Genomic DNA, 72,089 nt, shown 5'->3' with positions numbered 1-72,089 from the left:
CTCTGTTACCCAGCCACATGTAAATCAATTTAGGGAAGCAAGAGATCGATACTCCATCTGGACTTTTCCTTTTCTTCCATCTCATATATAGGAAAGTTTACAGGAGAAGCCTAGAAGCCTAAGGACGTAGCTGAGGAGGGAACAGCAGAGATGGGGAGTGGAGCCAGTACTGAGGACAAAGAACTGGCCAAGAGGTCCAAGGAGCTAGAAAAGAAGCTGCAGGAGGATGCTGACAAGGAAGCAAAGACTGTCAAGCTGCTATTGCTGGGTGAGTGAGAGGCAAAGAAGAGCCAGAGAAGGGGAAGGTAATGCTTCTTCCTGTTTTCCTGGAGGGTAGGTGTTTCAGCCCACCCCAAGGGAGGAGGGAGGGCAGGCCAGTTTCCCTCTTCCCTATCCAGTCTCAAGCTAGGAGTTAGGGAGCTCTAGGGCCATTTATGTGAAGTCTATATAGCCACTCCAAGGGAACCCAGGATGCCAAAGCTACTGGAATTTTTCTCGTCTTCCTTGAACTAGTAATAATCCAAGAGTGAGGTTAAACCCACCATCTCCAAATGTAGCACCTCATTTCGATTTTGCAAATCCAAAAACCCTAACCTTGCAGACACTTACCCAATCTGCAGTGAGAGAACTCTGGTCCAAAGAATCAGACAGGACCTTCCCTTACCAATGGATTCAGCAGTTCTGCCATATAATTCTCCTACATAGTCCCAGGCATAGATCCACTGGTTCTTGCCAAGTACATTGGTTCCTTCTGGCTTTCAGTAAAAATTTTGGAAGTAGGGAATCCTGATGTGGGAGGAATGGGATCTTTATCCAAATAAGTCCCCTCCTGTTTTCTATTAGGTAACTGCCTCTAAAACCCCTGACAGATGGGAGGTTCATCAACTTGATGAGCTCCTAAGCAGATCACTGGTCTGTACTGAGAAAATAAAAGCATCTCAGTGGGTCAGTCAGGGAAATTGTTCATGACCATAAATAGAACCAAGACAAGAAAATTTGACAACAGGCTTAAGGAAAAAAACAAACAAAACAAAAAAGCACCAGTAGTACCACAGGAGTAGGCTAGCTAGAGCAAGTGGGGCCTGGATACCTGGGCTGGGTTTCCAAGCTCATAAGGAGCCTGGGAATTGAAGCAGAAGCTAAAGCATGTCCTTTTCTCAGCCTACTGTGGCACAGCCTAAGGACACACTAGAGGAGCATCTCTATAAGCTCAACCCAGGTTCCGAGAAGCTCAGAAGTTACACAAGGGGAAATGGAGGTGGTGGGGCCACTGAAAGACCTTTTAAGCTTAAAGCAAATTCTAGGTTCAGAATAAGCAGCTTAGAGGGAACCAGCACAGGCTAAGTGGTAGGAGGTTGAGGGATCAGGGTAGCATGGAGTAAAGGAGGGTCAAAGGGAATGTGAATTTTTTGTGTGTGGTACTGGGGATTGAACCCAGGGCCTTATGCATGCAAGGCAAGAACTCTACCAACTAAGCTATATCCCCAGCCCGGAATGTGATTTTTTTTTTAATATTTATTTTTTATTTGTAGTTGAGCACAATACCTTTATTTCATTTATTTTTTTAATGTGGTGCTGAGGATCTAACCCTGGGCCCCACACGTGCTAGGTGAGCACTCTACCGCTGAGCCACAATCCCAGCCCAGAAGGTGAATTTTTGAAGTGGAAAGAGAAGAGAGCATTAGGATATTTTAGTCAATAAAGGGAACCATAGAGAAAAAAATATTCCAGTAAAGAGGCCCAGCTTTCTCCAATCCTACCCAAGATTACTCACCTGAGTCAAAAACAGTGAAAAAATGTGTCCAAGGAATTCCTCTGAATCAATTAGTGGTTTTCAATGGGAGGGTTTTGACCCTCAGGAGACATTTGGGGAGTATCTGGAGACACTTTTGGTTGTCACAACTAAAGAGTGGGATGCTGCTGATCTGTAGTGAGTAGAGGCTAGGAGTGCTGCTAAATATCCTGCAATGCACAGGGCAGTACCGACTAAAAGAAAATCTAGCCCAAAATGTAAATAAGTGCTGAAGTTGAGAAATTCTGCTCTCAACCCAGGGCAAATGGCCTGAGCTCAAGGAGACAGAAATTGAGGGCAGCAATCATTCCTCTAACAAGTTCTCCCCTTACAAGGCTCCCAAGCAAGCAATGGCTCTGACTCCTCACAGACCATCTACTGGAATGTTGGGGAGAACTGGTGGAAACTGGAAGCATAAGCATTTCTCCTTCCAGGTGCTGGGGAGTCAGGAAAGAGCACTATCGTCAAGCAGATGAAGTGAGTAGGAACAAAGCCCCAAAGGACTGTGGTTGGGGGAAGTACTCAGTGGAACCAATGGAGGTACTCAAGAGTGAAAGGCTCTTCAGCCTCATGGAAACTGAGTATAAAAACCTGATTCCCACTCTGCACTTTGGGATAGCAGAACTAGAGAGATGGGGTTCTTATGACCTTTTAAGTCCCCCTAGATTCCCAATCCCTTAGGTCTGGTTATTTAGATTCATCTAAAAGCTGGGTGTCTGCCCCTTGAAGGATCATTCACCAGGATGGGTATACACCAGAAGAATGCCTGGAGTTCAAGACTGTCATCTATGGGAATGTGTTACAGTCCATCCTGGCTATCATCCGGGCTATGTCCACACTGGGCATTGACTATGCTGAACCAAGCCGCGCGGTACGTGATTAATCTTATGTGGTTAAGGGTGGAAGCAAGAAAGGCTAATGAAAAAAAGAAAGAAAAAAAAAGCGCAAGCGCGCGCACACACACACACACACACACACACACACAAAAAAAAAAGACAAACAAACAATGAGGGAAATTGGGTAAGAAAAAAAACTTGTTTAACTAAAATCCCATATGCCAAGTTTTAAATCCTAGTCCAGAGAAGTAAGCAAACCTCACTTTTATATTTACAAAACTGTTCTCAGCTTCTCCCCACCCCTACCTTTTTTTTTTTCTTTTGGTACCAGGGATTGAACTCAGGGGTACTCAATCACTGAGCCACATCCCCCCCTTTCTTGTATTTTATTTAGAGACAGGGTTTCACTGAGTTGCTTAGTAACTCTGTTGCTGAGGCTGGCTTTGAACTCTCAATCCTCCTGGCTCAGCCTTCCGAGTTGCTGGGATTTACAAGTATGCACCACTGTGCCCGGCTTCTTCTCCCTTTTTGTCTTATTTTACCATTTAAATTGCTCTTCTTGCCCTAGTCATGAAACTTTTAGAAGCTAAACCCCTAGTTCTAGTATGAGCCTTTTCCTAAACCATTGAAAAAGCAAAGGCCTCTCTTCCATCTTATTTCATGGTCAATGTAGCCTTTAAACTTCCAATCTCCCTACAGTAAAGGACACACATTTTGTGGCAGTCCACTTTCAGACTAAGGATAGAAGCTGGGAATAACAGAGAAGAAGCACATGTGATCTCAGATCCTATAGGCATCCCAGGGCTGGATATATTGCCCACTCTACATCTGAGCACACTTAAAGTGTGCTTTAACTGGAGACTGCCACATTTAACCACTGGTAGCAATGCAAAATGCTTTCCATTCAGCAGTGTTCCTAGAAAGCCATTGCTCATGTCATTCTCAGCCAGGTTTCTGTGTTACAGGATGATGGGCGACAGCTCAATAACCTGGCCGACTCCATTGAGGAGGGGACCATGCCTCCTGAGCTGGTGGAGGTCATCAGAAAGTTGTGGAAGGATGGTGGAGTTCAAGCTTGCTTCGAAAGAGCTGCAGAATATCAGCTCAATGACTCAGCATCCTAGTAAGATTCTGACTGGGGAGGAGGCGGGATGATGCTTAGGCAATCTTCCAGGATTGCCTTAAATTTCTGGCATAGAAAGCTGGAGACCCACACAATAAATTTAATGCCACACAGGTATCTGCCAGTTCCCACCACTCTGCATTACCACACATGGCTACAAAGCAGAAGAGACAAAATTCAAAACAGAGGTGCTCTGCCTAGCAGCCCTCAGCTCCGTTCTTTTAAGTTGAACACTTAGCCTCTTCCTTCAGAATCAAAAGATAGCCCTGTGGTTCTGCCACACACTCTCTCAGGAGACATGTAATGCATTGAAGGCTCTTTCAGGGTTGAGTTTTCAAGTTGGTTTACTCAGGCTCTACTGGATAACCAAGCAGGAATCAAAGTTTCCTTCACCATAGCATCTATGTCAGAATATTAGGGCAGGGGACTCAGAAACCACCAGGGCAAACCAAAAGAAGGTGATCAGGAATCAGAGACTAGCAACTTTGCAAAGCTGCTTCCAAAAGACACAGACAGAGACTGAGTTATCAAGTGTGTCTGTAACAGGAGATGTCATAGATGGGCATGAATTTTGCAATTAAACAGACCTGCATTAAATTCCTGTTTGGATCATTTACTCTCTCTAGATTGCTCCCTTTCCAAGGCACAGTCCCTGCTAGATGTGCCATGTGTACTGTCTTGAGATCCTTTACACATCTACACGATAAGCCTTCAGGTAGATAATACTTTTTACTAGTCCTAGTTTATAATCGAAAAACCATTTCAGCGAGGTCATATACGTAACTATCAGAGGCTAGATTTGCATTCAGTTCAGCTTGACCACAAAGCTTTCTTACAGCATACCACAAAGTCTTTTGATCTCAGGCAAGTTATTTAACTCTTTAAATTTTCCCTTTAATCATAAAATGGGAATATGCATCTTGAAGGTGTATGAGGTTCAATGAGAATTTTAATGTTAAAATACCTGGCATACATTAGGCATTAGTGTTAATTTTCATTCCCTGTTTATCTCAGTCATTTCATTTCACATCTGCCTTCTTCCTATCTTTTCTTTTTTTTTTGGTACTGGGGATTGAACTCAGAGGCACTCAACCACTGAGCCACATCCCCAAACCTGTTTTGTATTTTATTTAGGGACGGGGTCTCCCTAAGTTGCTTAGGGCCTTGCTGAGTGGCTAGGGATGACTTTGAACTTTTGATCCTTCTGTCTCAGTCTCCTGAGCCACTGGGAATACAGGCATGCTCCACTGCACCAAGCTTCCTATCCTTTTTAAAAAACTCTTACTTTTCATGCCAATTTTCAAAGATATACAAAAGTGGACTAAAATAATGAATCACCTAGTTCCAATAGTTAATTCATGGCCAACTCAATTTACCCCTACACTCAGTTACTTATTTTTGCAGCACTGGGGATTGAATCCAGAAGTTCTCCAAGCTATATCCCCAGCCCTTTTTTGAGACAGAGTCTATTGAAATCGCCCAGGCTGACCTCAAATTTGTAATCCTTCTCCCTCATCCTCCTGAGTAGCTGGGGTAATAGGTGTGTGCCACTGCACCTGGCTTCACTAGATTATTTTAAGGCAAATCTCAGATATCATTTCGTCCTATAAACTATTTCTAAAATATAAGGATTTTTTAAAAAGAAAAGCAAAATATCATCATCACAATATTTAATAATACCTTAATATAATTAATATCCAAATCAGTGTTCAATTTTCCCCTATTAGCTCAAATGATTTTCCCCCAATGTGATTCAGGATGAAGTCTATGTATTGCCTTCATGTCTTGGGTCTCTAGTTTCTTTCAGTCTACTCTTGCCTCATGATGGAACTCTGGTCACCCCATTTAAACCAGTCAATCTCATTCAGTCTAGAAAAGCTTGCACTCACGCAAAAATCCAAGGATAACTTAATCTGATTTGACTTAAATTGGACGGAACTCCTGCCTCAAATGGGCAGTCCCTTAGCCCATTGCTTACTTTTTTTTTTTTGAAGGACACATAATGGTTTGAAAGAAAGAATCCTAGATTTAATTATATGGATTCCAGTTCTGTTTCTACCACCATATTACTTGTGTGACTGTGGGCAAGATGCTTTACGTTTCTTCATCTTGGTTGTGGAGAATGTAATGTCATCAATACAAACTACTTTTCTCTAGCTACCTGAACCAACTGGACAGGATTACAGACCCGGACTACATTCCTAATGAGCAAGATGTTTTGAGATCTAGAGTGAAAACTACAGGCATTATTGAAACCAAGTTTTCTGTCAAAGACTTGAATTTCAGGTGAGTACATGATTCCCTGGGGCATCTCAGACACACACATGTAATCCTAAAAAGGGACATGGGCATGCTTCTAGGCCTTTGCTGAAACCCAATCTAAATTACTGTCCTACTTCTTTCCCTTTTCCTTTCCACTTCTCATTTTGCTGCTAACTGACCCCAAAGTAGCCACTTTGGGGGATTAACACCAAAGGCATGTGGATCATATTCTGGGCATACCTATGAACATCTGATTTCTCCCACAGGATGTTTGATGTGGGAGGGCAGAGATCTGAGAGAAAGAAGTGGATCCACTGCTTTGAGGGCGTCACCTGCATCATCTTCTGTGCAGCACTCAGTGCCTACGACATGGTACTGGTGGAAGATGATGAAGTGGTAAGTGACCTTTCAACCAGCTTTAGTAGGACAAATTTTTTGCCGTAACCCTTTCTTTAAGCTTGTGTCATCCCAATGCCCCAAACTGAGTGACTTCAGGGAACTCTAACAATCTAGCTGACCTCTAGCAGACCAATGAATGTCTCATGTAAGCAATTCTAAAATACCTCTTCTGCAGGTTCTAGGTTAGTACTTTAGAGCTCTAGATTTACTAAGAATGAGGATTGTCTCAGATTAGACATCAAAGTATTACTTAACTATCACAAAGCTCACCAGAGGATTTCAGTATTTTTTTTAAAAAACAAGGTAAGGGGTATAAATCTCCCAGATAGAGATGTTGAGCTACTAACCTCACTTCAGAAGCCTAGAAATGTACTGTGTATCAACAGAAGTAAGGCGACACTAGCAGACCGGGCTTCTCACTTGCCAAATTAACTGACAGCTGGGGAACCACCTGAGGTGGTTCCCTTCAACCTGTGAAGTTCTGTAAGAGTACTGCAGGACAAGTATCAGATCCTGGGCAGTTACATTCTCTGAGTATAAGCTAGATAAAGGATGTCAAAGGTGTTGAAAACACTAATTTCACATAAACATTTACTTCACAAATGAAAGCCAGCAACCTACTCATTGAAAACATTCTATCCTCCTATTCCTCACTTCAGCTTCAGCTCTTTTCCATTCCCCTTAAAAGCTCAAGTTCACATTAGAACACTCTACCACTTCAGCCAAAATGTTTTACACTATTCAGTTTCCAACATCTCTTCTATCTTTAACCTTGATTTCTGAGGTTTTTAAAGAATTTTGTAGGAGTAGTAAAAGTGACATAATGCTACAAATTTTATCTTTCTTGCTTTATTAGATGACTGAGCTCAAGTCAGGTATCAACCTACTTCAGGTCCCTAAAGGCCTGTCTCCTACAGGCAGGCTAGTATGGGCAATCTGCAGACTCTGCACATATATAGCACCACTTCTCACTCTTTCAGATTAGCAATCACAGAAGGAAACAAAAAGAGCAGAAGTGCTTGTGGTGTGCATTGGGAAGTTCTCTAGCCTTCATCATATGGCACTAGATCCAAAGTATACCTGTCATGTTCCTGTCCAAACTTGAGATCTAGGACCCTATTATTGGCAGTATTTGTGGATGTTGAAGTCCTTGCTGGTATCCTGGCTGCCAAAGAGGTGCATAACATTTATTGTATACCTATATGCTAGCCACTATACAGATACCATTATATATGCCCTCATTTAACTTTCATGATAACAGTATAAGGGAACTGAGACTCAAGAGAAACTCAATAATTTCCCCAAGTTATACAGCTATTAAAATGACAGAAATGAGGTTAGAAGGAACCCAGATATGTTGGCTTTACTCCACATTAAAAAGAGAAAAATTATTCCCATATCTATCCTTTTACATTTCGAGTACTGGTTATCTAAGGGCAACAAAAATGAAAGCAAACAACCAACTTATAAACCCAATCTGATATTTTCAATGGTGTTTCCTCTTACTAGAATCGTATGCATGAGTCTTTGCATCTGTTCAACAGCATATGTAACCACAAGTTCTTTGCGGCTACTTCCATTGTGCTCTTTCTCAACAAGAAAGATCTTTTTGAGGAAAAAATCAAGAAAGTCCATCTCAGTATTTGTTTTCCAGAGTATGAAGGTAAGTGTCAAGGGCTCCAGACAACAGTGATACCTTTTTATAGTAACTAGCAACTAACTGCCTCATTCCCTATGCTAAGGAGATATAAAGGATCTTGTCTCAGGGGAAGCTTGGGCGTTTAGTTAGAGGTTTAAAATAAAGATGTGTCTGGAATACAGCAAATTTTAGATGCATGAGAGCTACTGACTGTTCAAAGGATACCTACCAGAAACCAAAGGTAGAGACACAGAGATACTTCCCTCCTCAATTTCCTTGGTCTACTCAAGTGAGAAACACTGGATGACAATAGGCTGAACCCCTGTTCCAAAAACAGGCCCCCAACTGTATTTGTCTAATACAACATTTTAAGGATCAAGTTGGCCACCTAAAAAGTGAACAAGCAACAGACAAGGATTTATTCAGCCCACTTCTTTACTATTTTTCTGGAAAACCAGGGAACAACTCCTTTGAGGATGCGGGGAATTATATCAAGAACCAGTTCCTTGACCTCAATATGCGAAAAGATGTCAAAGAAATCTACAGTCACATGACCTGTGCTACAGATACACAGAATGTCAAATTTGTGTTTGATGCAGTTACAGATATCATCATCAAAGAAAACCTCAAGGACTGTGGGCTCTTCTAATCTTCACCAGTCCTCAGGTAAACAGGCTTGGAATCTAGGTAATTTCAAGCAGAAAATTATGGGTCAAAATACTATAACATGAGAAATGAATCCATTCTCCAATGGATATGGAGAATGATGCGGAGTTACAACAGTATCTTGCATCATCTTTTTCAAGTGGGATAGCTGGTGCAGTTTAAAGAGTGCAAGGCTAGGACTCATAACATCCAGGTTTCAGTACTGACTCTACTTAATACAAGAATTGATTACTATGAACTCTTCGTTTCTCTAGGCTTCAAATCTCTCATCTGTAAAAAGAAGCTAACTTCGCAACCTATTTCACAGGGTTATTCTGAGCAGCACAAACATAACTGAAGGGAAGGCACATAAAACATGCTATGGTTAATCACAAAAAGCAAGCCCATATAAATCTGAAAAATTTGTGAAATTCACCATCTGGCTTTTAAAATAAACTATCTCAACAAACTCTACCCCAAGTAAAACAGCAAGCCTTCCCTACAGTCCACCAAAAAACTATTTAATACAAAACTTGAATAAATCTACCAGCCCCTTTTTACTAATAGATCTCTATGTGCCTTAGCTCAAAGATACAGATCGCTGGGTAAGAAATGTGAGGTTTTTAGTTTCTAAGGCACACATCCAAAAATGATTATCTTTAATAAGCACAGCTTATCTCTCTGCCCTCAGGCTGCCAAAAGACTGTTTCCTATATCTCTATTAATGACTGTTCAGCTATATAAGATACTTTATGACTAAACTTGGAGGACATCAACATACTCCCACTTAAGAGGATTTTATTGCTGCCATTTCTCTATCATAGAATTTAGAAGTGAGCAATTTTTAATTTCTCATTTCAACTGCTGCATGTTTCAGGAGAACAAAAAGGCAGCTGAACTTGCTTTAGGCACTGGAAATCTTTGCTGTTAGGTTCATGTGATACTGGCTGAGAACAATATTTCCCCAAACCCACCAAGGAGTAAATTACTCCTTTGAACTCCTTTGAAAGGAAACAAAGCTTGCATTTATCTTGACAGGAGGTGGTGAAGTCAAGTATAGATTTAGCATTTACAACTCCTAGTGAGAAAAGCTCTTGGCAACCAAGATTTAACATATAAAAGAAAGAGTCAATTAAATGAAAATCTGCTCTGTGCCAGAAACACCCATTCACACTTAGGCTGCTACTATCAATATTAATACTAGAGAGGCATATAAGGCTTGATATACAATGAAGAATAAATCTGCAGCTGTTAAAATTGAATCCAATTAAGTCTTTCTGATTTCCTTTAAAAACAACTCATGAGGAAAATTACGGGAAAAACTAATCTGGCTATATCTACTGACAATTAAAAAACTTAAGCAAGGATTTTGAGTCTGTTTTGTTATTATGGATCCCTCTGGCAGTTATGATGAAACCTATGGACCTCTTAACAGAATATATTTTGTTTGTTTGTTTGAAATGAGGTCTCTCTATGTTGCCCAGGCTGGCCTCCCACTCATTGGCTCAAATGATTATTCTGCCTCAGCCTCCTAAGTAGCTGAGACTACATATATGAGCCATAGCACCCAGCTCAGAGTATTTTTAAATACATAAAACACTGAGAATTACAAAAGAAACTAACATACTAAATACAGTCTATGTATAGAATCCCTGGATCTCTGAAGCCTCAGGTTAAAGAACCCTTAACTATGATCTTGTCTATTCAGGCCCACAACGTAATTTATACCACTTGTTCCATTTCTATAGAGTATGGCCGCAGATTTTCATTTTAATTGTGCCAGCCTGTTAGCTGCTTCTTCTCTTTTTTTTTAAATTTTCTTAGTTGTAGCTGGAAACAAATTTCATTTATTTATTTTTACGTGGTGCTGAGGATCAAACCCAGTGTCTTATGCACGCGAGGCAAGTGCTCTACCACTGTGCTCAACCCCAGCCCCAGCTGCTTCTTATTAGCTTTTCCTTCATCCTTGAATCTATGAAGAAATAGATTATGAGTCAAATTACAGAAGTCTCAACCAGGTTGCTTGGTTATTAATGTTCATATAGAACCTTCTCTCCAATACCAGTATGGAAGCTGAGCCAGAAGAACAAGTCTTCTGGAAGAACAATTAAAGCACCTCTTGCAGAACAAAACAGGATTGTTATTTTAGTTCTCTTTTCTGACAGATATTCAAACTTTTAACTGCTTTATAAACAAATTCACATAAGTTATTATCAAAAAGTGGAGGATGGGGGAGAAAGAGCAGTTCTTAAAGCAAGAGTCCCACAACTGTTGACAGGATCTGGTTACATTTATCTTAGAATGTTTTCTTTCTTTTTCATTTTTTTTCTAAAGAGAGAGAGAGGGAGGGAGGGAGGGAGAGAGAATTTTAATATTTATTTTTTGGTTTTTGGCGGACACAACATCTTTGTTTGTATGTGGTGCTGAGGATCGAACCTGGGCCGCACGCATGCCAGGCGAGCGCGCTACCACTTGAGACACATCCCCAGCCCTTCTTAGAGTGTTTTCAAGTTAAAATTACTTTAATGAGTATACACAAAATAAAATTTTGCTGCCCTGGGCACCCCCCTTCACCTATACTTTAAAACCAAGTAAAACAAAAAGTCTGAAACTCCTGGCCCAGAATGGGCTCTCCTCCAAGTAAAGGTAAGAGGGCTTCTTCAATATTTTCAATAAGCTTCCCCAAACAAAGCAAATTAATCTCTTATCCCAGCTTAATTCATCAAGCCCAGACATCGTTCCCAAATCTTGTACTGTGTAAAACTGGAGAAAGTGCATTTGTACTTCTACACAAATGGCTTATTTTTATCTCATGGACCCTTTGTGTGCATGAAAAGTTTTTTTTTTCTTTTGCATAAAATGGCTATTAAGAAAGCTCAAATTAAATCTATGCCATTTAGTCTATCATTATTCTTCTTTTGCCTCATTTTAAATTTACATTGTACAGTACTGAATTTTACATACCTTTCTTTACAAGCCATCTGAAATTATTTTCTGTAACAAACTCATAAACACAGATTCAACCCTATTTTCTTACACTGCAACCTTAATTCTTAGAATGCTAAAGTCAGAAGGAACTTAAAAAATATTCTGGGCCCATTATTAGCAATTTATAGGTATGAAGTTCAGGCCTGGAGAGACAATGTGTCCTTATCAAGATCCACACTGCTAGCAAGTAGAACTTGAACTCTAATTGCTCTTCTGAATCCAAAGCAAGTGGTCCTTCTACAGACATTGCCATCAATAGCCTATCATATACTATAAAATCAATTTCCCATTCTTCTAAACTACTCTCAACAAAGTCTTGGTTAACTTTTAGTTACGCCACCTCCAAATCATTGATATTTAACAAAACCATCTGAAAACTAAGAAGTAGAGGTCCCAAAATGGAATATGAAATTAGTAAAAAAAAAAAAAAAAATCACAAAAATATAAACAAATTAGTCTGTTGAAGGCATAATCTTCTGTTCATATCCTTAGAGGCAGACACCATAACATTCTTCCCTACCACAGACAATAATGACAATAAACCAAATATAAATTAGGCTACATTTCACATATATCTAATGATAGTTTCTCCATCTTAACAAAATTCAATACAATTGACAAAAAAGACAAATATTACATGATTCCACTTATGTGAATTACCTAAAATTCAAAGAGAGGGGTTGAGAGGTAGGAAACGTAGAGTTTTAAATCAAAATGAAAAAAATTCTGGAGATGGAAGGTATATTTTTCATATACTTAAAAATGATTTAAGTGGTAAATTGGATATTACATATACTTTACTTAACATGAAAAAGAAAATTTAAAATACTGAATTTTTAAATTTAAAAAATGGAAAAGACAGAAGTGTGCTTTTATGTTTTCTGTGAATAAAGGAACAGTGGATAAAAGAAACACAATAATTCAGTCTTAAAAGCAATATAAAAGACACATTTACTTGTAACAATTCCTACTCTGATGATAAAATTCACGTTGTTCCCCCCACCAAATAGTCCAAATCAGAGTATTATCCCCCATCCCCAAGGTAACAACAGCATTCAAAGCCCATTCTCTACTTGGAGATATGCCGTAGACCAAAGTGTGCTGGCCATGCTGGGTGGAGAAGGTGGTGAAGGGTGAGAGCTCTTACCTCCCACTGCCCTCTCTACCCGGCACAGCCCCCGCAGCACAGTTTCCAGCAGGACTTCCATGTCGGGCGAGGGACTGCAAGTGTGCCAAAGCCTCTGGGGGTCCTGCTCTGTAATATGTGAAGACGTTTCTGTGAGGTCAGACAGACACATTGGAGACTGTGGGAGGGAACTTTTCTGCCTTTTGGCTATGAAAAAGTAAGCACCAGTATGAACAGAAAAGAAAGAATTGATTGATATGTAAAACAAAGCAACCCAACTTTTCACCCTGCCTCAAGAATTTAGAGTAATTTATAGTTCACCTTCATTTCAGGTCTTCAGAATGACTATGAGGGAAATGCTACAAAAAGACCACCAGCTACAATGAATACATTTGTTGGTGCTGCCACAGGATGTTAACTTTTCTGCAGTGCAGTATAATCCTGAGTATCACAAAGAACATTATAAAACATCTTCAAATGTATTATTTCCATTTGATCAGAACCTCAGATTATAGCAGGAAGGAATAATTTAGTCTAGCCCATCTTTAGAGAACAGATGAGTGATATGACTAAAAGTAACCTATGCAAGGTTTCATGGCAAATAGCAGAAAAAGGACAAGAACCCATCACTCCGAACAACTTTCAATCTCATAAGACTTTCAGAGGTTTCTGCACCTTTATCCTAGATGAACAAGGATAAACAGAAAGAACAGGTAACTTCTTGTATTCTAACTACTGGGAATCTCTCTTGCATATAAAAGTCTTTGGGGTTATTCTGGATATTTTGAATATTAAGGTCAGAGGCAGAGGCTAGGAGCAGACAATTAACCAGGTTGTACAGAATTAATATTCCAGCTGTCAAAGATTTTAACAGTTTAGTTAGTGAATGAATAGCTAATATATTTAGATAGTGTATCCCACAGCATATTTTAATATTTGATTATTTCTGCCATCTTATGATTACCACTAGATTTCAGGAAAAGAAAATATTACTACTGGACAAAGACTTTTTACATTTGACCCATTAATAGTTTAGAGCTAGCCAGTGTTGCTTTATTTCACCAACTCTAAGTGACTATTCATATTATTACTAATAATCACCTCTGATACAGGATTTTCTTGTCTTTAATTTGATGTACATCTTTCAATCTTTACTGCATAATAAATGCCATGAAATAAATGAAATAAAAATGTTCAGATACTGGTTTCTTGTTTTAATTTTGTATAAAAACTAAATTCTCCATATCTACAATGTAGGAATGTCTTTCACAACCAGTCCTCAGACTAATTTTTCTGTTGGAAGGCACTTTAAGTACAAAAAGTACTTCTTATTGGCAAACAGAAAATAACTCAGTCACTTTACTAGTAATTTTAATTAAGGTTATCCATGTACTACTGTTTAACATTTGTGCTGATTTTAACCCAGACACTAAGAAGACTGAAGCAGGAGAATCAAAAGTTCAAGGCCATCCACAGTAACTTAATGAGACCTTCTCAAAAATAAAATTTAAAAAAGGGTTTGGGATATAGCTCAATGACAGGCATCCTTGGGTTCAATCTCTAAAACTGAAAAAAAAAAAAAAAAAAAATCTGTCCTGGTGCACACCTGTAATGCCAGCTACTCCAAAGATTGAGGCAGGAGGATAAAAAGTTCAAGGCCAGGCTAGGCAACTTAGTAAGACCCTACCTGAAAACAAAAAATAAAAAGGGCTGGAGGTGTAGCTCAACACATGTAGAGCACTTACCTACATGTACAAAGCCCTGGGTTCAAACCCCAGCACCACACAAAAAGAAAATAACCGCTCTGCCCTTACTAGTTCTAAAGTATGTTATCCTCAGCAGAAGTAACTCATAAAAGGCAATGACAAAATTGGGGGGAAACTTTTAAAAGCTATACAAAGATAAGGGAACAAAGACCTTGATCTAGAAGTTACTTCCTTACTGCCTCAAAAAACCTTTTTACTCCCAGATAGCTGGCAGAAAAACCAACATCAATTTCAGACTTCTAGACAACCAACTTTTTGCTCTTGTGATTATGAGAACAATATAACAAAATATGATGGTCATAAAGCTATGTGGAGAGCTGTGCCTGTTCAGGTCAGATCTGATTTGTATTATGAAGTCTGAAATAGAACCCAATGATTACCTGGTAGCACTGGTAAATTAAGATAACTGTTCTTAAAGCATTACATAGGAAAGGGAAAGGATTCCACAAGCAGTAACACTGAAGGAAATCAGTGCTGCTGAGAGGACTTTGTTGTTATTGTTTAACAACTGAAAAGGGAGAAAAAAATCAAGGGCAGGTTTTTAACTGAAAGGAAAGACTAACTTAAACTTACATGTAACTGCAATACAACAAGGACTTCTGCAACATGAAATTCCAGAACTATGTCATACAGGTTAAACAAATGGAGAAACATATGAAGTGACCAATCAGGCCATGAAAGCAAAATCCAAAATAAGTCTCAGTCAAAACAGGAGAATAGTGACCAGGATATAAGAATATAAGACTGCCAGAAGCAGTGGCGCATGCCTGTAATCCCAGAGGTTCAGGAGGTGGAGGCAGGAGGATCATGGGTTCAAAGCCAGCCTCAGCAAAAGTGAGACACTAAAATACCCAGTAAAACCCTCTCTCTAAATAAAATACAAAATAGGGCTGGGGATGTGGTTCAGTGATCAAGTGCCCAGGAGTTCAATCTCTGGTACCTCCCCATCCCAGCCCCTGTCCAAAAAAAGAATACAGGGTGAGTAATAATTTAGAATAAACAGATTTTTTAGTCTAAAAATGTACGTGTTACATATGAACACATGTGAACATAAAAAAAAGGTTTTTAAAATTTTGTTTCACCTATGATAATAGCACCTTGTGAAAAATAACAGTCTACCAGAAAAAAATAATAAAGTGCTATATTGAACTAGAAATTTAGAATCTGAACTGTCCCAAGATGATATCATCATTACCTACTGATGAATAATGGGCATTGGAATTTTCATTCCAGGAGGTGGAATCAATCTAAGCTTGAATTTGTAAGTTTAGGGAGGCCTGTCCATCAAGAAGAATGCATCTCTCTGTCCAATGTTTAATCAGGAGAAGAAGTGGCTATCCACAAAATTACTGTTGCAATCCTTCCTTCCAGGGTGTACTTTTTAAGAAAAAAAAAATATTTTTTAGTTGTTAATGGACACAATATCTTTATTTATTCATTATTTTTTTAATGTGATGTTGGGGATTGAACCCAGTGTTTCACACATACTAGGCAAGTGCTCTACCACTGAGCCACAACCCCAGCCCTCCAGGGTGTATTTATGGTTCAAACTTTAATTTTCTTAATTATGCCAACTTCTTAGATGGTCCAAAAGTCTGGTCACCCAAATTCAGAAACATTATCCATTACAAATCTCTAGCATTCTGGGTTGGGGAGGAGAGTAACTTTTAACTTCTCTGATTAAAAATTGCAATCTCTGTCCAGGCTAGTAGATGTGATGTTTCCCCCACATTTTTGGCTCTGTGATTTTTTATTTCAAAATATTATTTAGTAATTTGAATGCCTAGCTGATAAGAATCATCTTTTGAAAGTTACAGATTACTACTCTACCAGACAAAATTCAATCTTTTCAGATATGTCCAGGTGATTTTGACTCAAGTCATACTTGAAAACCGCTGGCTTAAACTGCCTCTCATCTATTCTCAAGGGATGTATATTTAGATAAGTTATTTGAGATGGTTGGTAGGAATGATCTTCAAGCAAATAGAGACTGTTGTCAAAACAGAAAAGTGGAGGACTGTTTTTGTTAATAGAAGGGCTTCAAAAAAACCCATCAGATAGACATTCAAATGAAAATACAAAATGCATTTCAAAGTAAAATTAACTTTGGATTATCTATTATTTTAGATTTTCAACAATACCATTCCATTAAACCCAGAGTATAGAAAAACTACAAAAACAGTATTTCACTGGTACTAATTACTAAATGATCCTATATTACAGAAGAATACAGTAAGGAAAGGAAATATTTAAAATGAGTTACACCTATCAACCCATATTTACATTAAGTCAAACACCAATTGAAGCTAATAATTTTCTTTCAGATCAAGTTTTTCTACACCTAATGAAAACTGTGTTTCATAAAACAGCTATACCATCTGCTTAGTTATGATTCTCCAAAAAGAATAATAAGTATTTTTAAAAAAATTCCCACTGAAGGCCCTGAACTGCTATGGCTTGCTTTTTGAAGCAGCTTTGATAACCACCAACCTTCAATGAATAAGGCCACAGCAAAAGATGAAACAGAATCCAATTAAAAATGATTGGACCCCAAAAGGCACTGCTCAAATTACTGATTTGAAATGCTCAAAATGCATTCTCTTCATTTGCCTTTCTCCAATGGTCTGCTCAGTATTTAATGACATTTGCTGTACATTAAACAAAAAAGACCTCTAGGCTAAAGTAAATACAGCTCTATGCCAGCAAAATGCAAATCTGGAGGACAGATTATGACTGCATATTACTTGTACACAGACAGGACATATAACCTTCATCCATAAAGTCAAGATTCAACAATACTATTACACCAAGGTAATAGTCTATGAAGGAACACTTCTACCTGAACCCACTCTCAGACAAAGGCGAAGCACACTCAGCAGTGGTAAAAATAAACAGAAGACAATGCTTCCAGAAAAAAGACTGGTTACAAACAGGAGCAAACCTGGACTCTTTACTCACCATTTTAATACTGCTGCCAACTATAACAGATTAAAATCTGTACATATGACAAAGTGGAAAAGTCCTAAAATGCAACAGTTTGGGTAAAAGAACTTACTAAGGATTACTACATTTAACATTACTTCAGTAAAACAATGGCAAACAGGGGTTTGGCACCACATTTACAAAGTAAAAGCATGCACTGTTAATATACTTTATAGATGTCTCCCAACAAAAAAGACCACAGATGGAAAACAAGGGGCACCTTATATAAAACTCCCTATGACTGAGACAAACAAGCAAGAATATCAAAGTGGTCAATTTAGAGATATGTAGCAGCAAAGTCACTGGTTCTGTTTGGAATTTAGCAATTTACATTTTTAATTAATAGCTGCCCTGGGTGTGTCCATATCCAAGAAGCTGACTTGATCATACTACATCAGCATGTACCTAGTAATTTGGTAATTAGCATAAAACAAGGTTAACCTTCAACCACATAAGCTTAAAGAAAAAAGAGAGCTAGAATCTTATTGCAGACCTCTCCAATGTAATTACCATTTAGAAACCACCATAGTTTACTTTGAACATAATAGTAACCCATATTGCATTCAAAAAAGCTATATTTATAGCCCCTATAACTGGACAGAATTTTAAGTAATTATTGATGTATATTCTGACCACACCAAGAATTAAAAACAAAGAGTTCCTATTAAGAGGAATATTTTCAAGATAATCTGGTGACATCATATGCATAGTTAAGACTGTGTTTTAATAAAGATTCTCTTGCAAATAAAGAAGTAACATTTAGTAATGAGTTATTCTCTTGATGAAAAAAACTTCAGAAATGAATTACTGGTGATTTGTTAAGAAGGGGGAAAAAAAAAAGTAAGCCACATATTGAAGTTCTGGAATGCAGCACCTCAACTTCAGATCTGCCCTAAAATTTAAGATTATAAAATCCAAGTGATGTCTTGATGATGAAACCATGCTTTACAGCTGTTCCAATTCCAATGTCTGACTTGAGTATCTCATGTCAATTAAAAGTTCCCTAATACAGAAAATTGTACTAAAGAGTGCTAAGATTCTGCATGCTTCTGCCATTCCCTGGTCCCGTCATGCTTGCAGCTGCCCCATGAGACAGCAAAAGATGTCTGGTCTCAACACTCCATACTGCTGTAGCTAGAAAAGAAGAATATTCTTAATTAGAAAAAGTTTACAAAGCCAAGAGATTATACTATAGCACTTTAGCAAAACTGTATGATGTTTTTACCTTTTACTAACATCCACCCTCTTCAATAAAGTCCACATTCCTTTAAGTTGTTTTTAATGATGACATCTGTAACAGCATCAAAAACAAACTGCACATTTTTGGTGTCTGTGGCACAGGTGAAGTGAGTGTAGATCTCCTTGGTATCTTTTCTTCTGTTCAGATCTTCAAACTGGCACTGGATGTAAGCAGCTGCCTCTTCATATGTATTAGAACCTAAAACAGATACTCAATATTATCAGTGCAAATTATAACAGCTGAACTCAATTAAGTCAGGCCATCCATTTCCTTATGAAAAAAGGAAACATGATGCAACAGAATTTTATATCTCTTCACTATATTCTTCATTAGTGCAATCTCCTATTGAAACTAAAATAAAATAATCACAAAGACTGAGGAAAATAACAAATTTTTCTATCCCCTTTCTTTAGATATTTCAGCTGAAAAAAATCTAGAAAGTATAAAAGGAAACAAGGGAAGTAGGAGGGTGCATTTCTAGAAAACACAATTGTTGAAAAGGTCAAAGAGAGCCTGTGCTACTTGGAAAGATCTTGAAATGAACAATTCAAAAGGATAAGGCATACTTCTTTTCAAAATCATCCCAGTTTTAAGAGGGCTTAGCCTCAGAGTTTTATATTTTAATATATATTATTTTGGTTGTCCAAGGACCTTTATTTTATAATTTATTTATATGTGGTGCTGAGAATTGAACTCAGTGCATCACCCTTGCTAGGCAAGTGCTCTACTACTGAGCCACAACTCCAACCCCTCCCCCCGTTTTTTAATATTTAATTTTTAGTTGTAGTTGGATGCAATAACTTTATTTTATTTATTTTTATGTAGTGCTGAGGATGGAACCCAAGGCCTCTGGGGTCAGGGATGTTGAGTAAATGAGTACTAGGCAAGTGCTCTACCACTCAGCCACAATCCCAGCCCCTAGCCTCAGAATGTTAAAAGTAATAATTTAAACAACCAAAGGGATAAACCAACAGGTGCAAAAGGTAAGGGGATCCCAATTATACACATTAAAAGGGTGAATTTTATAGTTTCTGAATTATATTTTAATAAAGCTGTTATTTTTAGGAGGGATCAGAAAACCACAAGTAAACCCTGTTTTCAGTAACATCTATAACTTTTTCTTTTTTTGATATAGGGGATTGAACCCAGGGCACTTAACCTCTAAGCTACATCCCTAGGCCCTTTTTATATTTTATTTAGAGACAGGGCCTTGCTAGTTGCTTAGTGCCTAAGATGCTTTAGGCTGGCTTTGAACTCAAGATACTCATGCCTCAGCCTCCCAAGCTGCTAGGATTACAGGCATGTGCCAAAATATTTGCCTTTGACACCATCTTGTGCCCTTTATGGAGATAGTAAAAGTAGTTTTTTAAATCAGCTGCAAGGTCAGGGAAACTCAACAAAGCCATTACACACTTTTATTCCACTAAACCAGAGGTTGTTTTCAATGACATCAAGCATGACCAAAAGTATCAACCACCAAGAATACAAAGAAAATTTGATAACAATGAAGAATTTATCAAAGAAAGAAAAATTAAAGAAAATATTTAAAGAACTGAAGGAAGACAACTTTGTAAATGTCTATAGTAGGTTTCTTGAATTCTGTAGGAAACCCACAGTAAATTAAAGGACACAAATGAGTGACAAGTAAATTATATTCGTTAAAATGGGTAACTGGTAAATCAGGACTAGGAAACCCACAGTAAATTAAAGGATGCAAATGAGTGAAACGTGAATCATATTCAGTCAAAATGGGTAACTGGTAAATCAGGACTATGAGAATCTTTTTTTTTTTTGGATACTAGGAATTGAACTCTGGGGCAGTTGACCACTGAACTGAATCCCCAGCCCTTTTCTGTATTTTATTTAGAGACAGGGTCTCACTGAGTTGCTTAGCACCTTGCTTTTTGCTGAGGCTGGCTTTGAACTCATGTTCCTTCTGCCTCAGCCTCCTGAGCCGCTGGGATTACAAGCACCGCCATGCTCAGCAGAACTGTGAGAATCTTTAATAAAATCAAAGGAAATTAGGATTGTTAAATTCACAACAACAAAATGGATATGATAATGAAGGCTCTTTGCCTTGGTGAAGTCTCCCAGAGGCCCTTCATAATTAATGCTAACCCTGTTACTTCAGTATGATTTCTCTTCCCATCCTAAAAACTTGGCTCCTTTCTATAAACTCATCTAATTCTCACCTCCCTCTGTTCCTTACTCTGAACAGATATCAATTTCTACTTTCTTGAGAAAATAGAGGCCATGAGATTTAAAGTATACCTCAACTTTTTAGCCTACCACCTAGTTTTAAAAGTTACCAATATCTGCTCTCTGGATTTAGAGATGTCTTTCCTTCTGTCCAAAAACCAATGACTCTGCCAGGTGAGGTAACACATGCATGTAATCCTAGCAGCTCAAGAGGCTGACTCAGGAGGATCACTAGTTTAAGGCCAACCTCAGCAACTTAGTGAGGCCATAAGCAACTCAATGGGACTCTGTCCCAACATAAAATACAAAAAGGTCTGGGAATGTGGCTCAGTGGTTAAGCACCTATGGGTTCAATCCCCAATACCAAAACAAAAAGACTACTTACACATTTTGTTTTTTTAATTATCAAGGAAAATTCACCCAACATAACAATTTTAAAGCATACAATTTCATATCATCTGATATATTCATAATGTTATACTATCATTCTTCTAATGTTTCGAAACTTGTTTTTACCTTCCAGAGAAATGCCCTGTTCCCATTAAATAATCACTCCTCATGCTATCCATATCTCCTCCCCCGGTAAACACCTACATGCTTTCTATCTCTATGAATTTAACTATTTTAGATATTCTACATAAGAGGAATTCACATAATATGTGATCTTTTATGTTTGGCTTCTTTTACTTGGTATATTTTTGACATATATCCAAGATGGAGCAACTATCAGTACTTTGTTCCCTTCTATGGCTAAATCACATTCATTGTATGTATATGCCACAATTGTTTATCCATCCATCCTTCTTAGACTCTTAATTCCTTCTTTTCCCACTTAATTTCACTAATTGCACAAAGGAAATTAAGATTGTCAAATTCACAACAACAAAATGGATACATACACACACACACATATGTGTGTGTGTGTGTGTGTGTGTGTATATATATATATATATATATAAAAACTAACCCAACTTCTTCCAAAGTTCCTAGGCCACCTAATACACATCTCCATCTGGATGTTCCACAGATATTTCAAAATAACTATCCTAAATATGAATTCAGATCATAGCACATATATCCAATTGAGACAGAAATATGGGTTCCTTTAACTCTTCCCATTTCTTCACCCTTGCCATATCCTTTCCCTTTCTTATAGAAAGCACTTATAGTGCTTCAGCTAACAAGAGTTCTCTCCTGGGAATACCTGACTCTGACCTCCAAGTTTCATAGTGGTGAAGCCCTGGTAGTCATGTTTGAACCACCCACCTCCAATGACTAGCCCATAGATTTTAGCCTGATTGAACTATGGCCAGAATTTCTATCTCAGGAATTCAAACTTAAGGCCAAGTAATCCCAACCCAACCTTTCTAATGGGAGAAGAAACAAAAACTCAGACAAGGCCATCTTTTATTGCAAAACTAAGTAAAACAAAAAGTTGATAAATAGAGAAAGAGAAGAATAAAGAAGAGATGCAGGAAGGAAACAGATAAGGATAAAGAGTACTTCCAGCATACCTAACAGCTTTATATTTCCTAGTTCCAATTCCATTCAAAGACCTATCTGTATTCTTGGCCTTGGCTTATATAAGCGATCCCTGGGTCCTCACCAAAAGTTTTTATCTATATTCTGGCAAAGTTCTTCCTAATTCAACTCCCCTATTAGCTATATTTATTATCATTTATTGCATAGTTTTTCTAAAGCAGTATTTATGCTACCTTATGCACCCCAGTTAAAATCTTCCAACTTTTCTTCACTGTCTCTCCATGAGCTCATTCCTGACCATCTAACTACTGCTTTCCTACCACTTTAAATTCCTATAATAACACAAGGTTCCAGAACAAGTCCTGTCATTTTTGTAACCTTCATATTGTCAAATATGCTATTTCCTTTTTAAAAAATGCTTTTATTCCTGTCTGCCCGATGACTTCTAATTCATCTTCTTAACAGCTCATGCAAGTGCCATTCTTCTAAGAAAAGACTATGCTGACTCCATAGGAGGGAACCACTTCTTTCTTTCTTTCTACTTCTATCAATGCACATTTTACACTACAATAAAATTATGTTTCTCTTTCTAAAACCAGATTGAGTTTCTTGAACACAATGCATCTTATCTTTGTGAACATATACCAAATTTTAATATTTATCCTTGTTTACTCTCCTCAAAAAATGAGGTCAGAAAGTTAAGGTGAACATAGAAAACCTGATTATGTCAATAGTACTCAACTTAAGGGATTTAAAAAAAAAATATTCTTTAGTTGTCAATGGACCTTTATTATATTTATTTTTATGCAGTGCTGAGAATAGAACCCGGTGCCTCATACACGCTAAGCAAGCCACAACCCCAGCTCCTAGGGGATCTTAATCATTGTGCTTAATGCTGATACCAATACTAGTGAATACTCTCCCTAAGGGCATATATGAAACATTTAAAACAAAAAACAGGCAGGTATGGTGGCACATGCATGTAATCCCAGCTACTTAGGAGGCTGACTCAGGAGGACTGAAAGTTCAAGGCCAGCTTGGGCAATTTAGCAAGACCCTAAACAACTCAGCAAGGCCCCATCTCAAAATAAAAAAACAAAGAGGGCTGGGGATGTAGCTCAGTAGTAAAGCCCCCTGGCTTCAATCCTCAGTACCACAAAAACAAATAAACAAACACCCACAACAAAAGCTGGTTGGATGAATGTTACTGAAGAATTGACCTAAGATACGTACATCCAATAAAATCTTTCATGAACCCGTACCTGTATATTCTGGATAACAGATAGTTAATGGACTCCTCTTTATTTTTTCTTCAAAAAGGTCTTTCTTGTTAAGGAAGAGAATGATTGAAGTGTCTGTAAACCATTTGTTGTTACAAATGCTGTCGAATAATTTCATGCTTTCATGCATTCGGTTCTGAAAAACAATCAAAGGTTGATAAATCAAACCAGGATGGTGATGCATGCCTGTAATCCCAGCTACTGGGGATTGGCTTAAGCAGGAGGACTAAAAAGATGGGGACTGGCTTAATCAGGAGGGCTGAAAGCCAAGGCCAGCCTCAATAACATAGCAAGACCCTATCCCAAAATGAGGACTGGCTCTAGCTCAGCAGTTCCTTCGACACAGAACTTACAACCAAAATGAAAAATACAAAGGGGTGGGGATGTAGCTCAGTGGTAAAAGCTCAGTGGTAAATCACCCCTAGGTTCAATTTCCAGTACCCCAAAAAGAAGAATAAGTCAGGAGCAAAAAAGAGGATTAAAAAGTGGATTAATTTAATAAAAAACCAGACCAACGGGTTTTAAAGCAGTGAAAGGGATTCATGGAAATATGTCAGGTACTAATAACAAAGTTGATTCAGTCCTCATTTTTATAATTATTGGTGGGAAGAAGGACAAACCAAGAAACCCATTTATCCCTGTCCACATACTCAATGAGGGCTATTACATCTTTTTAAGAGATGTAACAATTAATTTTGAAAATCTACTCTCACTGACACACAGAAAAACTAAGGATCTTAAGTTTTGCTTTAGTGAACAAATGGATACACTCAGTTATTATGGGAGTTACTTTCCATTTCCTGACTGCATCAGACAGGCTTTTAACTAGAAGCTTCAACATACCATCTCCTCATCCTCAGCCAGAACAAGGTCATAATCACTGAGGGCCACACAGAAGATAATTGCTGTTACCCCCTCAAAACAGTGAATCCACTTTTTTCGTTCTGATCTTTGGCCACCTACATCAAACATCCTGAGCAAGGAGAAAAAAAGCACAAATTCAACAAGATCACATTTATACAACCCCTAAACTGTAATGATTAAAAATCTTTCCATTATTACATATTCAAAATCTCACTTGTAATAGAAAAGACAAACAAGGAGCAGATAAAATGTAGTCAAAATAATTATCTGTGACTAAAAGTTAAAAAGAGCAAAAAGAGAAAATAAAATTTAGGAATAATTTAAACTCTCATTTAGATAGATAGCTGAGGTTCTTCCCTATAAAATCTTTTATTGGACATGCCAAAAGTCAGCAGAATAAGCACAGAAATGAATTAAAGGAAAGAGAGCACAAAGAAAGGAAAAAATGAAGAGCTGAATAATACAGCTTAAGATAATAGCAATCATAATAAAACCAGTATTTATTGAGTGTTTACCATTGTGCCAGACACTACTCTAGACATCTTAAAAACATTTACTCACTTTACTCTCCTAACATCCCAAAAGTACTATTGTTATCAACCTCATTTTACAGATGAAGGAATTAAGGCATAGATATGTCATATTTTTCTCAAAAGCACACTACTATAAAGATGGGGACTGGGGATCCAGACTCAAGCACTCTAAAGTATTCTAGCATCTATACTCATCCATCCCACCACCCTGCCTCTCAGAATGATTTGTCTCTAAGTCTCCAACTTGTATTCTGCTTTCCAACATCTTCCTACTGATTCACAAGTTAGTTTTCCCTGTGTTAAGTCAAAATATTTGAGAGAAAAATTATGAAAAAAAATAATTACATTTTATGGTGGGACAAAGAACCCGGTATTTTTTAAAACTCCTTAACCAGTTATTTCCCAGCTCCAAGTCTTTCTTGAACCTAATTAATAATAACATGAAGTTTCAATTATTCAACTACTTTGTTTCACCACAGATTAGTTTTAGTCTACCACTCTCTAGTAAAGTGCTGAATTTCTGTGATTAGTGTCCTCACCTATTTATTGTAACGCCAGGGTCACCTACACTCAGCAATGTCTTTTAGCTGCCACCTGGATCTGATGAGGTATGCATGTAAATAAATAAGACTCTTAAAATCTATATTTGATAACAATGATAACAACTTTATAGGCTAAACTCTGCTATACTGGTTTATTGTATCAGATCTACAATTTCTAAGGACCTAAATTTCCAGGATTATTTACCCCCCAGAGATCGAAAGATATAAAGATAGAGCTGGTGTTTTCTTGATATACATTTGAAAGGGAATATTCATCTTATTTGTGACCAACCCTTCTTTTGGTTGATCTTGCATAGTTCTTTTGGCGGGGAAGGTACAAGGGATTGAACTCAGGGGCACTTGGCCACTAAGCCACATGCCCAGCCCTATTTTGTATTTTATTTAGAGACAGGGTCTCACTGAGTTGCTTAGTGCCTTGCTTTTGCTGACGCTAGCTTTGAAATCGCAATCCTCCTGCCTCAGCCTCCCAAGCTGCTGGGATTACAGGCGTGCACCACCGCGCCCAGCTCTTGCACAGTTCTTTATTCAACTCTGGTCATGCATGACACCTGAAATGATGCAGTAACAAGCTGGCTTTAACAAAGGGTCAGATCACAGGTTGTAGGAAGGTTAATACCACATATTTCACCATGGAACTCTTTCAAGGGGAGACCAGTGCACGAATAATTCCAGTTTACTCCCACATTTTCTTCCATAAAGTCCATAAATCTGGTAGAACACTGTGAAGTTCCAAGGTGGGCTTTTAGTACATATTAACATTTACAATATCATTCACTGACAGATCAACATTTTATAAACATTACCTCATAACTGAGAGGCAAGTAAGCAATTACACAATGCCTTGCATATGGTAGATGCTCAATAAATGTTTGAATAAATGGATAGTGGTTTTGCCTAGAGAGAAGAGGAAAAGGAAGAAATGATAGTACTTCATAACAAGATATCTCTACATGCCAATAATAAAGTGGTGTGGCACTTTAATTCAATCTGCTACTGATCCGATAGACAGGATTTACTTAACTAAAGAAAAATCTATGACATCAACAAAAGTTTCCCACACTAAACAAATAATGGTCAGAACACTTAATTATAAAAAATTGCTAATTTTATAGTACACAAAGAGACATCTCATTCCTATGGTTTCACTAGCTATTCCATGTGGTTTTTGCTGCTCTTGTTAAATAAATTCATCAGAATGATAAGTAGCCAATCTATTCTAAAAACATTCAGCTTAACTATTAATATACTGCAGCAGGTTTTAAATCTGTTTGGTGTATTACAATTTCAAGACCACAACTGGTACCCAGTAATACATAACTATCTATGGATTTCACAAATTCTGGAAGGCAACTATTTCAAAGAAAAGAAAACTAAAAGGATCTGTGGCAGTAGTTATTTACCTTTGTACAGAATAATGCTATCCCATTCTACCTATAAGCATGAAGAAACCAAAAAGTACATCATGTATCAAAGGGGAAAAATTCACTCCTAATCTCAAAGGTCACAAAAGCAGAAAATGGGAACCAAAGAGACTGTTTTATTATTTATAAAAGTCCATTAACACAGAGACAAGCTGCGGCTTGTCTTAGAATTAATTACTAATTCTATAAGAAAATTCTTTGTTTTAGAATACTAGAATTTACTCTCTAAAACAATCCAATCACTGTTTATGTCATTATATTGCCCCCAAAGACCTATTCCCTCAAGCTCATTTTCCTTTCTGTACTATACTAAGAACTTAGTTGATAATTCTATGCACACATCAATCCAAGACCCATCACAATATTAGATCCATCTCCTTAAAGTAAAACGTAAACCAGTAAGAAAGGAATGACACTGTTATTTCAAATTTAATATAAAAATGGCAGAACGAAGCCACATAACTAATCAGAAAGTTATGCCCATTTAGTATTTTTATCATTCTAAAGATTCAATGTCTGTTTTCAAGACTAACAAAAAGTAGATAAAGAGAATAAAATTACAAGTAATACAAATTGGTAATCACATGATTGATTCTATTGGTAGGTGAACTACAATTTAATTCTGAATTTAGTTTCCTCCAAATGCATCAAATATTTTATTCTACTTGGAGAAAAAAAGAAATGTTTGGGCTCCCATTAGTTAAAACATTCAGATAATGGCTGATAATATGATAAGTTTCTAAACAAAGGAATATTGCCTAGACAAATCTTAGAGCTTACTTAATGTAAGAAAGGTTAATGTTTGTGTTAGGCTTATTTAGCAAAAAGGCTAATAATTACTTGAAGTATAAATCTTTGAAGGTGAAATGTGTTTCCACAATGCCTGTGGTCTTCACTCTTGTCCGAAGAACATCTTGCTGAGTTGGAATGTAGTTGTTTTGGGATATTCTATCCAGATCATTTAGGTAACTAAAAAATAAATACATTTATTTTTACCTGATGAAGCCAATCATGTGTATAGCAAGTCAACAGACTAAATAATTCGTTGCCAAAAGTAGATTCTGAACCTGTTACTAAAGTAGCAAAACAAAATCAGATCTTCAGTATCATGGAATATTAATCAGGAAAACTATAAACCTAGCATAGGACATTTAAAGTAGGTTATGCATACACTAACAAAAGTGGTTTTAATTCTACAGAACTACATTGTCAAGGCCAATTTAAAAAACAACATGACAATGTTATTCAAGAAAATTTCTGAAGTTTACAGTAGAAAAACCAAAGTTGTCAGAATTTAAGCCTAATAGATTATTTGCATGTTTAACCTCTTGATGGAACATTAGAGAATGGAATTTGAATGATGAAAACTATAATAAGAATGAATATTTCCTGTTTTAATTCAGGAAGCAGGATTATAAATTTGTAGGGGTTGTTTTCAAACCAAGGGCCTCCTGCATACTAGCGCTTTACCACTAGAAAACAGCTGCTAGCCTGTTTTTGTTTTTTTTTTAACTTAAGTCAAAAACAAATTATTAAAAAAAAAAAATTTAATTTTTGTTCAGTGGAATAACTAAAAGATTGCTTCAAAGTCAAATTCTCCCCAGCAGCTCTCGAGGCTGAGGCAGGTGGACTGTGAGTTCAAAGCCAGCCTCAGCAAAAGAGAGGCACTCAGCAACTCAGTGAGACCTTGTCTCTAAATAAAATACAAAATAGGGCTGGAAATGTGGCTCAGTGGCTGAGTGCTCCTTAGTTCAATCCCAGTGGTGGTAGTGGGCAGGGGGACACAAAGCCAAATTCTCCACCGATTTCCAGGCTGAAAACCTGAAGAACACGTGGCACCAATATAACTGAATCATTAAAGATCTTCTTTGTAACCAAATATTACCATTAATGTTAAGGAGTCAAGCTTAGATGAACAATTATGGAGGGAAAAACCCAACTTTGTAAATCACATGTCCTTTGAAGATCCAGAGCTTACTGAATCTATGATAGAAAAAAGCAATTAAAATCTACCCCTATGTCAAGATCATTGTAGTGTCATGTGTAACTAATTAAAATAAATTTTAAAAAAAGAAAAAAAATCTATCCCTGATGACCATGGGAGAATTATTTAAATTAATATCTTCAACTAAAAAATGTTATTAAAAGGTGGGCAAGAATCCTGAAATATTTCCAAAGTCATAAGCAAGCTTCTCAAACATCATTTAATTTCTTATAACAATATATGATAAAATAAGAATGGGGAAAGTAGGAAAATATAATAATGGAGGAATTACCTAATGTTTAAATGCTTTTATCTAGTACAGAGAAGGACACAGATATCAAGTACTCAATAAGTTCCCCCCAAAAAGTTTAATGAAAAAAACCAATAAATTTAGATCTGAAAACAAATGTGTACAGGGTCAAAATGGAATGACATATAATAGTGCAACCTAAGTATTAATTACCAATTTTCTAAAACTAATATTAAGAAAATTTCCTTAACAAAAAAAGGCTTCAAACTTCATTTTATGACTCAATGTTCTCTTTCTGTAATAAAGTCTATTATTGTAATCTGGCAAAAGATTTGTAAGTGGTGACTAGTACCAGAAAAATCATAGCATGCAGCCCATACACAGACAACTGGCTGCATGAAAAGGAGTGTCACAATTCTAATTTACCCCTCTAGCTGCTATCAGTGCCAAGCCCTTATGCACAGGGAACTTACTAGATAGAGCTGGAAGAGATCCAGGACTCAGCTACACTGGATGTCTCTCCTTTGCTTGCTCTTATAAATATACCATGAAGCTAATTTTGTGGTGCCAAATCTCCCATTTATATTCCATGAGAATATATATATTTTCTCCAAATCATATAAATGACCAAGTCCTCTATAATCCTAAATTGAGATAATCTTTAATAAAGGATCCTATAAACTTCTAAGAGTTTCTATTACTTAAACATTTCCTTAGGGATGGGCACTGAACTTTCTCTAGGGCCATGATGTTCTGTTATGGTTTCATACAGCAAAATTACTTACTATGAAGCAGAATCATTAAGCTGGTACTCCCTGGACCTGCTGAAGCACGCTTGTACCCCACCATCTCGCCATAACCGTTTAATCACTCCTGCTAATTCTGAAGTCATTACTCCTTCTTCAGCACTGCCAGCTAAAACAAATAATTGCCGAGCATCATCCTGAAGAAAGCAGGTAAGAGAGAGAGATGATTCTCCATTCTTTAAAACTTGATTATTGTCTCATTAAACACACATACACACACACAGTCATACTTTAGAGGTGTTACAAAGACTTTTTCTAGCAAGGCACCATGGAAGAATTTATAATTAATTCTTTTCCCATTCTCACTCTACTACAGTCTTAAGTCCAGAACTGAGCTAAGGAATGATTTTATTGCTCCCTATTTCTCCTCACCATACCCCCCTCCTCAGAAAAATAACCATTTTGGTTACTCATGATTACTGAAAGAAAATGGCATGCCCATTCTATTAAGGGAAGCCTACAATTAAAAACAGAAATGAAAAGACTAGCACATTGAGGCTGGAATTGTAGCTCTGAGGTACAGTGCTCGCCTAGCATGCATGAGGCACTGCGTGTGACACTCAGCACCACATAAAAATCAAATAAAGATATTGTGTCCACCTAAAACTAAAAAATAAAATATTTTTTTAAAAAAGACCAGCACATTAAGAGGTTAAGTTTAATAAGTTCTTAGTCAAACTAACCAAAAGAAAAAAGAGAAAAAGTTCAAATTAATAAAATTAGAGATGAATAAGGAAAAATCATCACAGACATCACAGATATCCAGCAGATTAGGGACTACCATGAAAATATATTCTAATTTTGGAAAACCTAGAAGAAAAGGATATTTCTAGACAAATACAATCTGCCAAACTGAATCAAGAGGATACAGAAAACCTAAACAGACCAATAACTTGTAATGAGATAGAAGTAGTAATAAAAAGCTTTCCAAAAAAAAAAAAAAAGCCCTAAACCTGATGGGTTCTCAGCAAAATTCTCCCAAACCTTTAAAGAAATAATACCTATACTCCTCAGATTATTCCATGAAATAGAAAGGGATGGAACATTTCCATATTCATTCTATAAAGCCAGTATCATATTATACCAAACCAGATAAGGATACATCAAGGAAAGAAAACTACACACCAATATCTCTGATGAACTTGATTCAAAAATACTTAACAAAACATTAGCAAATTGTGTTCAACAACATAAGAATATCATATATCACAACCAACTTGTTCTTTTTTTTTTTTTAAAGAGAGAGTGAGAGAGGGGAGGGAGAGAGAGAGAGAGAGAGAGAGAGAGAGAGAGAGAGAGAGAGAGAGAGAGAGAGAGAGAATTTTAATATTTATTTTTTAGTTATCGGCGGATACAACATCTTTGTTTTGTATGTGGTGCTGAGGATCGAACCCAGGCCGCACGCATGCCAGGCGAGCGCGCTACCACTTGAGCCACATCCCCAGCCCCAACTTGTTCTTATTCCAGAGATGCAAGGATAGTTTAATATACAGGGATCAATAAATGTAATTTATCACATAAAAAGAAGTAAGGTCATAAATCACTTAGCTCAATAAAGGCAGGGAAGGCTTTATTTATTTATCAGCACCCAATCCTGAGAAAAACAATGAAGAAACTAGGGATAGAAGGAACCTAACTCAACACCATAAAGCTAACCTCACAATAAATGGGGAAAAAGAAAGCATTTCCTTTAAAATCTGGAACAAGGTAAGGATGTCTATCCTCACCACTCCTATTTAATATAGTGCTAAAAATTCTATCCAGAGCAACTAGGCAAAAGAAGGAAATAAAAGGGATAAAAAATACGAAAGGAAGAAGTCAAATCATCACTGTTTTCAAAAGATATGATCCTGGGCTGGGGATGTGGCTCAAGCGGTAGCACGCTCGCCTGGCATGCGTGCGGCCCGGGTTCGATCCTCAACACCACATACAAACAAAGATGTTGTGTCCACCGAAAACTAAAATAAATAAATAAATATTAAAAAAAAACAACAAAAGATATGATCCTATACCTAGAAGATCTAAAAAAAAAACTCTACCAAAAGACTGCTACAGCTAATAAAAAAAATTGGCAAAGTAGCAGATTACAAAATCAACACATAAAAATAAATAGCTTTCCTGTATACCAACAATGAATCTGCTAAGAAATAAATCAGGAAAACAATTCCATTCAAAATAGTCTTGCGGGGAGGGAGGACCTAGGAATAAATCTAACCAAGCAAGTGAAAGATCTCTAAAATGAAAACTATAGAACACACTGAAGAACAAAACTGAAGAAGTCCTCAGAAGATAGAAAGACCTCTCATGTTCATGGATAGGCTAAATTAATATTGTTAAAATGACCATACTACTAAAAGTAATATACAGATTCAATGCAATCCCAATCAAATAGCAATGACATTCTTCACAGAACTAGGAAAAAAAGTCCTAAAATTCATTTGGAAGAATAAAAGACTCAGAATAGTCAAAGCAATTCTAAGCAAAAAAAGCAATGCTGGAAGTTTCACAATACCTGACTTCAAATTATACAAACAGAACCATAGCAACAAAAACTGCATGGTGCTAGCATAAAACCAGAATGAGACTTGACCTTTATCTTTCACCCTCCACAAAACATCAACTCAAAATGAACCGAAGAGTTATGAATTAGAACAGAAACTATGCAACTCCTAGAAGAAAATGTAGAGTCAATACTCCAGCATATATAGGCACAGGCAACTATTTTCTCAGTAGAACTCCTGAAGTTCAGGAAATAATGCCAAGAGTTAATAAGTGGAATAGCACCATATTAAAAGCTTCTGCACAGCAAAAGAAATGATTAGGAATGTGAAGAGAGAGCACCCACAGGATGGGGAAAAATCATTGTTAGCTACTCTTCTGACAGAGGGTTGCTATTTAGAATATATAAAGAAAAAATAAATGTTAAAAAAGAATATATAAAGAACTTTAAAAACTTAACACCAAAAAAAATCAAATAACCCAATTAATAAATAGGCAATTAATTAAACAGATACTTCTCAAAAGAAGAACTACAAATGGCCAACAAATATATCAAAAAGTTTAACATCATTAGCAATTAGAGAAATGCAAATCAAAACTAAACTGAGATCCATTTATACCTGCAAATGTCATAATTTTATTCTCTATTATTGCTGAGTAATATTCCATTGTGTATATATACCACAGTTTCTTTGTCCATTTATCTATTAGAGAGCATCTAGGTTGCTTCCACAGTTTAGCTATTGTGAACTGAGCTGCTATGAACATTGATGCAGCTGCATTATGGAGCTGGAAAATATCATGCTAGGTAAAGTAAGCCAATCCCAAAAAAACTAAAGGCTGAATGTTCCCTCTGATAAATGGATGCTGATCCATAACAGAGACGTGGGAGGCATGGGAAAAATTAAGGAACTTTGATTGTGCAAATGGGAGGGAGGGAGGGTAGGGAGGGTGCATGGGGGCAGGAAAGATGGTGGAATGAAATGGACATCATCACCCTAGGTACATGTATGATTGCATATATGGTGTGACGCTAGATTGTATACAACCATAGAAATGTAAAGTTGTGCTTCAATTGTGTACAATAAATCAAAAATGCATTCTGCTGTCATATATACCTAATGAAAATAAATTTTTAAAAAACTACACTGAGATTTCATCTCACAACAATAAGAATGACAGTCATCAAGAATACAAAAATAATACACGCTAGAGAGGATGGATAAAAATACTTTTACACTGTTGGTGGCATTGGAACTTAGTACAACCACTATGAAAATCAGTATGGAGGTTCCTTAAAAGACTAGACCTGGAACCACCATAGGACCCAGCTACGCCACTCCTTGGTATTTACCCTAAAAAATTAAAGTCATCATATTCAGTGATACATGCACATCCATATTTACAGCAGCAGAATTCACAACAACCAAACTACGGAAACAGCATAAGTGTCCATCATGGATGAATGGATAAAGAAAAAGTAGTATATATATATATATATATACAATGGAGTTTTATTCAGCCACAAAGAAATAAAATAATGTCACCTACAGGAAAATGGATGGAACTAGAGATCATCTTGTTAAGCAAAATAAGTCAAACTCAGAAGGTCAAGGGTCATGTTTTCTCTTATATGTGAAAGCTAGGAAAAAGGAAAAGAAAGGTGAGGGGGAGCTCATGAAAATCAAAGGGAGGTCAGTAGATAGAAAGAGGGGGGGAAATGCTGGGGAGCAATACTGACCAAATTATATTGTTATATTGTGTGCATGTATAAATATGTAACAACAAATCCCCTAATTATGTAAGGGTACAATGCACCAATTAAAAAAATGAGTGTGTGGGGGTGCTAAAGTTTTTAACATGCTACAGAGAATAAAATAATCAAACTTAAAGAAAAAATGATTTTCTTCTTCCCTTTTAGTCCAGACAACGGAACAGGCAGAGGAGATTGAGGCATTTAAAAAGTCTAGAAGAATAGAGGGAAGAATAAACCTCTCAGGGAAAAAATTTAAAAATCCATAGATTTCCCCCACAAAATAACAACAATGCCCTAAGAGAAGGGAACAAAGAAAGATGTGAACAAAACGTCATGAGTCACACACAGTGTTTTAAAGGAATCATAGCTTTTAAGCAAAAATATGTGAGAGGTATAGAGGTCAGAAAAGAGCTATGGGAATTAAGTTTTACTTCATTCTATCCATCCCTCCTTATAAGTTTAAAAATAAAAAGGCTCTTACAGAATTATTTTCCTACCCAAACCTAGTGTCTACCTCAAGATAAACAGAGAAATGCAGATATTAAAAATATACACATACAGGGGCTGGGGATGTGGCTCAAGCGGTAATGCGCTCGCCTGGCATGTGCAGGGCGCTGGGTTCAATCCTCAGCACCGCATAAAAATAAAAATAAAATAAAGATGTTGTGTCCACCGAAAACTGAAAAAATATTTTAAAAAATTCTCTCTCTTAAAAAAAAAAAAAAAAAAAAAAATATATATATATATATATATATATATATATATATACACATACAGTATAAAGAAAAAGTAAAGGGAAAATGGGAGCAATCACATTTGTATTTTCAGTAGTCATCAAGACAAAATAAACAAGTAAAAGGTATTCAAATCACAGATAAAATCATAACCAAATCTCCTAAAATTTGACCATTCATTATCTGAACTTGTACAACAACCTAAGCAAAACAAACTGCCCACAGTACAATTTTGCCAAACTCTGGTTGGGCCTTTGGTATTAATGGTTTTTGCCTAGTAATATCCCCTCCTTTAAGACCCTATCCTGGGGCTAGGGTTGTGGCTCAGCAGTAGAGGCCTTACATGTGTGAGGCATTGGGTTCAATCCTCAGCACCACATAAAAATAAATAAATAAAATAAAGGTATTTATTTTAACTACAACTTTAAAAAAAAAAAATCCTATCCTGTGTTCTTTCATCTCTAGTAACACTTAGGGCTGAACCGTCTTTAAAAATATTCATTTAAGATCTACATTCTCCTTCTCTCTTTTCAAAGATATACTTTTTTTTTTCTTTTGAGCAGTGCTAAGGGTCAAACCCAGGCCTTGCTCATGCTAGGCAAGTGCTCTACCACTGAGTTACATCTCTAGCCCTCAAAGATAAAAGATTAAAACAAAGAATCAATTACTGAGAAAAGACTTAGGCATTACACAAATTGTCAAACTCACTCAACAGTGAGCAAGCCCTTCTATACATATGGTATAATGATTTACCTAACATTTGAAGACTTTGCAATCCCTTGATTTTGAAATTTGACCTATCTATACTCATATAGGTATTCAAATAATCTCATGAAGCATTACTGTTTTTTTAATACAATGATATTCTATTACTACATATTTTTGCTGTTCTGATTCTGAAAATACTTTTAGGCAGAAACATTTTTTCCCATACCATTTAATCTCTCACCAACCTGCTCTTGATTCCCCACAATAAACCTTCTTTATAGGTCTATAAAGAGGCTCCTCTTTACAATGTACAATGAGCTTCATACTTTCAACCTTAAGCAGATATGAAGAAGGAATCTATCCCAAACTCAGCTCTATTCTTTCCATTCATTTTCTAGGCAACCATAGAAAAACTAAAGGAACAGAGGAATTGCAAATATAAATCCTCATATGTGAAAGAAAAAAAGGAGAAACAACAAAACTACATAGGACTGTAGAGTAGGATAATTGGTACTGGAAAGCTAGATGATTTAGGAGGCTGACAGGAATTAATGATGTCAACTCCATCCAGTGATATGAGTGTTATGACCTAAAAATTAATAACATTAACTTGATAAAGGAAATAAATAAAAGAGAAAGGGGAAAGAAAGAAAAAAGGGGAAGGGAAAAAGAAGAATCTAAGAGAAATAAATAACTGAGATGGAGAAAAAGCCAACAGAGAGAGGGCAGAGAACACATACAGTATTACTAACTAGTTATCAGATACAACAAACACAAAAGAGAAGCAGAGTGAGGTAATAGAGAAGAATTAGAAAGGGGAGGAAGAGGGCAGGGGACATAGCTCAGTTGGTAGTGTTCTTGCCTCGCATGCACAAGGCCCTGGGTTCAATTCCCAGCACCAAAAAAAAAAAAAAGAGAGAGAGAGAGAGAGAGAGAGAAAGGGAAGGAATAAAGAAAGTAAGATACCAGGAAAAAAGTTAGTACAAAGAAAGAAAATTAAAAAAAAAAAAAAAAAGACTTCCTTATTTCTAGGAAATAATCTATACTTTCCTTGAAATGTGGCTGACAATAAAAGATCTCCTACCTTCACAGTGGTTCTCTCCCCACTGGTATCAAATCTCCTAATTTTCAAACTAGACCTTCAAGGTCCACTAAGTATTAATATAATTAATCAATACAGCTTTTTAATATTTGATATGAGAAAGGCATTAAAGAATATACTATAACTTTGTACAATACATTTCTATAGCCTATGGTTCAATGCAGTATAGGGATGTAATATTCCTGAATTCTAAAATCGCCCCCCAAAATTAATGGACTTAGTGCTCATGTCTTTACAGTTTATTCTGTAAAAGTGATTTTGCTTTTAATCTCTATACCTCAGAAAATAGAGCTATGTATCATGGCAATCTTCCTTTTAATTTACTATTATTATTAATTACTATAAAATAAATGTCAACTGGGGCTGGTAGAGCCAGCCTAGCATGTGCAAGGCCCTGGATTCGATCTTCAGCACCACATAAAAATAAAATAAAGATATTGTGTCCAACTACAACTAAAAAATAATATTTTAAAAAAATAAATGTCAATAGTGCTATAAAAGAAGCAACTGAATAGAAGTTATCACAGAAATCTATAGTATATCTACAAAATCCCACTTCCTATACTCCTATGGTGGTTTTAGTATTTTCTAAAATAGACTGCTAATGCTGTTCAAATGAACACACGGTACTTTGTTACATCTTACCTTGTTACTTAAATTTATTTCCCTAAAACATGACCTAAAAATTTTGCTTAACCTGCACATACTAAATAAAAGCAAGTGAAGAAGAAAAGAGAAACACTTACTGCTCTGGCAGTTTCCCCAAAATCAATCTTTAGCCGTCCCATGGCTCTGATGATCGCAATGATGGACTGTATAGTATTGCTGTAGACAACTACTTTATACTGTTTACATTCTTCTTCTGAATAACCATCCTCATGAATGATTCTTTAAAAAGAAAACCACAAGTCAATACCATGGACCTAAAATGAAAAGATACTATGGACTTTTTACCCATTAGGAGGAAATCTAGTCTTACAAAAAGCCATGTTCCAACTTACTTCATCTGTTTCACAATGGTACTTTTACCAGATTCTCCAGCACCTGAAATAAAACAAAAACAGACTTTGAATTTCTCTGGATTCACACATAAAAGTATGAAATCAACATAAGTGATAACTATAAATTAATGAAAACCACAGGTCCTAGGGTAACTGGGTGAGACTGTTATGTCTATCAGGAAAAAACAATGGAGCTTCTCCATTAAAGCATTTTACTTTCTTCATGTAACTCAGAAACAAAGTATAATCTACTCAAAGTGTCCCAGGGCCTGCTTGCTATAATTTGTGTAAAACAGACATATTCAAGAAGCATTTCTAGTAACTCATCATAAAACATGATTATATACTGAACATAGGCAAAAATTAATGATTATTTAATTCCTTTGTTGACTACTTGCCATGCCCATGAACTGGAGGAACATTTCAAAAGCAATATTCTCATCATAGGACTTAAGAGACATTTGACTTCTCATTAATACAGAATAAAAGTATTGCCTCCACCACCTTTTCACTGTATATCTCCTCCAGACGCTTAAAACCACACTTCCCTCCTTGCAAAACCAGAATCACTTTCAGCTAACAATCACTATGTCAAATAGGCCTCTGAACTCCTTGACAATCTTCCTGCCAGATCTTCCCCAGTCAATTCATTCTCTCACCTTCCGAAATGCCCCAACACCATTGCCTCTCTCTCCAACATTATACCCTGATGATTCAATCAATCAGGAAAAATTATCTCATTTCCTAATAATCATATGTACCAATCCATCTGCACTTCCACTAGTATTCTTGACCTTCATCAATGGATGAACTGGCTCTGTGATGTCTTAGAGACTAACCCTCTCCTTACACACTACTTCATTTTATCTGCTCACAGTCACGACTGCTGCAATTTCCTATGGTTTTAAACACCATTCATAAACTGATAATAATATTTAACATCTAACAAGTATGATGTCAATCTGCTCTAATGTCATCAATTACTCAAATGACAATTTTTCTCCTCTAACTGGGTCAATCCTGATCAGCTCATACAAATCGTATGCTATACTGACTTTCCATCTTTAGTCAACACACACCCACACTCATCTCTACCTTTCCTTGACCGCACTTATTTCCCTCTAGCTACTACTCCATTTATCCTCTTTACAGCAGAATTCCTCTAACATGTCATATTTACTCGCTGAACCTTCAATATTCTGTACCTTCAATTCTCTCCTTTACCCATTCTAATAAGGCTTCTATCCTCACCAATCTACTAAAACCATTTCTCAAGGTCTCCAACAATTTCCATCTTGACAAACCCAATAGTCATTTCTCATCTTACTCAGCCTCTCAAGCAGGATTTGTCCAAGTTGATGACTTCTCTCCCTTGAAATACTTTCTTTTCTAGGCATGCTTCCAGCTACCACACCTTTCTGGTTTTGACTCCTCAGTTTCTGTTCTCCAATTTCTGAATTCTAAAAAATGTATTGCTTTAAGGCTTCTTCCTCAGTCCTTTTCTCTATCTATACCCACACTCTAAGTTATCTCATCTAATCTTATGAATTATGGTTTTAAACACCATTCATAAGCCGATAGTAATATTTAACATCTAACAATTATGATATGTCAGTCTGCTCTAAGAACTTTGCCCTATTAGCTCATTTAACTTTCACAACAATCCTGTGAGGTAGATATTATTATCCTCATTTTACAGACAAGGCAAATGAAGCAAAGAGATATCAAATAACATGCCCACAATTATACAGTAAGTTGCATAACTTAAATGTACATTCACAGAATTTGGCTCCAAAGTGGTGTATGCTGCCTCTTTTACTCCCAAACATGGATCTGTAATATTGGTTTCTAACATTGGATCTGTACTCATATAGTTAAATCACCTACTGAATAAATTACAATGGATATTTATAGGCATCTCCAATTTAAAATGCCCAAAACTGAGTTACTAATTCCCCACCCCCATCTCAAAACAAACTCTACTCTTCCCTTCATCTTCTCAGTTAATGGCACCAGCATTCATCCAGTTGCTCAGGCTAAAAATGGCAAGTGAACTAACTTAAAATATAACTAACATGCACATAGAATGGGGGCTTCAGTGCTGATCTATACATTAAATATTAGTAAAGCTTAGTTTTATTAAAAAAATAAAAACATACAAATACAGTTTTAAAACAGTTTGTTCCTTGCACATTGAAAACATGGCCTAGATGACAATGAAAGCTTCTAAGTGGGCCAGTGCTTCAGACCATGCCTTTCCTATAGTTTTTCACTTAGTGGCTGGAATAAACTGTGTAAAAAGTACATCTGGGGCTGGGGTTGTGACTCAGTAGTAGAGCACTTGCCTAGTACATGTGAAGTATTGAGTTTGATCCTCAGCACCACATAAAAATAAATAAGTAAAATAAAAAGTATTGTGTCCACTACTAAAAAAATTATTAAAAAAAAAAAAAAGTAAATCAGATCATGTCACAATTCTGACCAGAGTTGGCCCATGGCCTCCATTTATACTTAAAATGCATGGCAGTAACCTTCAATAGCCCTTGCCTACCTCCTCACCCTCATCTCCTCTAGTCTCCACTTTGCTCTCACTGCTCTTGTCAGACCAGCTTTCTTACTTTTCCTCCAACATACCAAACTGGTTCTCACTGAGCCAGATCCTGACTCAGTCTTTGCATTTACACTTCCCACCACCTGAAATAATTTTTGCAAGATTTTCTTCTTCACTCATATTTCTGCTTCCTTCAACAGCCTTCACCGACTAATCTACCTAAATAGCTTTCACCCCACCACACTCTCTTCTTACCCAGTTACATTTTTTTTTTCACAGAATATATCATTTTTTTCACACAACAGATTTGCTTACTTCCTGTCTTCCCTACTAAGATATATGCTTGGTCAAGGCTTATTTATCCCTATATTTCTAGAGCCTCAAACTGAGCCTGACATAAATTACTTAAATATTATTGAAAAAATGATTGACTAATATTCAATAAGCATGACCCTTACCAAATATTTCTCAACTTCATCAACCAAAAATGTAAATTAAAAGATAATTTAAACCATATAAAAATTTTAAACAAGCTACATTCTTGCAGAATCAAAAAGTACACTTAAGTCGGGTGCGGTGGCACATGCCTGTAATCCCAGCAACTTGGGAAGCTGAGGCAGGAGGATCACAAGTTCAAAGCCAGCCTCAGCAATTTAGTGAGGCACTAAACAACCTAGCAAGACCCTGTCTCTAAATAAAATACAAAAAGGGGGGGGGGGGGTGCCTAGGGATGTGGCTCAGTGGTAAAGCATCCTGGGTTCAATCCCAATACAAAAAAAAAAGAAAAAAATGTACATTTATATATGACTTTATTCTTATTACTATGGTCAATAATCAGGGATAGCACTATATAGTTAATATTCAGCAGCACACAGTGACTTTCTTAAGATACTATTTGAAAGAAATGAATTTCTCCTATATATACATCTAGGAAAACTAATGATTTAATTTCAAAAACAAGAATACAAATGCATTTGAGTTACAGTCTACACTGTATAAAACTATTTCCAGATCATTCTATACTAATAAGTGGTTATATGCTAAAAAAGTATAGGTTAATAAAATGTGTACCATTGTTTTATATATTGAAAACAGCATTTCTGCCTTTCATGTTGGACTATTCTGAATGACCATCAATAATTTTACTAATCTTAGCATCAATATCCACCTATCTCTTTAAGTTCTACTCTATTAAAGTGCTAACTTTAAAACAAAACAAAGCCTTTTACAAGGCTCCCTTAGAAAACATCAGTTTGGGGCTGGGAATACAACTCAATAGCAGAGCAGTTGGCTAGCATGTGCAAGGCCCTGGGTACAATCCTCAGTACCACAAAACAAAAATAAAGAAAGAGAGAAACAGAGGAAGAAAGAAAAAAAAAAAAAAAAAGAAAGAAAGAAGGCACTTCTTACTGCTCACAAAACTAAATATAGGATTTGTTTCATGGGTGTTCCTGGGTATTTTATACACATGAAGAGTGAACCAGGGGCTGGGGTTGTGGCTCAGTGATAGAGCACTCGCCTCGCATGTAAGAGACCCGGGGTTCGATCCTCGTCACCACATAAAATAAAAAAAAAACAAAATAAAGATATTGTGTCCATGTATAACTAAAAAAAAAAAAAAAAGGGTGAATCACTGTATACTAAACATCTTTAACCCATTCAGCTTCTAGATCACTATGAAAAGTGCTACCATCTCATCCATCTCCCAAGTACGAAATAAGAGTCATCTAGAACCCATTTGGTCTTTTCTCCTTATCAAGCTGTAACAAAATCTTCTCTCTTTCTTTGTTTTTCTTAAATTAAATTTCTACTTCTCATATGTTTGATGGAGCGTGACACTCAGCCTATTATGTGCTACTGCTGTAATTTTCTCAAACTTAAATTCAAAGGCCTTCTCCAATTACTTCCAAATAGCACTACTAAAAAAGCATCAGCTTAACAGTTTCCAAATTCTTTAAACACTTTTTTCATAATTCTTTCTTATTAGGTCTAAGCTCTTCTGTTTTACCTCAGCCCCCCATAGTCCACTGTTCTAGTAGAAGGGTCTCCAAAAACATCTCACTCTTAGGTTTTCTTTTTTTTTTTTTTAATTGGTTGTTCAAAACATTACAAAGCTCTTGACATATCATATTTCATACATTAGATTCAAGTTGGTTATGAACTCCCAATTTTACCCCAAATACAGATTGCAGAATCACATCGGTTACACATCCACATTTTTACATAATGCCCTATTAGTAACTGTTGTATTCTGCTACCTTTCCTATCCTCTTAGGTTTTCCCCAAGTTGTTTTCCTATGTCCCACCCCTTTCCCCACTACATATGTGGTGTTTGGGACTTCTTAATTTTATCTACATCTTTTTGGCCATACTCCTTCAAAAAGTCATCAAAAGTTGCACATACAAACAAAGATGTTGTGTCCGCTGAAAACTAAAAAATATTAAAATTCTCTCTCTCTCTAAAAAAAAAAAAAGTTGCCTATATTCCCACCAAGGAAAGTAATATCAGGAGGTATGGGGCTGGGGTTATGGTTGGGGCTGGGGTTGGGGCTCAGTGGTAGAGCGCTTGCCTAGCACATGCAAGGCCCTGGATTCGATCCTCAGCACCACATGAAAATAAATAAATAAAATAAAGGTATTGTGTCCAACTACAACTAAAAAAATAAATAAATAATTTTTTTTTTAATGGGGTAGATGCAAAGACTACTTCAGAGACAATTTATGGCTTAGAGAAGGAGGAAATGAAGATGATTCTGTAGGCAGAAGGGATAGCACTAGGCCAGGTTTAGACTATATGTAGGAGAAAACATTGGGAATGTCCCAGAAACAAAAGGGAACGGGATCAGTTAAACTTAGAAACATTATCCTTAAAAGTATATCTACCTAAAGGGCATCCTATATAAATACAAAGAAAGGATGAAATAAAAATGACAAGATTTTTGAGAGAAAAAAAGCTATGTTAGATGGTCTCATTCTTAATAAAAGAGGCAAAGTAATCTGTAGAGAATCAAGAAGTAAAATTAATTTAGAAAATCATAAACAATCAAGTAAAACAAGAGGAATATGTACATAATCACCATCATTGTAAGATAAAAAACAATTTACCAGTACATACTCTACTGCTGAATCATTGGATTTACCTAAATATGTTCATAATTTTAAAGAAATCCCTTAAGAACAGTTATCATTTTATTTGCCCCTTCCACACATATAACACTATGGGTTTTAAAAAAATCAGTCTATTTTTTTAAATGCCTGATATTCAAAAATAAATAAAATAAAGGTATTATGTCCAACTACAACTAAAAAAATAAACATACATTTATTTTTTATACTTGAGTATATTTATAACATACTTGAGTGTATTATACTATTCTATTCAAGTCTTCAAGCACAAAACAGGGACTAATAGAAAAAGCTTAAAAGTGCTTGACATGTAGTAAATGTTCAATAAATGTTAGCCTACTATTATTTACGAATGTGTTTTCACTGTTCAGAATATCATCAAGAAATGTCAAGGCTTGCCAAAGTTTCTTTTAATAAAAACTCTTGATATTGATGTTAGTTCAAAATATCAGTAGAAATGGCATAATATTCAGCAGCTATTTCACTATTTCATAAAACCCTAGATCAGATCTGGATTCACACACATAAACAATTTATAACCTAAAAACTACAGCAAACTATGTCAAAGCATTAGTTATTTTCTCCATCCCCCTCTCTTTCCTTAAATATATTTTAGGCTCTGTTTACAGCCTCCTATCTCACAGTTTTCTAACCCACCTTTGTCTCTATTGCTTTTCCTTAAAGTTTCCTTTATACCTCTTACCACCTGAGAGACAGGCATTCCAGTGGCACCTGAAACACCTCCTTTTGCTTTTAAATAAATACTTGCTACTGTGGAGAAATCCTGAAAATTTTAATAATTCAGAATTATAACTGGAATACAAACCCTCTTCCAGAGGTCTGCAAAATGAAGTTCCAGAATGACAATATTTTTGGATAACCTTCTAGCCAATGCTAGACCAAGACTCTCTCTCTTGTATAGGTCCATTATCATACATATGGAAACATAATTAGAATAGGCATGGGCAGCCCCTCCTCTAAAGCAAGTTAACTAGATTTTTTTCCCTTAACATATTCTCACTTTTCATTTAAACACAGGCAGTTAAGAAGATTTTTTCCCTCCTTTTTAAAGCTAATGACACCATGTAGTAACAAACTCTAACAGAAGAGTGAAATTTAGTCCCAACTCTGCCAAGTCTACTTGGGTGACCTTGGGCAAATAACCTAACTACACAATGTCTTATGTCCTTATATATAAAAGACGGAGGATCCTCACTCAGCATCACATAAAAATAAACAAATAAAATAAAGGCATTCTGTCCATACACAACACAAAAAAATTAAAAACATGGAGGCCTACATGTGATCTATAGATGCACTCTAATATTCTATTATTCCATGACTATAATTACTATAACACTAAAAGCTGACTAAATCTCTTATTCTGACACACAGAGGTCTCGAATCAAACCATGGCTCCCTACTTTCCTATCAACTCAATTTACAACAGCTACCATAATGCAGTTATTAGCATGTTCTCCAACATGCACTCCTGGCTCCAGAAGGGACCAATAGTAGACAGAATTAGAATACATGACAGTAAGGATGAGTTATATGGTATGTAAACTCCTATTATTCATGCTCAAGGGCACTTTATATATGGTCTCAAACTAGCAAAGCCTTCAAGTTAAACTGCTATGGTTAAAAAGAGAAAAAAAGAAAAGAATTGTAAATACCCACAATTAAGGATCACAGGAACACAGTCCATGCTATTTCCAATGAGGATACCTATTGCTCTCACTGGATCCTTCATATTAACAGGTAGTAAGTAGCTAACAGTAAAAATTCAGACAAAGGTTAACAATGACATTTCATGTAAGTGCTTTTCAAGGTACTAACTACAAAAATCAGTTGCTTTTTAATTAATTAAAAGGAAAGATTAGCAGAATCACAGTTGGGGGAAAATGTCACTGAGCAAATAAAAATTATTATTCACTTTTTTTTTTTTTTCAACAAATATGCCTCCTTTGTGCCCAGAACTGCTGGACATCAAGAGTTCAAAGTTCAAGTTTCCTTAGTCTAAAATAACAGAAGAATTGTTTACTCACCCCACTATTTCTCTAAACATCCTAAGCCTTGTATGTATAAATACTCCTGATGCCCCTATTCAAGTCAAACTCCAATTTATTGTTGAAGTCTTCTGCACTTCTCCCACAGTTCTACTGCCATCCCAATGGCTGGCAAAAATTATCCATTTTCAGCATCAGTCCCAGGGGTTAATTTCCAAAATTAAACTCCAGATCGTCCCTCCCAGTCACTGCACCTCAATTTTATCTCTAGCCCAGTTCTGGCTATTCTAAAAACACTATATGACTACCTTCCTAGCTCCTCATCTCCTGGCTTCTCATAAACGGTTAAATGGTCTTCTTGATTTTGATTAAAATAATTATGAAATCTTTTTTGACATAATCTAAAAACCCTTCCATGCCTGTGTACCTCACCCTTAAGAGTACCCTTACCAGGCCTAACCTGGCTCTATAGGATAGGATCAGACACTGTTACACTCGTACTTGGTTAATTTTTTTGTAATTATTCGGACCTATGCCTGTTTAGAATTCCACTTATCCTTAAACTCTTTAAAAGGATAATTCTTGAAAGTACAAAAAGCTGCCTTCTTTCTATAGCCCCCTCTTCCAAAACTAGGGCAGAATAGGCACTTAATAATTATCTGTAGGATGAATGGCTCGAGTTTCTATGATAGTCAGTGGTTGCCTAATCTTATTTTGTAAGTGCCAGCTGCGATGGATGGAATTTTTAATGTGGGCAGTTAGCAGAAACAGATTTCTATTCCTTGGCTATCTTTACTCAACTCTACACCCACTCCTGGCTATGCCTTCAATTCTCAGCCCACTACTATAATGAGAATAAATTTGGACTCAACAGCCTCCTTTCCCTCTAAACTTAATCTCAAACCCTGTCCTAGCTCCCGTGCATGTACTACCATTCTGTTCCAGTAGCATAAACTGCTACAAATCTGTCCTTGTAACCCCAACACCTAAAAGAGTACAAAAAATATAGTGAGCACTCTTTAAATATTCGCTTAGTGGATGAATGAATAAATATCTTATGGGTTAAGTAAGTCAGTGAACTTTCAATTACGACAGAGATGATGGAGCTCTCTTCTAAAAAAGATTTTTTCAAGGAAGCAATCACATACCAATCACTAAAAAGGCTTAAAGGATATATAAGAAAATTTTTATAAAACTTAACTAGCAGGATACAGGCCTGTAATCCCAGCAATTTGAGGCAAGAGAATCACAAGTTCAAGGGCAGCCTTAGCAATTTAGCAAGGCCCTAAACAACTTTGTGAGCTTCTGTCTCAAATTTTTACAATGGGGGCTGGGGTTGTGGCTCAGAGGTAGAGGCTCTCCTCGCACGTGTGAGACCCTGGGTTCCATCCTAAGCACACATAAAAAAAATAAATAAGTGAAACAAAGGTGTTGTGTCTAACAACAACTTAAAAATAAATATTAAAAAAAAAAAGAATTAAATTTTTACAGTGGGAGGGGGGAGTTGTTCCGAGGACCCTGGGTTCAATCCCCAGTATAAAAAAAAAAGTTACTTAGAGTCTCATTAAATTACTGAGGTTGGCTTCAAAATTGCAATCCTCCAGCCTTAGCCTCCTGAATTGCTGGATTTATAGGCATGCACCACCACATTCATTTAGACAGAATTTCAGAATACCTGCCTGCCCATAAACTCCCTTCTAGAAAAATCCTAACTCCCCTTAGTAATCAATCATCCGCATAATATGGGCCAATTTCCTTCCATGATTGGATCAGTAATGAATGCCTGACAGAGTAATCACCCAATCATAGGCTGTCAGGTGCTTACACTGTGTGAAACCTACCTCCAAAAGGTGAGCGGGAAAGATCAGTTATCTGAGAAATAAGTGCCAGAAGATACGGAAAACATTATCCTAAACTAAAAGCTCACAATATGTGAAAGAAAAAACATGCTCACACTACCTTTACAGAGCCTCATTTACACCAAGGTCATAAGGAAAAGATTCAGAGAAAGGTTGATTTGGAAAGCGTCTAGACAAATGAGCAGAAAGACTTTAAAAAAAAAGAAGCCATGAGAGTGAAAAGAGAGCATGCCAAGAGAAAGTTAGAAAAGAAAGAAAGAATGGACAGGACCAAAGGGACCAAAAAAGAGAAAGAGGCAGAGGGGAACAAGTGAAGATAAGAAAGCAAAAGGAGGCAGATATAGTGAAGGCAAGAAGAAAAACAGGTGCCTCAGCTCCTGCAACCATTCTTCAATTTTTCTGTATTCCCACAAAAATCTCCCTATATTCTAACAATTTGTAAGCTAGTTTGAATGAGTTTTCTATTCCTTGCAACAAAATAAGTAAAAAAAAAGAAAATGAATGAAATTAGCTTTAAGGAAATTAGTATTACTTTTGGGGGGAGCTTTTAAAAAGTTTGTTGTTTTTATTAAATATTAAATGCTAATAAAAGGGTACATTTGTTATGTGTAATAAAACAAATTTCTGTGTACCTATTCCTCAAAAAAAATTAAATATTACCATTTATCTTTGAAGCCATCTATGTGTCCCGCTCAATGTCAATTACTGTTACATTAAATATTTCTAGAGGGTAAGTATGCAAGAAGGGAAGGGCAGATTAAAAAAAAAAAAAAACTCCAACTAAAACATATCCATAACTTACATGGCAGTGTATGATTTGTTCAGAGTTTGATGTGTTTTGCCAATTGCATGAACATGAACCTGTAACAAGCCTTATAAAACCAAGCAATAGATCACTAATCAACCATTTTTACATTCATAAATCACTTGAGGAAGCTGTTGGTTTGATTTTAAAAGAGAGACAGACAGACAGTTCACTCAGTTCCCAAAATATTACCTTTTGAGAATATGAACAAAGTAACTTTAGTAATAACAACTGGTCAAGAAGGAGGAGAAGCCAAGTTTCTTCCTCAACTATGCAGAACATAAGAATGCTTAAGGGAGCAGCCATTTGTCAGCAAGGAGGATGATTATCCTCTGCATGCCTTAATATTCAAATTTTGGCCTCTAGTGAGTAAGTTTCTTCACTTCTTTGAAAGCAAAGCAAAAAGCCATTTTTCTAATAATACTAAATTATATATGGTCTTTATATATGACATGACTGAAAACATTCATTTATTTAGGGTAAAAAGGAACAGAAATGCCATGAACAACAGTAATGTACAAATAATCCAAAGACCTATTTTAGTCTATACAAATAATTTCATTATACTGGAGGATGTCCTCCAAAGTTAACAGTAACACTAAATCCATTCATCAAAATCCATATATTCTGCTAGGAGAGGTGGCGTATTCCTATAATCCCAGACCTCTTGGTAGGCTGAGGCAGGAGGATCATGAGTTCAAACCCAGCCTCAGCAACCTAGCAAGGCTCTAAGCAATTCAGCGAGACGCTGTCTCTAAACAAAATATAGAAAGGAGAAAAGGACTGGAGATGTGGCTCAGTGGTTAAGCTCCCCTGGGTTCAATCCCTGGTACAAAAAAAAAAAAAATCCAAATATCCCATAATTTCACCTTTAAAAATATCAGAATCTAATCCTAGGATCCAGAAACATTGATAGCAGCACAGAACACTTTTCTACATATCTATTTAATAAAATGTAAATTAATATATCACACTTTAAAAATTCACCAGTAGGAAAACATTACAATTTGAGTTGCCAGGTAAGGGCCTATTTCAATTTCCTTTAACATATAAATGTTCACCATTGTTGTTAAGACAAAACTTAAAAGTCTGGGTTTCGCATATGTATTTACTTCTAAGTCTAAAGACTTTGGTATGTTAATTCTGTTTGTGTGTATATAATAAAATATGTCTTAAAAAACAGCTATTAAAAATTTCAAATAAATACTCTCCAAATCTCCTGCATATCTTTCCAGCCTCATCTCCTATACCAATCCTTCTTGTCAAATCTATTTGCTCACGCATGCTGAGCCGTAATGCATACTATTCCCTCTGTCTGAATACAATTCTCTCCAGTCTCTGCTTTAAGAATTCCTGTTTATCTTTCAAGGTCCTCTCAAATGTAACATCCTCCAAGAGGACTTCCTGATATGAATATCTTTTTTCTTCCACCTTACAAAATTGACTCCCTCTCAAATCACATCCCACATATATTTCTATTGTTTAATTGTACATATACCTCCCGTGAACTGCTTAAGAGTCTTGTCTATTTCTTATTTCTATCACTAGGCTATAAAAGTGCCTTTTTCATAAGACAATCAGAGATACATAATCATAAATAATAAATGAGCCTCCCACTGTATGGCACAACAATGAAAATCGAAAAGCTCAATAAAAAGTAGCCTTGGCTAAATGTGATGCAGTACCCTAGGACTGGATCACATTCTGGGATGAACCAAATATGTGAGAATTTATTAATGTTGCAAAATGGTTTAAAAGATTTACATCATTAAACTGAAGTAGTACTAACATTATTATTTTCAGAAATTCTAAGTAACTTAACAGACGTAATTATGTCATTACATCAAACAGTGCTCTGTTTTGAAGTTAATGATTCCCCAGTTCTAGGGGAAATAGAGAAAACAGAGGGGAGCCAGGTACAGTGGCGCATACCTATAATCCCAGCAGTTTGGGAGACTGGGGCAGAGGAGGATCCCAAGTTCAAAGCCAGCCTCAGCAACTTAGAGAGTCCCTAAGCAACTTAGAGAGTCCCTAAGCAACTTAGAGAGTCCCTGTCGCAAAATAAAAAATAAAAAATAACTAGAGCCCGGAACCATGGTGCACACCCTGTACTCCCAGCAGCTAGGGAGGTTGAGGCAGAAGAATCACCAGTTCAAAGCCAGCTTCAGCAAAAGTGAGGTGCTAAGGAACTCAGTGAGACCCTGTCTCTAAATAAAATAAAAAATAGGGCTGGGAGTGTGGCTCAGCAGTTTAATGCCCCGAGTTCAGTCCCCAGTACCCCACCATAAAAAGGCTAGGGATGTGACTCAGTGGTTGAGTACCCCTGGGCTCAATCCAGTAACAAAAAATTAAATTCAGCTTGAAAAAATAAAAGCAATTTTTTAGTACCTGACCTAGTATAAATAGGTTACATATCAATATTTATACGAAAAGTAATTACAAGATGACCAGAATCAAATTACCTTAATAATTTTAAATATATCCAGTAGAAATGATCCCTATATGACCAGTCTGGTAAGTATTATTTGCAGGCCAGGTGAATAAAAGTATACAAATGTCTGGATCATAGCAAGATATGTCCAATTCAACAGTTGTAGATTTACAAGAGCAGCTAGAAAAAAATCAGAATATCATCTACTTTTTGAGTTAAATAACAAGAATTTCTGAGACGTTAAAATACATCATTCGAAAAACTTTTTTACATGAATATTAAAATTTTATCAATTTAAAAATATGACTCAGTGACAAAAAGAAAAGCCCACAGCAGCAAAACAGTAATGGATCAATAACATGATAAAATCTCAGCTAATTTTTAACAATCTTCCTTAAACCTTTAAATATCTTTCAAGTTAAATTTAGAAATCAAAGGAATTTCAGACTAAAAACTAGCTTCTCCTAAAAACTTATTTCTAATATCTCTAAGCCACACTCAGGTACAGTCAAACAAATTTGGTCTTTGGGTACCCTTGTTCTTGGCTAAGTTTACATCAGACATATTAATTTCTGTTAAATGTTAAGACAAAAATAGGCCATTTCAGGATATGTTATTTACATAGAGCACTATATCAAAACTAGAACAATTAACCAGCAATCCTACCACAATGTTATTCAGTTCAAGCAGCTTGAATTACAGAAATAAATACAGCTGATCACTAAGCAGGTAACAGGATAGTCTGGATAGATAAAAGCTTAAAGATAACTCCAACTTGCTAAACACTGCAAAAGAGCTACACTAAAATGAAGACAATTAAAATTGAGGGAAATCCAAATACTAGTAGAATTTATTTTCTTTGTATTCTCTTTTGAACATTTACATCAGAGGCATTTTTCTAACTTCAATTTAACTATCTTCTCAAGAAGCTTTGTAGGGTTAAAACGATTTCAATCACACTCAAGAATATGAAAAATAACACAAAAATAAGCCTTTTATAACTTACTTAAATATTCTATCTGATTAATCATATTAACTTCACCATCAAGGGACCTTAAGATCAATTTAAATCCCTCACCAATTGAGAGAAAGAAAAATGAAGTTCAAGGATTAGGACTAATCTCTCAATTTTCAGGCTCTTTGCCCTGTATTACATGGTATCTCCTATTTTGAATTGTATTAATCAGGGATGTGTTTTAGTTAATACTAGTCTACTATATTCTGTTGGCTAGAAAATACATTTAAAAACAAACATCAGTAATCCGAACAAAATTAGTGCCACTGGTCTAGACATTTCTTATAATGAAATTTGTAACATTTTTATTTTTTGGTCTTTACTGCTAATATTCTAGTTCCTGAACATTTAAAGTATCCCCTCTTCTCCTTTCCCTCCAAAGTCCCAATCTCCAATGAAATTAAGCCAAATAACTAAACAAAAAAACAGCACAAGACAGCTAAAACCTATCCACACCAAAATCTACTTTGCCAAATGTTTTTACCTACTCCTTATGAAAAACCTAGAAACACAATATAAGCAGCAAAACAATCTGTTTACTTCTCTTCTTACTTTTGAACAGTTTTTTTTTTTTTGGGTGTTCATAAAAGGTTTACGGGGGGAATTAGCAAGAAAAAACAAGGGTGATGATGATGCATGAACCTCCCAAAATACATTTGATCATGTATATTTTAAACTTTTCTAAAGTAAAATAGAAGGTAATGAAATTCAGTTTACATTAAGTATTCTCAATTGGATATGTTGACAACAGGAGCTTAGAATAGAATCCTACACCCTACCTCAAGGTGAATTGAACTGTTTTCTCTGAACTACACAAAATGACCACACTGAAAATGAGCAGACATGTTCTCATGAATTAATGAGAAATTAGAGCAGTAATATGTTTAGTTCCTCAATATTTCCATCTAATTTCATTATATTCAATTTATATTTAGTGAATGTCTACTAAGTGGTAGGCATTGACATCTATTAATTAATCATTAATTCTTTTTAATAGTGACCCACCCTAGCTCTTATAAAATTATAAAAATTTATAAAGTTCAGCTTTATAAAATTCACAATACCCCAACAACCCTGCCTACTTCAAGACTAGACTGGTGGGTATCTAACAAGGCTGAACCAATCTGATATTCTTTCCCAGGATCCTGGAATGGGGGGATCCTGGAAGCATATGCCAGATGACACATAATGTCAGATCAGTCGGGGCAGGCAATGGCCAAAGGAGGCAGATTTAAAAGGGCCGCTGAACAGGCTTTATTGAGATATCACTCCCTGGCAGAACTTGATCAGACCCACAGAGGGGACAGGAGAAGGGTCTGAGGAGAAACCGCGTGAAAGCTCGACCGGACTGGACTTTTATGGGGCTTACAGCAGGAAGGGAAGGGCTTGGGACAGGAAAAGGTGTTTCTAGGGTCCCTTGCCCCCTTGAAGTTGGTCAGGGGAGTTGGCTGAACTCCAGGATTGGCCAGGGGGGTCCCATTGATTGACAGGCGTTAGTCAGGAGATCTGGCTGATTGACAGGCGTTTCCACCGCATCTGACTGATGTTCTTTTTCGGCACGGGCTGCTTTGTTCTAAGTTGCCACTAAGTCGCCACCAAGTCGCTGCCACCAACCTAACACATAACACTTAACATACCAGGTCAGGTGGCATGTGAGCCATAGAAGGTGTAAGAATAAGCCAAAGTTGAATACTGGTGGGTTTGGGAGAGTATCAGAAGTGAGCAGAGAAAGCTGATACGAACTGATGACTTAGCCAACAGAGCACAGCAAGTGGCCATTCTGCTGTAGGAGAAATGGGGGTGGGGAATAGTGTCACAGTCCATGAGAATGCAACTTGCTTATATTTAATTTCTTATCTCTCCTGGGATGTCTAATGCCTAAGAAGTTATCTACTGTGTTCTTTCAATAAACCTCTCTTTTACTTGTATGATATGAGTGATATTATTTCTTATAGGCTCTTAACATTATATTAGGTCCTGAAATACACATATATGAGAAATATGTAGTTCTCCTGAACTAAGAACCATATATAGTTAGGAGCAACTACATATATAAATAATCATGCTATAAGGCAGACACTAATTGGCAAAAAAAAGTACCATGAAATCTCAAGAACAGGGACACCATTCATTTCTCCATCAATCAGGAGGAATGCTCGTGTGAAGGAAAGTAGCTGCCATGGCTTCCAGCACCTGAATGAATCCTCAGAGGCAGAGCCTTCTGGCCAAGCATCCGGGGTTTCATACTGCTGGAGCATTCAGTCACCCTGGAGGTTGCAGCCCTCTATAAGTTTGGTGTGACTGAACCAAGGAAGAAGACATATAAAGATTTCTACAGAAATTATGATTCTATGAAAGATTCTAAGGATGGGCTAGGGATATAACATAGTTGGTGGAGTACTTGGCTGGAATGCACAAAGCCCTGGGTTCAATTCCTAGCAGCACAAAAAAAAAAAAAAAAAAAAAGATTCTGAGGAGATGAAGAATGCTGGTATCTTTCAGAGTGCAAAGTGATCCTGGAATAAAAAAAAAAAAAAAAAAAATTCTTTGGATTGTGATCATGGGAAGTTTGTTACTGATTTGTGCTCCAGAACTATAAAACATGAATATATGGCCTAAAGAATAGTTTTTCTTGGCAAATAAACAATTAATGAATGAAAAAAAAGAGAGAGAGAGAGAGAGGGACAGATCACATCCAATTCAGAATATCAAAAAGGTTTCATGGTAAAAGGAACTAAATGGTAATCACAGTGGACAATAGTGTGTGAAACATTTTTTAAATGTATTTACAAAGAAAACTGGAATCCTAGGTCTACCAAAAAAATTTTTTTCTTCTAAATTTTGCTGGTCTAGAGAATTTGGAATCTGGTAATGACCAAGTGACAGAAGTGGGCAACTGACAGATAATAAAGAGATGGGAGCAAGAGAGGAGTTGAAAATAAATCCAGTTTTCAGTCTAGATAATGTTTTTTGTTTTTTTTAGTTGTAGATGGACACATTAACTTTATTTTATTCATTTACATTTATATGTTGCTGAGGATCAAACCCAGTGCCTCACACATGCCAGGCAGGTGCTCTACCACTGAGCCACAACCTCAGCCCAAGTATAGATAATGTTGAATGAAATGCTGGTGTTGGAAGAGAAAAGTTTGCAACAAGTGGATCTGAGAAGAGAAGTAAAGAAGGAAGGCTAGTTCTCTGGGATGTACTGACTTGGGAATAAGTAGCAGCAAGTTTATTAATGCACTGGGAAAAGGAGAAACGCGAGTTATCCCAAATACAGAAAACAGATTTCTCAAAAACTCCAAGGAGGAACCTGATGGGAAAAAATAAAATGGTTCCCTTCCCCACGAAAACATACATAACCATAAATTGTGTTAATAATTTTTTTTTTCAAAGTTCACTGGTCTTCTGATACCCTAATGAGTGGCAGGCATCTCATGTTTAAAAAAAAGCAAGCATGCTATGGAAGAAACCAAGGAAGGGACAGAGAGATGGTAGGGAAAAATAGGAAATATCTCAGGGACCCACCAACTCCCTTTTCCCTGAGAAACAAGAAGGTGAAGCAGTTCAGCTGTTTGGAGGAGGGACAGCGTAAACAGCATATTGCTTCAGATTTCACAAATCTGCAAAAGAGAACTCCTGACCAGGAGCCACTGTTATCAGAAACAAGTGCCTAAGATCTAAACAAAGTTTTGTAATAGTGCAAATAAGTATGCTGAGCTAAAATTATTATTATTATTAAGAAATATTGTTATCCAGTAATCCTGTAATCCCAGCAGCTCAGGAGGCTGTAGCAGGAAGATCATGAGTTCAAAGCCAGCCTCAGCAACTTAGTGAGGCCCTAATAAGTAACTTAGTGAAACTCCGTCTCTAAATAAAGTATTTTAAAAAGGGCTGGGGATATTGCTCAGTGGTTAAGCACCCCTGGGTTCAATATCCCCAGCAACCCCCTCCAAAAAAGAAAAAGGAAATATAGCTGCAGCCCTGATTATAAAGTCACATGCCCTTTCAAATCTAAATACTGAGCACCCTATTCTATGGTCATCACTGTATGACAAGAATATCATGGTCAGGGAAGATCACATTATGACATGTGTCCAAAAAAGGACCATATTTCAGTCTGCAAAAGAATGTACTTATGTAAAAGATATCAAGATGGGCTGGGGTCATGGTAGAGTGCTTGCCTAGCATGTGTGAGGCACTGGGTTCGATTCTCAGCACTACATATAAATAAATAAAATAAAGACCCATCAACAACTAAAAAAAAAAAAAAAAAGATACCAAGAAAGTGCCTATAAAAAGTTTTTTGCAACACATACTTTTATCTGTTATGCCATTTTCTTTCTTTGTCCCAATATAACACAAATCCTCACAGTAAATTTAACTTCTATAAACCTTATCCCAAATAAATGGCAAATGTTATAATGAATACCCTCCTATAGAAGAATATAATAGCATATGTATCAAAGGACAGTCTTATTTCCAGCACACTCAGTCAGTAATTTGCAAATTTAAATATGATCAATTATATAATACAGGATTAGAGATAAATTCAAATATCCTACAATATAGGTTTTAAATGCAATTATCTGCATGCAACTTAATTCTTGCCATAGATTTAATTCCTTTCACCACAAGAATATAAAATTCTTTGAAAAGCTTGGGAAAGAACTTAGTAATATGAAAAATAATCGAATATTTTTCTGAAATATCTCTGGAAAAAGTAGCTAAAATGATAAGCCTCACAAACATAATAGATAAAACTTGCCATTGAGTGAGTATTATTTGGAAGGCAATAATGGTAAACATTTTATATATATTATCTCATTGCACATTATGAAACAAGTATTATCATCCCAACTCTATATGGGTGAATATACTGATGCATATGGTTGAGTTACTTGTTCTAAATCTCATAGTGGTAAATAAAGGTAGAAATTTAATTCAGTTTTATGTCTATTCAAAAGTAGTGCCTTTATCAATCACACTAGTGCTTCCCAACTTTAGTTATATCAGGGTGCACACTGAAAATGATAAACTGGGAGTGGTGGTACATGCCAATAATCTCAACTATCAGTGAGGCTGAGGCCAGCCTAGGCAATTTAGCAGGACCCTGTCTCAAAATAAAAACATGTTTAAAGACAGGACTCTGTCTCAAAATAAAAAAATGTTTAAAGCAATTTAGCAGGACCCTGTCTCAAAATAAAAAAAATGTTTAAATGCTGGGGATATAGCTCAGTGGTAGAGTTCTTGGTTCAATCCCCAGTGTCCAGGGGGAAGAAGAGAAGGAGTACTTGTAAGGCTCACTGGAATAAACTGGAGAGGTTTGGTGAAAAATATTCTTTGTTATGAAATTATGACTAAAAAAATACAAAGTATTACAGATGATTAAATTGGAATAAATCTTTCTAATAAATATTTTTCAAATTACTAACTTCAGGAAGTTTACAGAATCACATAAGTGTTCAAATATTATTTCAACTATTATAAAAATAATTTAAAATTTCAACATTACAAAAAAATTGCAAACAGCTCACCTGTATGCCATCTTATCTACTACACACTGATTGGGAAGCTTTTCATAATATAATTTTCTCTTTCAAGAGAAAATTGTGATTAAACACTAATTTGGCATATCAAGACCTTTCCAATTAGAAAGAAATTCAAACCAAAAGTAATCAAAGAAGAATTACAATACTCAAGTCTTAGCTAATTTAGCCCATTCTAGTATCTTAATTAAATTTCTGTGTTACCTATGGTCTGTAACATACACTTTAATTTCATAATAACAGTAACAGCTAATATTCACTGAGGTAGTACTATATACCTGGCTCTGTTCTGCCTCACATTGTTTTCATGTTTAATCCATACAGCGACACCATGAAGATTCTCTATTTTCTCCATTTTAAAGAACCTGAGGCAGAATGAAATTAAGTAAATGACTTTTCCAAGTTTATAGCTAGCAAATGGGAATTAAGATTGGAAGCCCATGTTGTCCATCATTATTCAAAACTACATCCATGGGCTGGGGTTGTAGCTCAGTGGTAGAGCTCTCATCTAGTATGTGCAGTGCAAGGTCCTGGGTTCGATCCTCAGCACCACATAAAAGTAAATAAATAAATAAAATAAGGGTATTGTGTTCAACTACAACTAAAAAATAAATATTTAAAAAAAACTATATCCCAGTAAGAAAATCTATTGTGAGCCAGAAGAGACAAGGATAAGTAGATAGATTTCAACTTAAACTAAGTTAGATACTTTCATAGTATTGAAGTAAAAATAAAAAAGGCTTGCATGCACATTAAAGGAGATATTCTACAGAAAAAAAAAAAAACTTGGATACCATGTTGGTGTACTATGGTTATAGAAATAGCATGAAAGATAATTTTAACTTAAAGATATGTATTATGATATGGCTCAAGTGAGAGCAGCTGTTTTTACAACCTATTTGAATTTACTGATTTAACTTACTCAAGAATACTGTATAAAAATCACACTTGAAAAACAATGAAGCTGGTAAAAATTAAAAGCAAAGTTTTAGTACTTTGATTTTTACTTATTGCTTTTCAAGTTCTGTAAGTCACCATGTGTTTAATTTTGTTTTTAACTAAATGCACTATTTGTAAAGTTCTGAATAAAAAATTTTCCAGACATTTGGAAAAGTTCTGCTTGCCCAAGTTCTGACTGCTACATCATGCCATTAAAAAGCCTCACAGTTTACAATTATATTACAATAGGCTAGTGTCCTGAGGGTCTCTCTTATGGTCAATGTAAATAAATCAAATCATTCACAAAAGATGAGAATATGCCTTTAATTTCATAACCAACTGATCAATAAAGAAAATGCTAATGTCTTGGATATTGTGTTTTGTGCCAAACTTCTTAGGGGCCCCAAAGACAAATGTCCAACATTAACTAGCAATAAATACTTAAGGAACATCTACTATGCTCCAAGGAAATGTTCATCCACAGAAGATTGCTGTTGTACAAAGACAGTCCAAAACTACAATTCAAATTCATGCCTTCTGGAAGTTCTGGTATTCAAATTGGAAGCTCCTTTCAATGTACAACTTTTCCTCTGTATCCAAAAGAAGCTGTCACTAATATTTCTACAATCTACTAACAACCAAATACATTAACAAAGAGATATGGACGGTATAAAGCCTGTAATCCCAGCAGCTAGACAGGCTGAAGCAAGAGTATGGCAAGTTTAAAGTCACCCTCAGCAAAAGCAAGGCACTAAGCAACTCAGTGAGACACTATCTCTAAACAAAATACAAAATAGGGCTGGGGATGTGGCTCAGTGGTGGAGTGCCCCTGAGTTCAATTCCCAGTACTCAATAAATAAATAAATAAAATAAAAATAAAGAGACTGGGAGAAGTAATTGGTACAAAATGGAGTACAAAGTGAGTCTTGGGTTATGATGTTGTATTCTGTCCTTTGGAGCTTTACATTGTGAAAATCTGGCACTTCCCTAAAGTAACTCCTTTTTCTCGAAAAATCAATTTATTTTAAAAAGTAAAGTTTTACTGCTTACAGAAACCATGACTCCTACTTACAGACCCCTATAAAATACTAACAATGAAGAAACATGGCTTGATTTATTGATAAGTTAATACCAGAGTACTTCATATGATTTATAAAAGTTTAAAACTAAATCATGGTAAGTAAAATGCATCTGACGGTACATAAAAACAGTTAAAATGAATATCAGGTAACATGAAGTAGTCCTAAAGGCAGTATTTTTCCTTTAAAGAGAACACAAGAGATAACCAGCTCCCCAGAAGTTTATTAGTCTTACAGTAAATGTCCAATTCCATAATTTATCCTAAAGTAACTCCATTCCACTGCACACCACCCATAGCAACTATTCAGCAATTTCCAATGTGTAATCTATTGTCCACTAGATAGCCACAAAACTCAAGCCATTCTTTGAATTTCCTCAATTCATACCATCCCCCTCCTTTTACAAAAAGAGATATAAAATCTTGAGAATACGAATGGTACAAAAAAGTAGGAAAAAGCATAGACTGCCTCTGCACCCAAGCTCTTTTCCTTTATATCTAAGAACTTACCATTTATCTCAACACATAGATACCTTCATGTTTGAACACGTTAATAACAGTTCAAAATACTCTAACAAATGACAAGGTCTTTATGTGACTATTCTGTCCAAGCCTCTCCATTTAAACATTCAAGCCTTGCAGCTTTATCCTGTCATCAAGTATCACCACGCTCAAACTCCCAAACCATTGTACAAACCCAACATATACGCTTCCGCGTCCTCGGAGTTACCAACACGCTCCAACCCAATGTAAAACCTTCCCTAATAGAGGCTCTTCCTTTACGAGCTTTTCACAAATTCCTAACACAGTCTCAAAACTCCGTATTCCCAAACTCTCTTAAAAGCCATACCAGTCCGGAGTTACACCCTCTCCAGCCTAATTCCTACTACCTCAAACTCCACCCCCTCAACACGCCTTCTCGGGCCTCAGCCACCAACTTCAACACCCCGGCACGCCCTCCGGATCCCTTTGGGGTACTTTCCGCCGGTCAGGCTAGACCCTTCTCAGGCTTCGGAAAAGCCGGGCTCTCCCGACCACATTCCAACCCCGCCCCCAGCCCCTCACCGAGTAGTAGCAGCTTCACTTCTTTGGCCGCTTTCTCCCCGTCCTCCCGCAAATTGCGGTCGATCATCTTGCTCCGCTCCACCGCCGCCTTGTCTTCGGCGCTCAACGTGCAGCCCATGGCGGCGGCGGGAGAGGGAACAGGGCCAGGCCTCACTCACACTCTGCTGAAAGTGTTTCTCCTCTGGCTCAGACAGCGCGTCTACTGCTGGGCGGCGGCCCTCTCCGTCAGCTTCACTAGCGATCCGAGAAACCGGATATCCGGCGTTTACGACACTTCCGGCGACGCCCTGCGGCCGTTACCACTTGAACCACTCCCGCTCTAAGAGAGGAGATGAGACCGAAAGCGGAAGTCCCCGGGAGGGTGAGGGTTCCGCGGAGCTGTCAGGTTCTGTCAGGTTCTGCGCATCTCCTAACCTTAATCCCCCCCTTACCTGTTGGGTAAATGTATAAAAACCGGGTTCTCCTTTTCATTTGCTCTTCTGAGGTCTCACAGCGGGTTTGGAGGCTGGGGGTTGGGATTCTCAAATAAGAACCCACAGCCAACATGTCCATTTCTACTGGTAAATTCTCGCTGGGCATAAAACCCCTTTGGTCTCAGGTTCTGTTCTGGCGGCCCAGAGCACTTGCCCAGGTGTTGGACATTTTTCTGCCTAAGTTGCTTCAGTCTTACCTATCGAGTAAGAACAAATTGCCCGGCATAAGCTCCTGCCATGCCTGATATCTGAGATCTGTAACACCAATCCTACTTAAGACAAGCCTTCTCTTCTGGCCCACTGCTTCCTGCTCTTAAAATATATTCTAGTCCTTATGGTACTACGACTAAGTTGCTGTGGGCTTTACAAAAGGCCAGTTGAAAAGTGTGTAGTTTGTCCAGTCAGCCCCACCCGGAAACAAACCAGTGCATCCTCTTAATCTCCTAAAATTTTCTGTTGTGATACCACACAAAAGGGAAGTTCTGGTAAAAATTGCCTCTCGGCTTTATTGTCACCTGAAAATAAATCTGTGAAAGCCCCATACTGATACCTTTTCACTGATAACCTTAGAAAGTACTGTGGCGCCGGTTCTGAATTAGCTTTACCGACAGACAGCCCCACAGGTACTGTCATGGTACATTCTAGGGAGAGGGACTTCTTTGCAGCCCCTAAAATCTTTTCCTGTGATTAAAAATCAGTTGGGAATAAAGAATCTAAAAGAATACAAGGTCCCAACAGAAAGGTCTATATAATGATGATTCATTAATTAGAAAATTAGAACCACCTCAAACAGCCTCATGCATCATAACTCTTATGCTAATTCTTAAAAGTTTTTAAAGTCCCCAGTCGCTTCTAACTGATGTTAGAATGAAATGAGCTTTTTGTGATAATCTTCCATTATCAACACTTCTGGGGAAAAAGGGCCAGAGGAAAGGGAAGAAAAACCAATATTTATTGAGTACCTATTTACCAATTATGGCTAGGCGCTTCCATGTCTCATCTCTTAATCCTCACAACAACCCTGTGAGGTAGGTTATAATGATCCCCATTTTTACAGATGAGGAAATAGGCTCAGAGAAATTAAGCAGCTTTCCCAAGTTCAAACAGTGAGTAAGTAGATCTGACTACAAATTAACCCCTTTTCTACATTGCCCCCTAGAAGATATTGCTCTGGGGACATCATACAACAAAAGGCCTAAGGTTTTCATTTAGTATTGGAAGTCACCTGGATATCACCAAAATGTAAGAAAAAGTAATTGACAGAATGGTTTCCTCAGCCTGCTGATTCTTCAGTGTATTAGGGAGGTCAGATTTTACCCAGGAACAGCTTTCAGAGCTAAGGATTACACACTGAATTTTACCAAGCCATCCTGGTGACTAGAAAACTCCTGGAAGTTGGTCATAGCAGAAAATGTTGGAAAGTTCTCATCATAATAAAAGAGAAACTCTTTAATTTCCTTCATGATCCATTCCTACAGGGAAAAACAAATTGCAAATGAATCTATTTATGTCAAACTCTGTAGTAAATGTCAGTGAGTTCACAGTGTCAGGTAATTCCAGCCTAAATTAGAGAGATCCTTGCACTTAAAACTTTTCTTCTTTGATGTATGTGAAGGAAGGGTTGGAGGACAATGTCAAAAGAAAAGCCAAAATAAATTAACAAAATGGCTGCCAAGCAATATTTAATGCCTTCCCTTTTCTCCCTCCCCCCTCATATGCCTTTCCTATTTCCACCAGAATCACACTGCCATCTGCTGGCAATACCTCAGATCTACTAGATGATTAGTGATTGAAAAGTTTTTACCCTATCTAGAAAGGAGATTCCTCCTATGACTTTATCTTAAAAGGAAATAGAGGTAAACAGATTTTGAATCACAAAGGACACTCCTTTGCTATATATACATTTTTTTCCTAAGGGATTTCTTCAGTGTAATAGGCACTGTACTAGAATGATAGTCTAGTGGTAGGAAGACAGAAACCTGCAAATTTTTCTAGTTCAAAAGGGGAAAATCTATGTTTGCCCAGTTTCATTTCATTTACAACTCCCACACTTTCCATAATCTGCAGGAAACCTCTATGTATTACTGCAATGAACTCTCAGAAATTAGAACTGTGGATATAGTCTCTAACATATTTCTCAAGCATATTTTAGAAATATTTTATAATGCTTTATTAGATTCAAATGCTCTGTAAAGATACAAAGTATCTGATTATTAGCTCCTTGAAGGCAGGGGCGCACACATTCTCTGTGTGGGTCCCAGGACATAATGGATGTTAAAACTATTATGTACTGAATTGAACTGAAGGAGTCAATGTTGGTATCAGTATAATTTTTATCATAAAATTATTTATTGGCTCTTCAAAGGGGAGACAGCCCCACTCCCACCAAGCCATTTTCTCCCTGTGATGCTCAGAAGACAAGAATTTGTTCAAATATAGACCACACCACCCTTGGGCCCTGCCATGACCCTTTAGTGTTACCTGATTCAACTGAGGGAAGTGAGATAGACAGGTGGTCCCAGATTCCTGTCCAGTTTGCAATTATTCCCTTTCTGTTGCAAATACTATCACCAAAGCCAATCAACACAGTTCCTACAGTCTCAATCAGTAAATAACTCAGCCCAACTCATGTGCCCTCTCTCCAACCCAGGGCTGCAAATAAGAAAGAGATTTAAGTCTTTGTTACTGAAGCTAATTTTGAGAGCGATGAATGAGAGTAGGAAAGCATTTAATGGACCATGGAAACCCCACCCTTCCCATGCCCAACCTTAGTCTCTTGTACCCGATTGTCCAGGGGGCTGGAGGTGGGTCACTGCCATGAGGAGAGAGATCAGGGAGGCCAGTCCTGGAAAGAGAAGATTTGCAGTATTATTGATCAGGGTAATTTACTTGATCTGTCTGTATCCAGCCACTTTACTAATTCAAATGCTAACCCCCACCCTCAACTATCCAAACTTTAATCATTCTAGTTATTCATCTGAAAAGATAGGGAGAAAAAGCCTGTCTTATTATCTCTGCTGAGATCAGTCCCCATGCTGGATCTTCTACATGCAAGAGAAAGGCAGAAAAATCAGAAGGGCTTTTCCTGAAGAATGGGAGAAAGAGCTGCAGTAACCTTTCCTGTCTTCTATTCCATGTACCCTAATTGCTGTTTCCCCTTGTTCCTGGCTAAACCCTGTGGGGAAAGTACCCTGTTTTTCCTCTTGTGTTAAGGAAACTTCAAGTATAAAACTACAAAATCATCTATTAACTCATGACCCTTAATTGAAGTTTCAGTCTTTTTAAACCTAGTAGAGAATGAGACACAGGTTATTTTCTTACCTTTGCTTGGGTGAAATTACTGCCTTGGACAATTACATTGAAAGGCAAAATATCCTCAGTGGTCCCCAGAATAACTCCCAACCTTCCCTGCTACCCTGATCCTCCAGCTCTTAAACCTATAGTTTCCCTGTTTCCTGAGGCATGGAAAGTTCACTGGTTGAGAAGCTTCACCTCACCTTTGTGACCCTTTTCTCTCGTCATTGTCTCACCATACCCAGGTTCCCTCCCCCAGTAGTCAAAGATCACAGCCAAGTCCATGACTTTTGCCACATATCCCTCCTGTTGGCTCTGGTTTCGACCCAGGAAACACTAAGCAAAAACTGTGCGGAGACCCCAGTCGCAGCCCAGCTGGGAAAAAGGTGGTCCCACAAGGCGGTCTCTGCAATCATAACTGGCCTCCAGCCCCATCTCCCTCCAAGTGTCCAGCGTCCCATCATGACTCCAGCCGGGGTGAGGGGGCAGGGTGGAGGTAGTTGTCCGACATGATGATGTCACTAGTGAGTTGCTGCTCCAGAAACTCAGAGGTCTCTTCAGCTATCTGGCCTGGGATTCGGAAGTCAACAGCAGGTGGATCCTGCTTAGGGCTGGGTGGGGGCCGGGAAACCCAGTTCTCAGAGGGACAGCCTGTCCCTTGAAGGAACTGCAGGAAGTTCTCCTCAATGGAGCCCTCCCGGCTAGGCAGCCTTAGCTCCTCCTCTGGAGCTGGCTTGAAGAAGCAGACAAACTGCTTGCTGAGCTCCCCCCGGATCTGCCGGTTGAGACACCCATAGAAGAAAGGGTTGGAAGTGAAGCAAAAGTAGCCAATCCAGGTCACCACACTCTCCACCTGCCCGGTTGAAATAGGCTGAGCACTCAGGGCAACGTAGAGGTGGAAAGAGAAGTAGGGCAACCAACAGAGCAGGAACTGACCCCCCACAGCCAGGAGGACCACTGCTGCTTTCCCTCCCCCAAACGTCCGGTGTGGAGTGGTCTGGGGTGCCCCCGAGCTGGTGACCATAGTGGAGCGGCTGCTGAGAGACTCAGAGCGTTGCCGGGGTGTCTCCATCCACGTGGGCAGTGGCCCATGCTGCATCGCAGCCACACGAGCCACTCGGAACATGCTGCAGTAGACCACAAGGATGAGGAGCAGGGGTAACAAGAAGTAAAGGACAGCAAAGACCACCACAAAAAGCTGGCAGTAGGCACTGTGGCTCCATTGGAGTGAACAGCCTGGGGGTACATTGGGACCTCCTTCTTCCCAGGAGACCCTTCCCAACACTGGCACAGAAGCCATGGCCAGGGCCTTCACCCATACACCCACCAACACTGAGGCCACAAGCCCCAGTGTCATGCGCACCTCATAGCGCATGGGGTGGACCACATAATAGTAGCGCTCCACATTGATGGCGGACACAGAGAGGATGGCCAGGCTGACAAAGCATACACTCAGGAACAAATAGAGGCGGCAGGCCACCTCCCCGAAGAGGGCATGGTCAAAGAGGGCGGAGCTGGAGAGCATGGCCAGGGGCATGAGGGTCAGGGCAGCTAGCAGGTCCACCAGGCAGAGGTGGAAGACAAATACAAATTTTCGGAGGGCGGGTGTCTTGGCGATAACGGCCATCACGGCAGCATTGCCAGCCACAGCAGTCAAGTCCAGCAGGAGCATGAAGAAGAGGGCCACAGATTCTGAAGCTACATCCCTCAGTCCCACCTCTGGGACCCCACTGGCAGTAGAGGGACCTGGAGTTTGAGGGATCCTCCCCAAAGTGGAAGAGTTCCCAGATGACTGAGGGATGGGCGAGGACTCCATGGGGCCGAAAGAGGACACCCAGGGCACCTCCTGTCACAGGCCCATCCCCCATTCTAGTTCACGACCCTGGGATGGTGAGCCCAGACTCAGGCTTTCCAATATTGTGAGTAAGTGGAGCTCCTGCTGGAGCCTCTTATCACCAGCCTTCAAAGTTGGATTGCTCTGTGTCCAGAGCACTAGGCCAGGCAGCTGCAGTCTTAGGAATTCCTATCCCTGTTCTGGCAGGAGGTGGCTCCCAGGTTGGCCTTGACAACTGGGAAGACGCAGGAGACATGAGAGAGATGAAGCCTTGACCACTCAATAGCACTCCCCCTCCTGAGTGGCCTCTGGCTCTTTCTTTTCCACTTTCCTTCCTCCATTCTCCATACCCTTCTCCCCTTTCAAGAGCTGTTATCCAGAGATTCTGAATCCTCTGTCTGCCTTTCCCAGGTCCTGCTGAGTTCTGGAACAGTGCGCAGTTTTAGGGCTGCTTATGTGAATTTCCCGATTTCTGATCTCCAAATAGGGAGTAGAAGGAGCATAAGGTTAGGCTTCCAGTTCCAGGTCTGGGCATTACTAACTCTGCAACTCTTCTGGACTCGTTTCCTCATAAAGGTATCTGTAAAATGAAGGGAATAGTACCTACTTCACAACTGTGTTTACAGGCCCAGCGAGATTCATTAACCACAGTTCTAATCACAGGCTTCCCACATGTCCAACCCTGTTCTAAGCTCTCGATGAATATTAACTCACTTTAGTCCTCAGACAACCTTATAAAACGAATAGTATTCTTATCTCCATTTTTCCAGGAATAAACCTGAGGCTAGAGATGTTAAGGCATTTACCCAAGGTCACACAGCTAGTAAATGGCCAGGTCTTGGTACCTACCTGGTCAGTCTGGTGCCCTGATGTGCATGAAGATGCCCTTTACACCAACTGAAATACAGTAGGATTCTAGCGATTGTTGAATATGAACTATCTCTAAAAAATGTCTCTCACTGCTATAGGGCTGTCACCTGAAAAGTGTGACATCCTTGCCTCTTATGCCACAATTTACCCATCTCTTCTACCTTTGTCTCTTCTGACATCACCACTTCCAAGACAAAGAGCTATCACTTTGGGAATGTTGAAAAGAAACAGTGAAAATAGAATGTCCCAGCTGGAAGGAAACTGGTTCACTTGAAAGCTGCCCTTCTCTACCTACTCTAGCTTCTCAAGGCCACTGTGCCACTGTGGGTGGAGAAGAGCTGCTTCTCACTTTCCCAGCTTCCCATATCTTGTCATTGGACTGACCCTCTGAGGATCCCTGGCCCAAGGGTTTCTTGGTTCTGGACTGTCACCACGGTCACAGAACAAGGACTAGGAGTAGGTGCTGGAGTAGGCATGAGGTGAAGATGCCCAGATAGCAGCATGATCATGAAATGGTGAGCATAAAGCAGACAAAGAGACTGGAAGAAACTAGTATCTCTCATTTCTCCTTATCAAATGTCAATATCACATCTTTTTTATGTGTGTCATTATCCATGTTGAGTTTTCATATAATTGAAATGGGTTGCCCAATGTAATTAAAATTTTTTCATTTACACATATCATTCTTGCAGTGCAGATTCCCTCAATATAGTATGATGACTTATGCAACCTAGAGGCAAACTGCAGCATGCCCAATCAGATGGTCTTTCTGTAGACAAGTTAAAAATTTCCTGGGCTACAGTTTCCTCATATGTAATATGGGAGGCTGGGACTAGATGACCTCCAAATCCTGCACATGATAACATTTGATTACTCTGTGAGTTCCCTGATACAGAGGGCCTGGTGGTTGCTAAGTTTTAAACTTACCATCTTCATGACTTCTATGAATAAGACAATGTGGCCTCCAGGGCCCACTCTTCTCCAGTTATCATCTTAAAATAATCATGGGTTTTGGTGTTACCATGACTCTCACACTAATCCAGTTTCTAACATGCTGTGCAATAGGTGCTCAATGCAATTTTGTGAACTGAATCAGACTCAAATTGACTCAAAGTGAATCCCTACCTCCTAGTACAAACTCCAAGAATATTCTGTCAGTCATCTGTGTGCCAGCCAGGGGACTCTTTTTTGGAAAGGATAACCCAGGCTCTTGGATTCAAGACTGCCCTAACTTTGGACATCTGCCTAGAGACATGCCTCTCTCCAGAGATAGCAGAAAGCTCATTTCACAGTTGAGAAGGCCACATAGACTCAGGGTCTGCAGAGAACATGAAGAGAGGGCAGAAAAGTGGAGATGTCAGCTTCTCTTAAGATGGTCTACCAGGAAAAACACCAGAAATACTAGAGGAAGCATCCTTGCCTCTTATGCCACAATTTACCCATCTCTTCTACCTATGAGGCACCCAGAAGACATGACTCTGAGTCCATGGTAACTAATAGAAGAAAGATCCACCATGGGTGGATTGCATGCAAGAGTCTAATCTAGCAAGGCTCAGCCAGGGTCCCAGAATGAGAGAGGCAGACATGGTTTCCATGTGGATGTGGAGGGATGCATACAGCCATGATGGAGCCCTAGGTAACAAGCATTGGACATTTCTCAGAGTCCCTTCAGTCTTGCCAGTATTTCCACAATGACTCCCAAACTCCAGGAATCCTATTTAACTTCTAACAGACAGACCAATATACCTGGCAACTGGACACTCCCTCTGACCATCTGCCTTATAGAGGGCTGGGCCTTGGTGTAATGCTTTTATAGGGGTAGTCCAGGGAGCCTTGCTCCACTCCCAGTTCATGTCATCATGCCTTCTACCCCAACAGATGCTTTCATCCTCCCACTGCTTCCTTCCAACACCACCCACCTCACCTCCAGGACCTCTTAGTTCCTGGAAGATTTGGCCACCATAGGGACTGAGGTCTGGCCTGTAGCAGGGGCATAGTCAAGTAACAAATACCCTTGTTTCAGGACGCAGGATGCACACAAGTGCCCAGCCCAAGGCCACAGAAGTGCTGTTGAGATTCATATGTACCTGTTTCTCAGATACGGAGCTTCCTTCCCAAGGATCGGAGCCCAGTCTTCCTTCAGGCAAGCTCATACCCCTCCTGAGCCAGGGGAGATTTCTAGGAAGCTTCAACACCTCTCCCAAGCAGAGTTGCCCACACCCAGGGCACAGTTGCCCATCAGCCTAGATGCCAAAGAACCAATTCCTAAGATGTGGGGAGCCCATCTCTATGACATGGAACAAGACAGATGGAGAATGCTGTCTGTTGCAGAATGTGGCTACCCCCACCAGCAGGAGATCATCAAACCCCCATCTCTAGGCTCCAGAGATGCCAACACCCTATTACTGCCTGTGGGATACCTGGGAGCCCATCCCCTAACAAAACTGCCCACCATAGGGTAAGATGAGCTAGTCCTTTGAATGCTACCCTTCCGTAGGGTGCTGCAGCACTCACCACCAGGCCCTGGGTCTGGCCCATTCCTGGCCTAGTCGGCAACTCCTACCTTTGCTGAGCAGCTCCCGGCTCCCATGTGATAGCTCCTCTCAGCTGATGCTTCTCCAAGGCTGCTGAAGCCTGAACCACTGCAGTGAGCGTGAGAGGCAGCCGGCAGAGCAGGATGCTCGAAATGCTTCTGGGTCCTAATGGCCTCCTGCTTCCCACCCAGCCCCTTGGAGCCACTTCTGAAGCAAACAGCTGGGCATCAGTGCCTCAGGTGAAGTGCTCTGGAGTGAGCCCAGTGCTTCTCACTTCTCTCAGGTTGCTGGACTGCTTCTTAAAAGTTTCATGGGACCAGGCGATGACAGGCAGGAGAGAGCTTCCTGAAGTAAAGAGAGCATTTGGAGTCAAGAAATTCAGGTTCAAGGCCTGGCTATGGTACTCACTGGCTACGGCACTCACTGGCTGTATGACCTTAGGCAAATCATTTCCAGTTTTGGACTTTGTTTGTTATCTGTTCAAAGTGATTATAGGATAGATGATCCCTGAGGTTCCTGACAGCCTTGTCATCTCATGGTTCTGTATGACATCGGGACCAATGTGCTTTTTAGCAGGTAGGTTAGTGCATGCATAGGACTCCAAGGTTAGGACAGGGAAGGGGAGGCTCCAGGGAATGGCCCAAGGTTTAATCCTTTGGAACATGCCAAGTGTATACAGTAGACAGATTGAAGGGTAGCAGTCAGGTTCAAAGAGGAGCTGAAGGCTTTGTGTTAACCCTACATTTGCCCCAACACACATACCCGAAAAAAAGCACATTATTATGTTCCTAGATTGTATGCTTATTTGGAGTGGAGCTGTAAGATTGGTGGAGATAGGGGGATCTAACATTTCTCTGAGAATGCACCTTAACAACACTGCTCTCTAGAGGCAGAGTGGGGGCCAGGTATTCAGAAAGGATCAGATTGGTCTAGTTTATAGGCTTGGAGGAACATCATCCATGGAGCGTCACTATCCATGTGATGGGCTTTAGAGATGAGATAGGGGCATGACCTCCCACTAACTATGAAGAAAACTACAGCTTCTCAGGTACATGACTGATAGCAAGGGTCGGATTCTGACACAGCAAGAGCTGTCAGGCATTCTACAAACCAAAGCATCCACATTCCTGAGATAAAGAGACTGCTCAAAATCACACAGTTCCACCTGGCAGAGCCATAAGCCTGTGCAGAAAATTCAGACATGCTACTGACTCCAGAGCCTTGTAACCTTATGCTTGCCCACCAGGAACTCCTTCTGTCTCTAAAAAGGAAGAACATGAATTCTAGAACTATTTACTAAACCCAACTCAAGTCATAAGAATAGCGAACTACCCAGCAAATTCAGAAGGGAAGGGTGGCTGCCCAGGCCCCTGTTCAACAACAAAGAGGCCACTGGCCAGCTCAGAGCTCACAGAACCATTTTCTGCTATACTTAGTTACCATTTCTTGAGCTCTTATGAAAGTCAGTCCTTTAAAGTACAGCATTTTCAACCCCCACACTCATCTTGTTTTATAGGTACCAGAGGTGAGGTGACTTTCCACAAATATGGCCAGAGTCAATATTCAAACTCAGGTCTGTTTGAAATCAAAGTGTTTGTTCCCTCCCCATAACCTCCATGGAGTCCTGACATGACACACCAGGTAGAAGCCCAGGCTGGTGTGGCCCTCTTCCAAGAGGTTCAGGGAGAATCTGAGCAAACAAGGCTCTTTGGAATGGGGTTATAGAAAAAGCAGAAAACTTTGGTCAGAAAACTTTGTTTTAGTTTGGCTCTGCTCTACTGGTTGGTTGGAAAACCTGCGAGTTGGCAGCTGTGCATTAGTTTTCCTACCTATAAGATGGGCAAAATTTGTCACTCCCCAGCTTATCTAGTAGGGTGATAGGGTTCCCCACCCTATCACGGCTGCTGCTCAGGGTTGGTGGAGATAGTATGGTAGCCATGGCTGGCCAAACAGATGGTGTAGTGGCCAACAGCCAAGGTCATGAGGCCTCTCCCAGAGAGCTATTGAGGAAGGAGGTACCAAAGAGGTGGTGGGTCCTAGAGCTCCTCCTGGATGTCAGAAACCATCTTGGTTCAGAGGAGAGAGTTAGACAAAGAGAAGTGGGTAGGCATGGAGAGAACTGTCTGGCCAAGCCTCAGTGGCCACTGATACTACTACTAATAACAATGATGATGATGATAGTGCTAGTTGTTGTTGTTGTCTTTCTTTCTTGCTTGCTTGCTTTTTTGGTACTGGGGATTGAACCCAGGGGTGTTTTCCTACTGAGCTACATCCTCAGCCCTTTTATTTTTTATTCTGAGACAAGGTCTTGCTAAATTGCAAAAGCTAGCCTTAAACTTGTGATCCTCATGCTTCAGCCTCCTGAGTCCCTGGGGTTACAGGCATGCAGGTTAATGCTACTTCCTGAGGGCCCAGTCTGGGGAGGTACTTCTTATGCTATACGTCACTAGATTATCTCAATCAGGGTTTGGAGTAGCTCACATCACCCAACCATCACAACCAGGCTAATCCCTCCTTTTAGAGCTTAGCACAATGAAGGGAATGAGAAAACCACGGTAGAAAAACTGGGTGAGGTCCCTCAAAACATGTCATAGATCCATGGTCCACCACATACGCCCAGGTTCCCTGGTATAGGATGAAGACCAGGACCCCTTCTCCCCGTGTCATGGGGAAG

At 38.1% G+C, this 72,089-nt stretch overlaps 3 protein-coding genes across 4 annotated transcripts; 1 reads left to right on the top strand and 2 right to left on the bottom strand.

The window, feature by feature from the left end:
- The first annotated feature begins 150 nt into the window (after nt 1-150).
- Nucleotides 151-8,700, top strand: Gnat2 (G protein subunit alpha transducin 2). Its single transcript, XM_027922071.2, has 8 exons — nt 151-268; nt 2,227-2,269; nt 2,522-2,663; nt 3,594-3,751; nt 5,909-6,037; nt 6,280-6,409; nt 7,922-8,075; nt 8,510-8,700. Exons 1-8 carry the CDS (start codon nt 151-153, stop codon nt 8,698-8,700), a joined length of 1,065 nt encoding a protein of 354 aa, XP_027777872.1.
- An 8,820-nt stretch (nt 8,701-17,520) lies between these two features.
- Nucleotides 17,521-60,662, bottom strand: Gnai3 (G protein subunit alpha i3). The gene is made up of 9 exons (XM_027922005.2): nt 60,411-60,662; nt 37,981-38,023; nt 37,726-37,867; nt 30,160-30,317; nt 27,981-28,109; nt 24,603-24,732; nt 23,742-23,895; nt 18,784-18,996; nt 17,521-18,692 (listed from the first exon to the last, which is right to left on the bottom strand). The coding sequence occupies exons 1-8, from the start codon at nt 60,526-60,528 to the stop codon at nt 18,806-18,808; spliced, it is 1,065 nt and encodes a 354-aa protein (XP_027777806.1). The 5' UTR covers nt 60,529-60,662; the 3' UTR covers nt 17,521-18,692; nt 18,784-18,805.
- Nucleotides 60,663-63,642: 2,980 nt separating this feature from the next.
- Gpr61 (G protein-coupled receptor 61) lies at nt 63,643-65,993 on the bottom strand. 2 transcript variants are annotated; one of them, XM_071618771.1, is made up of 2 exons: nt 64,205-65,993; nt 63,643-63,728 (listed from the first exon to the last, which is right to left on the bottom strand). In XM_071618771.1, the coding sequence occupies exon 1, from the start codon at nt 65,991-65,993 to the stop codon at nt 64,638-64,640; it is 1,356 nt and encodes a 451-aa protein (XP_071474872.1). In that variant the 3' UTR covers nt 63,643-63,728; nt 64,205-64,637. The 2 variants fall into 2 exon arrangements, with proteins under 2 accessions (XP_071474872.1, XP_071474873.1); XM_071618772.1 differs by having other exon boundaries at nt 64,381-65,993.
- Nucleotides 65,994-72,089: the final 6,096 nt, after the last annotated feature.

This window comes from Marmota flaviventris, chromosome 10 (genome assembly GCF_047511675.1).
Source record: "Marmota flaviventris isolate mMarFla1 chromosome 10, mMarFla1.hap1, whole genome shotgun sequence".
Taxonomy (NCBI): Eukaryota; Metazoa; Chordata; class Mammalia; order Rodentia; family Sciuridae; genus Marmota; species Marmota flaviventris.
Note: the sequence above shows the minus strand (reverse complement) of the source record. Positions and strands in the feature narration are given on the sequence as shown.

Excerpts from the sequence above, each read along its gene's own strand:
- Gnai3 (XM_027922005.2), bottom strand. The coding sequence starts at position 60,528 with ATGGGCTGCACGTTGAGCGCCGAAGACAAGGCGGCGGTGGAGCGGAGC. Across the intron at positions 38,024-60,410 it reads AGTGAAGCTGCTACTACTCG|GTGCTGGAGAATCTGGTAAA; the intron begins GTGAGGGGCTGG and ends GTTTTATTTCAG. Across the intron at positions 37,868-37,980 it reads ACCATTGTGAAACAGATGAA|AATCATTCATGAGGATGGTT; the intron begins GTAAGTTGGAAC and ends TTCTTTTTAAAG.
- Gnat2 (XM_027922071.2), top strand. The coding sequence starts at position 151 with ATGGGGAGTGGAGCCAGTACTGAGGACAAAGAACTGGCCAAGAGGTCC. Across the intron at positions 269-2,226 it reads TGTCAAGCTGCTATTGCTGG|GTGCTGGGGAGTCAGGAAAG; the intron begins GTGAGTGAGAGG and ends TTCTCCTTCCAG. Across the intron at positions 2,664-3,593 it reads ATGCTGAACCAAGCCGCGCG|GATGATGGGCGACAGCTCAA; the intron begins GTACGTGATTAA and ends TCTGTGTTACAG.
- Gpr61 (XM_071618771.1), bottom strand. The coding sequence starts at position 65,993 with ATGGAGTCCTCGCCCATCCCTCAGTCATCTGGGAACTCTTCCACTTTG.